This window comes from Lathamus discolor, chromosome 1 (assembly GCF_037157495.1).
Source record: "Lathamus discolor isolate bLatDis1 chromosome 1, bLatDis1.hap1, whole genome shotgun sequence".
Taxonomy (NCBI): Eukaryota; Metazoa; Chordata; class Aves; order Psittaciformes; family Psittacidae; genus Lathamus; species Lathamus discolor.
Window position 1 is genome coordinate 131,248,918 of NC_088884.1, and position 70,112 is coordinate 131,319,029.

At 39.5% G+C, this 70,112-nt stretch overlaps 4 protein-coding genes across 12 annotated transcripts in view; 1 reads left to right on the plus strand and 3 right to left on the minus strand.

Annotated features, from left to right (window-relative positions):
- Positions 1–723: 723 nt before the first annotated feature.
- On the minus strand, positions 724–13,210 carry CASP3 (caspase 3). Of its 4 annotated transcripts, none has more exons than XM_065695507.1 (9): positions 13,109–13,210; positions 11,905–12,062; positions 10,054–10,190; positions 8,902–8,997; positions 6,343–6,467; positions 5,729–5,857; positions 3,594–3,769; positions 3,010–3,127; positions 724–2,136 (listed from the first exon to the last, which is right to left on the minus strand). In XM_065695507.1, the coding sequence occupies exons 4-9, from the start codon at positions 8,976–8,978 to the stop codon at positions 1,892–1,894; spliced, it is 870 nt and encodes a 289-aa protein (XP_065551579.1). In that variant the 5' UTR covers positions 8,979–8,997; positions 10,054–10,190; positions 11,905–12,062; positions 13,109–13,210; the 3' UTR covers positions 724–1,891. The 4 variants fall into 4 exon arrangements, with proteins under 4 accessions (XP_065551579.1, XP_065551585.1, XP_065551605.1 ...); XM_065695513.1 differs by lacking the exon at positions 13,109–13,210 and adding an exon at positions 13,039–13,095; XM_065695533.1 differs by lacking the exon at positions 6,343–6,467.
- PRIMPOL (primase and DNA directed polymerase) lies at positions 13,167–28,745 on the plus strand. Of its 3 annotated transcripts, none has more exons than XM_065695443.1 (13): positions 13,167–13,263; positions 17,126–17,310; positions 18,335–18,426; positions 19,384–19,525; positions 20,232–20,379; positions 21,793–22,083; positions 23,733–23,895; positions 25,037–25,134; positions 25,537–25,623; positions 25,702–25,810; positions 26,842–26,924; positions 27,008–27,054; positions 28,075–28,745. In XM_065695443.1, the coding sequence occupies exons 1-13, from the start codon at positions 13,221–13,223 to the stop codon at positions 28,360–28,362; spliced, it is 1,776 nt and encodes a 591-aa protein (XP_065551515.1). In that variant the 5' UTR covers positions 13,167–13,220; the 3' UTR covers positions 28,363–28,745. The 3 variants fall into 3 exon arrangements, with proteins under 3 accessions (XP_065551515.1, XP_065551524.1, XP_065551534.1); XM_065695452.1 differs by having other exon boundaries at positions 28,009–28,167; XM_065695462.1 differs by lacking the exons at positions 13,167–13,263; positions 17,126–17,310 and having other exon boundaries at positions 18,341–18,426; positions 19,389–19,525.
- Positions 25,357–41,205, minus strand: CENPU (centromere protein U). 4 transcript variants are annotated; one of them, XM_065695496.1, is made up of 13 exons: positions 40,939–41,123; positions 40,640–40,778; positions 39,499–39,613; positions 38,037–38,142; positions 37,077–37,167; positions 35,901–35,973; positions 34,748–34,865; positions 34,277–34,355; positions 33,141–33,188; positions 31,297–31,358; positions 29,905–30,061; positions 29,037–29,206; positions 25,357–25,372 (listed from the first exon to the last, which is right to left on the minus strand). In XM_065695496.1, the coding sequence occupies exons 2-12, from the start codon at positions 40,688–40,690 to the stop codon at positions 29,069–29,071; spliced, it is 1,038 nt and encodes a 345-aa protein (XP_065551568.1). In that variant the 5' UTR covers positions 40,691–40,778; positions 40,939–41,123; the 3' UTR covers positions 25,357–25,372; positions 29,037–29,068. The 4 variants fall into 4 exon arrangements, with proteins under 4 accessions (XP_065551568.1, XP_065551558.1, XP_065551551.1 ...); XM_065695486.1 differs by lacking the exon at positions 25,357–25,372 and adding an exon at positions 27,808–28,067; XM_065695479.1 differs by lacking the exons at positions 25,357–25,372; positions 40,939–41,123 and adding an exon at positions 41,130–41,205 and having other exon boundaries at positions 28,691–29,206.
- A 1,439-nt stretch (positions 41,206–42,644) lies between these two features.
- Positions 42,645–70,112, minus strand: part of ACSL1 (acyl-CoA synthetase long chain family member 1) — a 37,973-nt gene continuing 10,505 nt past the window's right edge. Inside the window, exons 3-21 of the mRNA XM_065695545.1 lie at positions 66,014–66,128; positions 65,507–65,571; positions 64,143–64,244; positions 61,157–61,256; positions 60,817–60,995; positions 58,022–58,054; positions 57,818–57,869; positions 56,987–57,060; positions 55,901–55,978; positions 53,528–53,662; positions 51,781–51,915; positions 50,949–51,044; positions 49,925–49,997; positions 49,177–49,265; positions 45,805–45,921; positions 45,311–45,454; positions 44,630–44,731; positions 44,482–44,553; positions 42,645–44,292 (exon numbers count right to left, since the gene is read on the minus strand). Of these exons, the coding sequence (XP_065551617.1) occupies positions 44,152–44,292; positions 44,482–44,553; positions 44,630–44,731; positions 45,311–45,454; positions 45,805–45,921; positions 49,177–49,265; positions 49,925–49,997; positions 50,949–51,044; positions 51,781–51,915; positions 53,528–53,662; positions 55,901–55,978; positions 56,987–57,060; positions 57,818–57,869; positions 58,022–58,054; positions 60,817–60,995; positions 61,157–61,256; positions 64,143–64,244; positions 65,507–65,571; positions 66,014–66,128 (1,902 nt within the window). The 3' untranslated portion in view covers positions 42,645–44,151. The remainder of the gene's footprint in view (positions 44,293–44,481; positions 44,554–44,629; positions 44,732–45,310; positions 45,455–45,804; positions 45,922–49,176; positions 49,266–49,924; positions 49,998–50,948; positions 51,045–51,780; positions 51,916–53,527; positions 53,663–55,900; positions 55,979–56,986; positions 57,061–57,817; positions 57,870–58,021; positions 58,055–60,816; positions 60,996–61,156; positions 61,257–64,142; positions 64,245–65,506; positions 65,572–66,013; positions 66,129–70,112) is intronic.

A 70,112-nucleotide genomic window follows, 5' to 3' on the forward strand; every position in this document is an offset into this window, starting at 1 on the left:
TGCGTCCTCCTAAATGACTGGTTACTCGTAGCTTAGCTTTGGTTTCCTCTATTTTAAATACTACTGGAGAAGCTGTAGAATCATTTATCCTTTAAAGGACCAAGAAGGATCAAGAAGGATTAAATCTAAGAGCAAACTCTGTGACAGGACTTTTTCATTGCAAAATAACTAAGAATTCAAGGAACATGCCTATTCCCAATTACTTTGGCATAGATTAACTGAAGTCCTGTCAGTCATTTACAACTGTGCAGCTGCTCACTGTAATTCACAACCTACATGAAGAAACCTACATACAGGTTTTTGTAAATGTTATTTTTAGGTATGTTTAACAAGGCCCTATTTAGTTTTTCAACAGAAGTGTGGGTAATAAAATCTGCCTGCAACTGAGGTTTCAGTCAGTTAAAATAGACTAACACTTTCTAATGAAAGACTTCTACAAGAGAGTAAAGATTCCTCCTATTCAGCAGGCAGTCAGCAGAGAACTCATCGATGTTTAAAATTACTTCCTTTGCATAACTTTTGCACCTGCATTTCCCATGTCTCAATCACAGCTCTTGTTACCTGCTATAGAGTACACAATGCATTAAAGCAGCTTCTTTTCAGCTTCAGGTGGTCAGGCAGATGAGGAAGGGGAAGTTGTATTTGAGAAAAAGGGACATAAGTTAAAATTAATCTGCAAAAGCCATCAGATCCTAAACAAATAATACACATAGAAAAGCATGATACAATTTCAGAAACAGTATTTAATTTAAGTAAAAAAACCCCAAAGCCCCAAATGCCTCTGGAATTGAGCACAAATTTGCTAACATTGTTTATGCTAGAGTTTTAAATCTTTTTTGCAAGCACCATAGAGTCATTTACCATTGTCTTCCTCTTATCTTAAAGACGAAGGCAAGCTGAAACATCAATAAAAATGTTTTACAATTTTGTAAAAGCCAGTTCCACAAAATTCAGAGTAAAGATATATAAATTTACTATTTGTCTTGTAATCTACTCAGTTAGATATTAGAGTTAAGAAGTGAAGTTTCTCCATTACCACAAATCTGGGTTTCCACACAGGTTAAATGTGGTAGGCACACAGCACGAAGCAAACTCACTCCTGTTTATGACCAGAAGGAGGAAAGCAGCCTGCTCAGAATGCAGGCTTCCTTTCGCACCAACACTTACAGCCCAAAATATGCCCCAACAGCTCCCCCCTTAGGGAGCTGCAGAAAAGGAAATTTTGGAAGACTGGTCCCTTAGTCACCCAGCTTCAAGGTCAGATACAAAACTTATTTTGAAACAGCTACCGTATTGATATAATTGCTGTACCTAATACTCCATACAAAGAGAGAGAAAATGATCAGCAAAAATTCGACTGTATTCTGAGCAGGCTACCTAATTGTATATAAAAAATGAAACTGCCACTTTCCATAGTTTATGCCTAAGTTATAAAACCAGTTCAGGTTAGTTTATAACCTAAACTCTAAGAATTGAGTTCAGAAGAAATGTACGAAGACACTACTATCATATTACCATCATTAGTAAACATCATATTCTGAATCTTCTTCCTTTTGGCAAAGATATGAAACTGAACTATTTTCAAGAACTATTTCTTTTCTCTGCGCCTCCAGGAAAGTGAAATATAGCACCAAATACATATGATAAGACATCTTCCTTCAGGCTCCTCTTCCTAATTTTTTGAGATACTCGGAGCACTACTTCCAAATTTGCCTACTCAAGTTTGCATTCCTAACACAGCCATACCTTGCTTTTCTGCTAATAATGGACATATCTAACTTTGATACAGTTCATTATGCCACACACAGTAGTCAACAGTAATTCAGACTTAAAAGTGGTATTCCATACTAACATTGCATATAAATTACAGATAAAAACATGCCCTGAAAAATTACAAGGTGATTTTTTTTAACGAAGGGAAGTAAAACTCTTTGGTAAGCATAGAGACAATGCATGGAATCTGTTTCTTTGCATTAAAATCCTGCCGAGTTGAGAAGGACTCGTACTCTGCTACTTTGCGATTTACACGAGTTAAAATCTGCATGAGTTCAAGTTTCCTTGCATGTTCCCTCAGCATTTTACAAAGCGACTGAATGAACCAGGAGCCCTCAGCTGCATTCCTCCAGGAGTAATAGCCTGTGGAAAAGAGAGATGTCAAACTGATCAGATGTAGCAGCCTCTGATACAGGACAGGATCGTGATTAGGGAAACAAAGCATTGTTTCCAATAGCAATCCATGTTTTAAAATAAAAACTCAAAACCAGTAATCAGAATTTAGATTTTATAAGCTCCCGGAATTGCAACTCAAAAGATTTTCTAATCCTCTCATCTTTTTTCAATCTAAGAAAACTTAAGGTAGGTAGAAAATCAAAAGACAGGAAAACTATCTTCCGCTGCAACAGTCTCAGCTATGAATCACTTACTACTTCTTCATAGAGTACATGTGTATGAGGGAGAGGTGACAGGACAGATGGAGCCAAGATGCAAAATGGATTTCAGGGTTACTTCCTTCAGGACTACATGCATGAATTAAAACCTGTTTCTGCTAGCTGGAAATGTAAGGGCCATACTACTGGCTCTGGCACTACTGATTTTGCTTACAGCTGCAGTGAAAATAAAAGAGTTGATAGGCAGTAGGTGTTTATCACCTACTTCTGTATATGCATCTACAGATCCGATTGTTTTGTTCTCAGAATCAATGCACCTTTTACTTCCTGCTGTAAACTATATTCACAACTCGGGTTAACTGAACTTATAGCAGATGAACATTTGAGGGTTTGCTAGTGAGAAGGATGCACATTCAGGGTTGGTTGGTTTGCTTTGTAGGAGCTGAGAATAGCAACTACCTCAAAAAGAAATCACATCAGGGAGAAAAGAATGATTGAGGGAAGAAAAATACATGAAAGAGAACAAGTGGTTACCCACGTGACTGGATACAACTGCAAATTTTCATTTACAACATCAATACAGACTGTATACATAGATTTGAGGAACAAAAAAGTCTCTCACCTGGAGCTGTGGAATATGCATACAGGAAATCTGCTTCTACGGGTATTTTCTGACACATTGTTTCTTCTGATCCACTGTCTGTCTCAATACCAGAATCTAATTCTGTCCCTCTACAAGCCTATTTGGTGGAAAGAAGAATGAGAAATAAAATAAAAACCAAAGAAATAAAGACAGCCATTTTAAGGATGATAATATCCCAATTAAAAATAACAAGAATTTGTATGTCACATTTCTATTAGACTGAGAAGAAAACTAACTAGCACTTATTTAATCAACTACACAGTTTGCTTAAGATAGGTATTAATTCTATAGTGTATTCAGAAACTCACTACAAGATGGGCTAGTGTTTACAAAGATTTTATAGAATCCAAAGAATTAAGATAATGCAATCTCAGCTATGACAAGTACTGTCTACCTCATAGGGCAGACTATGCCACTTTTAAACCTGAAGAAAATCTTATTTTAAAAGTAATTCCATTTAAATACATTTCAGAATTAATTTATCTGCACTAATAATTAACAGGAACAGTATTTTTCTTAAAGTATTCAGCTGTTTTGATGATGACTGTTCAGCCGTACATCACCTGAATGAAGAAGAGCTTGGGTTTTCCTGCTAAACTTCTGCACTTGTCACCTCTGAAAAGGCTTGTTAGTAGTTTCAGTTCAAGAGGGCCATCTGTACCATAGATGACTCCTTCATCACCATGGCTTAGCAACACGCAAACAAAACTGCTTCGGTTGCTGTGGTCTTCTTCAGAAACTTGGAAGGAAAACAGGAAAGATAACTGTCGTAAGTTCTTGAATTCCCTGAAAGCTTTGAACGCTTGATGCTTCCTATGCAACAGAAGTCTTTAAGAACTGACTCCTGTATTTAGAAACCTCCAACCAGTTTTCACTACTTGAACAAAAGGAGCCAGCCTACTTTAATACAGAAGACTGAAGAGAGAAAATCCCAAATTAAAGGCCAACCCTACACATTCTAAGACACGGCCTCAGAACTAGGCCAGGAACACCATGAGGAGACAAAGAGGGTGTTCCCACAGTGCATCAAAGTCTGAATGGCACACCTCACTCATGCAGTAATGGTCACTGTCATGATCTGGGATCAGACTGATAGGAAGTTCTGAGTTTTGGGAAAGGATGGGGAAGTCTCATCTCTCCTTCCAATCCGAGACGCTTCGAGTACTTATACTACATGGGTAATTAATGTGGCATGAAAGTTGTTGCTGCTGCAGGGACTTAGGTACTAGTACTTCACTCTTTCACTTTGGCCCTGTAGCAAGGTCTAGAAAGATTTTTCAAGCTTCTGATTTTTGTACTTACAGACATTTAAGACTGATATAAAGTGTTGATTCCCCCCCCCCCCCCCCATCTTGTGGTTTTTTTCCCCCCATGTTGTGGTACACAAAGAGCACAGAACAGATACTCTCTGATATCTTTTGTTGCCTGACATTGTGGGGATTATACTTAAGGATCAAGACGATTCTTTTAAATATATGAAAAAATACAAACATGGTTTAAAAGAAAGGATCCAAAAGGAATTCTGAGCAGGAAACTCAAGAAGATGCAAGAGTAGGTGGAAAGGGTAATAGTCCCAAAAGCTTCTTTTTAGAGCTTGCTAAAACACTGGATTTCTATTCTGGAAGAAAAACTAAGTATTTAGCTTTTTCTCAAGCAATGCACACTGGGGCATTTCTACAAGCACTGCATCTAGAAGAGTCAGGAAAGGCTGTTTTTCGGGAATCTCTAGTTAGGCTGCAGTCTGTGGTTTACACTGTCTATTTGGAGGCCTTATACCAAGGTAAGACAGAGGCCATGGAACCCTCAGCTACTGTCAACAGACTGGCTACAACTATACTAATAAATTGATCATGCCTGGGAGCATTCCCTGACATAAACATTAACTGGCATGAAAGAACTGACATCTATGTTAGCAAATACATTAACAACAAAAAAAGCCAAACCCAAACATGATTGTTGTAGGCTAACTGCATGTTGGGAATAATCCCTAGAACATTTTTACTGTTGAACTGTGACCTGCAACAGTCTGGGAGAGTGCTGGTAGGCATCAGCCACAGTCATGCCAGAGAACCTTGCAACAGTTAACTAGAATACACTGGGTTCCAGGGCTACAGATACCTCCTGGCATTGTTTAATTTACTAGTCTAGATGTAGCCAAGTCCAAACAAAGCAGGACTAACACTAACACTAGTATAAAGCTCTCAGTTGACAAAAGGGTGTTTTGTTTCACAAGTCAAACAAAACACAAATTGTTTCTCTAAGAGTAATTCAGTCCACACACTTGCAGTTCTGGTCCCTCCATCAGAAGCCCCTGGATGAGAACACATCTTGGGCCACACCGCTGAGTATATAGCACAGAATCCCTCTACCCAATTACGCAGGCTTCTTTCCAACTCACAGAGCTTCAGTGATCCGAGGGTCAGAATATGAATCAGTCTGCATTTAAGTTTCAGCCTTTTTTCCGGCCTTCTTTGGAAGATGAGAAAGGATATGGAGACAGCAGTCATGACACAAAAGATGAAGAGACAGCAAAGATGAACAAACATAGAAACTGTGATGCACATGCCATCTTTAGCAATAAATCATCAGTAGGTGTGAAGTATTATCTAGAAGAACCATGGAAGAAGAGATGCAAGGGCTACAGATGTAGTTGGAAACGGGTTGATTTAATACACACACTGAACATATTACTACTTACCACGTTTCAATAGTTCAAAAATGTCCACACATGAAAGATCATTGTTGATCGTTATTTTATACCCCAACTTCATAAAAACTTCTCTGACACTTGCAGCATCCGCATCTGTACCCGAACGGGCTAACATCCCTATACATAAAGAGGAATGCATTATTTTTTATATGATATAGATGGCATGGTCATATTGAGCCAAATTCTCCTCACTTCTACCTGTATCAGTCTGGAACATTACTCCATTATTCCAGCTCCACTCTTAACAGAAAAAATACTGCACTGTTACACATGCACACAATCTCCCTCTCCTTGTATGTTTATTGTAGATTTATCTACTCCTTATTTTTATATCTACTAATAAAGGCATAAAAGGATTTTATTTGCAGAACAGAAATCATGACTAAAAGGTAAGACAGACTTGTCTTTCCTACCAAATTCCCTCCATTTCTGCTATACCCTAATGTGGTCCCTCTATGAACCTTTGGAAGAATGAATCACACCCATTCACACAACAATTTGAGGTTGCAATCCAAACTAGTCTGCATATTTAATTTTGAAGAATAATACATGCCACTAATTGATCTAAATTAAGGAAAAAAAATTAAATTTGAAAGTAGTACCGGTCTTTCTGTGGAAGTTCTTATTGTTTATTATTACACATTCCCCCATCTCTAGATAATCCATTCTGTAACTGTGGTCTGGCACAATTCCAGAGTCCATGGACTTGCTAGCAGATAGGTTCTTTCTGCATAGAAATCAGACAAACTTTTAAGTGTTAATTTCTGATCTTCCTTCTCTAGTTTCAAAATAATGACCAAAACCAATGAAATTGGTAAGATTTGCTCCTTGTTCCCTAGAAGTTCCCTCAGCAAGTTTGCCAATGACACCAAGCTGAGTGGTGTGTTTACTCTAGAGGCAAAGGAACCCAGAGGAACCTTGACAGGCTGGAGAGACGGGCCTGTGCAAACCTCACAAATTTCAACAAGGCAAAGTGTTAAGGTCCTGCATCTGCACTGGGGCAATCTCAGACATGGATACAGGCTGGGTGATGAGTAGATTCACAGCAGCCCTGAGAAGGACTTGGAGGTATCAGCAGTTAAAAAACAACACGAGCTGGCAACATGTGCTAGAAAGCCCAGAAAATCCAGAAAGCCAATAGCACACTGGGCTACATCAAAATAAGCATGACCAGCAGGTTGAAGGAGGTGATTCTCTCCCTCTACTCCACTCTTGTGAGACCCTACCCAGAGTACTGCATCCAGCTCTGGAGCACTCAGCATAAGAAAGGCAAGGATCTGCTCACACAGGTCCAGAGAAAGGCCATGAAGATGCTCAGTAAGCTGGAGCACCTCTCATATGAGGACAGGCTGAGAGAATTGAGCTTGTTCAGCCTAGAGAAGAGAAGGCTCTGAGGAGACCTTAGATCAGCCTTCCAGTATCTACAGGGGCCTACAAGTAGGCTTGAGAGGGACTTTTTAATAGAACATGTAGGGATAGGACAGGGGACATGGGTTTAAGATAAAAGAGGATAGATTTTGATTAGATATTAGGAAGAAATCCTTTACTGTGAGAGTGGTGAGACACTGGAACAGTTGCCCAAAAGAAGTGGTAAATGCTCCATCCCTGGCAGTGTTCAAGGCCAGACTGGATAGAGCCTTGGGTGACATGGTCTAGTGTGAGATGTTCCTGCCCATGGCAGGGGGGTTGGAACTAGGTGATCTTAAGGTCCTTTCCAACCTTAACCATACTGTCATTCTGAGATTCTAGATGTAAGGAAGAAATTTTTCCTTACATCAGAGACACTGGAACAGGCTGCCCAGAGAAGCTGTGGGTGCCCCATCCCCTGAAGTTGGAAGACCAAGTTGGACAGGGCTTTAAGCCACATGATCTAGTGGAGGGTGTCCATGCTTGTGGCAGGGGGGTTGGAACTGGATGATCTTTAAGGTCCCTTCCAACCCAAACCATTCTGTGATTCTATGATTCTAAGTTACGTCTGTGAAATAAGTTGGTAGATCCAATTTAAGACTAGTGAAGACTGTACTTGCCCAGAGGTTAAAATAAATAAAACTGCTTTGTATTGTTATGTTCCCAAATAAACCTTTTGTTTCAAGTTCAGGAAAATGTGCACATACCCAGATAATCGGGGGTGGGAAGGAGGGGAGAAGAGAAGAGACATCCGTAGTTGTATTAATCTTCTGTGCAATTTGTTACAAGTTTAAATTTTAAAGAATCAAGGAAGAACTATGTCTAAAATGATAATGCCTCTACAAAGCAGAGCATGAAAAATCAGTTTAAGGAAACCAACTACTGTATCAATAAGAAATCAGTTTGGGTTTTTTTACTACCATCTTTTGAAAGCTATGTACTAGGAGCAAGATCAGCTCTGAGATTGCAAATTTATTCTGAGTTCTAACCAAAAGTCATTTCCTCATTTAATTTTCACAAGTAAACATTCAAAACCTAGAAAGACCAAGACTCTATATGCAGCTGTAATTCTGTCTTAATGAGCACACCAACTATACCAGCACTCATGACTCTTCAACATCTGTTAATTTTACTCAGTCCATATATGCTGAGGTCAGTATGGATTGTCTCATTTAAGCATATGGGTATTCTACAGATAAGAAGTCTGTAATGCTTTTAAATCTAATTTTCATCAAAATACTAAGTTCCTAGAGAATGCAATCTGATGATAGTGCTACACCAGCATAACAACCAGGAAGAACAGGCTGCCTTTCCTTCCTTCCACCCCTGTAAGTTCCTCTTGCACTTGTTCTTCTGCACATAAAACCCTCCAGCAGGTCAGTTCAAGCAGCTGAACTGTCTGCCACTGGTTCACAGCTCTAGAAGCAGTTCAAGGAAAGGGGTGAACATTTAACCCAGGGTGTGATAGAGAAGTCTGTTTTACAGAACAGATAACCACTTGATAATACTGTTAAGCTAAATCTAACTGCACCTCAGGCATTGCTTTTTAGTTCCTTGCACGTACATGTGGCCTGTTAGAGACTGTGTATTTTCAAAGGTAGTAAAACTCTTCTAATAGTCATTTATGATTATCATAATTTACCATAATTGAAATTTTTCCTTTTAGCATTACTTCTATGGCTCTCGCCTTCTGTTACAGCACATGATTCCTCAAGAATTAAAGTGAAGACTTAAACCAAAAGTAGCTCACTTACCCTTTGGAACCTCTAGGAACAGATTTTGCATCTGCCAGATCTTCCCCTGAATATGGGCCATCTCCTGTGTCTGCCATTATGGGTCTCAACTGTCAGCTTGAAAACATAAGAAAATAGAAATATATGATAGCTAATACTCATGAAATGCTACCTACATATTTTTGTTTGGTTTCCTTAAAGCCTTACACAATCAGAAAGCAATTCTTTAGAATTGGGGAACACACTAATGTTAGAAGGGGATATTCACACAGAATAACTTTAGCCTAGGAGTATTAGTATTGGCAGGCAAAAAAACCAGTGTTTCTGAGCATCCCCACATATCTTAGACTTGAAAGAAGAACATGAAATATTCTTCTAGATTACTGCATTCTACAGCAAGTCTGGGAAAAACAGTCTGCAGATGCCTGTGACCAAATCATTAAAAATGCCTAAGAAAAGCAGGAGAAGAGACAAATTGAAAAAAAATCTTTAAAATATTGTAATGTCCCAACATACATCAGTAGCATTTCAGTATTGTGACTGTTACGTCATTTATGGATTGTTCCACATCAATAAGACAGAAATTGAGATCCAAAGCCAATCAATGCAATTTATTGGAAGCATACAAAGACTAACATAGAAGACTGGATTTCAAGTCATAGTATCTTGGGAAATAAATAATTTCTCTGCATTCAGTTTCAACTGAAACATCACTGGATCCAGTCCTAACTGATGTATGTGAAGGCAACTGCAGCATAAATAACATAAACCCACAACAACACAACTTTAAACAGTCGATGAAATCAACTCTGTGCTGTGGGCTGCTATTTACTATTAATCAGAACACAGGACAAGAAATGATCATTGATACCAAGCCAGAAATCAATTTAAACTCAATAAACCTCCTTCTCAATTACTCTGTGTGCGCCCATGGAACACATTACCACACGTAACCTCTAACTCAGGATTCATAAAAGGATTAAGCATCATAAAGTTAAATAGCCAGAGAGGATAAAGTAATAAATGCTTGGAAGTGAAATACGTGGTCAGACCTCAAGAAACAAGCAAGGTACTACAATGCAATAACTTAAAAGATATTCACTTAGCAGATGTATTAATGGTATGTATACCCATCTTTCTTCCTTTGGTTCTTACAATAAGCCATTTACTTACATCTCGTTACTCTCAATACTATGTCCTTGAATCTTGGAGCACTGATGTAAATAAGATACCTTCTTGCTCACAAAATCATTCCAGACTTAAGAACTGTTATCACGTAAAGTAGCAGCACGCAGGAAATTCTCTGAAAACTAAATGACAAAAGTGTCAAATAAGCTTGATGTTTAAGAAATAAAATTTCTATAATAGCTTATTGCGTTACATTTTTCATGGCTTTTAACCCCCACCAGCAACGAAGTACTATGCAGTCAGTCAGCTGCCAACTGAGCTACCAATGACTACTTAGAGAAAGACTGAGGTGAAGTATAGGGAAAGCTAACAATTCTGTCCAACAGGTAAGACCCTGGAATTCTTAGAGAGGATAAGTGGATCATTAGGCTGCCTTCAGTTCACATCAGTTGAAGATCCAAACTGTTGCATTCCATTAGGGACTTGTTTTAGTAAGCTGGTGGGAATAACACTGGTGAACAGCAGCAGGTTTAAGTAGGCAAAACGGAAACCTAATAAACTGGGACACGAATGCTTCTGTAACACAAATGTTGCATGCTGCAAACAATAAGAAAGATGTTCAATATTAAGTGACCTAAATCGAGACTTATCTCCTCAAACCTTTTGCAACCTTAAAACTTAAACCTCTAGAACTGTTGTCCTTGATCCAATCCCAAAGAAACAATGAAATTTGAAGTAGCTAGCAAACCCCACAATTTCAATGAACTACAGTACTTTCTGAACAATGTAAACCGCAGCTTGTCTAAGAGTCCTTACAGAAACTAGGGAGATAGTGAAGAAAAACCGAGTATAATGCATTAGGTATTTTAAATACGCATGCTTTATCTTCAGAACAGAATCCGTAACTCACCTTTAACATCCATCAACTTCTGAGCACTAATTCACCTGCACTTTTTTAAAGAACAAAAGACATCCACAAAGAGATATCCATTTTGTTGCTAGGCACTCAAATGTATGTTTTAACCAGCAGTTATGTTTTCTGCTCTAAAGCACTAATCAGAGTAACAGCAATGTTCTCTGGAGCATGGTGCTGATTCTAACAGACTACTAAGAATTGCCTCATCTTGGTTTAGGTAATGCAGTGATGTCATGTTCTGTCAAGCAGAATACACATTTCCCTGCAGAGGGTGATCTCATGCTGTTAGGGATGGGGCTGAAGACTGGGACAAAGCAATTAAAAATTTAACGTTAAATTGTTTTTCTGCTCCTTGTTATTATTTTATCTTAAAGTTTAGGTAAATAAGAAAATGTTTTTATTCCATGCCAGCCTGGATTTACTCATTTACCTGGACCTAATGAGAATAAATTACCATCATCATGTCTCACCACTGCCATAAGAACCATCAGGTTTCTTTACGAAGACACAATAATGATATAGTGATAAAAATAATACCGAAGCTGCTCAGACAGGGAAGGAAGCAAATAACTGAATTGGCTCTAGTTACCAACTGTATCTTGAAATATGCAAACCACAGGAGTCAAGACAACACATGTTCAGTATATGCCAGCTGCTACAAAGCAATGATCGGAGCAGTATTAAAATACATGTCCAAAACAGAAAGCAGTATTGTTATCATCTACTTAAAGATTAGAAATGGGCAGTTTTCCACCTCACATGACTGCAAGGGAAAATGCCAAGCACTCAAAGAAGGTATTTTATGTACATAAATATATACACGGCACATTATGATACTAATGCAGACAGGCAGATTAAGAATTTTCCATTCTATGATGTATAATGGTAACAAATAATTATCTAACTAATAATGGAAGGAAAACATAGAAGCTGACATAAAAACCCCCAAACAACTAAAAAAATCTGAAATACACCATTACATTTTCTGTGTGGAGCTATCCCCCTGTTAAATACCGCTGTCACAGATGAAGCATTGACAGTATGCCTTCACAGGACTTCTGATCTGGATGTGGTTGTTGGGAGGCACTGACACCGGGCCAGTACTCTGATTTTCCAAAAGCAAACAGTCAGCACTTATCTGCAAAATCAGCAAGACCTAAAATCACTCTGAGAATAGATGGGTGCCTTGCTTATTAATTCACTTATTAATGCCTACTAAGCACAGCACAGCCTTGCCAGGCTCCTTAGTGCTAAGGACACGGTGTGTTATTTTCAAACCTTCCAAATGATGAGTAGGAGATAATTAAAGGAGAGACTTACGGGTTGAAAGGTAAAAGATCAGAGCTATCCTTCACCCCAGCAGGGGACAGGACACAACAGACCTCGGACAGGGCCCTCTCCATCGCCCCTATGACCCTCACCCTCCCGGCTGCCGCACGCTCCCTCTTTGTCAGACCGAGCTGTTGTCTAGACGAGTTTTAACCCCTTGTCTCCAAAGCTTTACTTTGGTGGATCCAAATGCAGGTTTTGACCCTGTGTTTCCAGTTAGCTAACAGTGTAACGCAAGGCCACCGGAAACCAGTTTAAAACTAAAGCTCCTCTCTCCATCCCCCGTCCCCTTTGTTTAGGCAGCTTCCCCACAAAAACAAGCTCAAATGAGCAAACTGTCCGCCGTAAGCTTCTGGAAAAGCAGCGGCTGAGTCCCCGGCCCCGGAGGCGGACGGTGCCGGCCTGGCACCGCGGCCGACGGGCCCGGCCGCAGCCGCAGGCAGGGCACTGACCCCGGGCGGAGGGGCGACATCCGCCCGCAACAGGCACCCGCCGGCCGGACCGGCCGTGGCGGGAGCCCGCGGGCAGCCGAGGCGCGGGCGGGCGGCGCTCCCAGCCGGGCCGCCCCTCCTCGGGCGAGCCACGGCTCTCCTCCGGCCCGGCTGCGGGGCCTCCGGCTCCCCTCAACCCGCTCCCTGCGGACGAGGCGCGGGTGGCTCCGCCAGACCGAGGCCCCTCCGAGCCGGAGGGCCACAGGCACGCCCCTCACGGGCGCCAGCCCTACCCTACCCTACCCTACCCTACCCTACCCCGACCCGACCCTACCGCACCGCACCGCACCGCACCTCCTTTCAACCCAGCCACCGTCCCCCAGCTGCCGCCTGCCCGCCCGCTCCACCGGCGCCGCGCTCCCACCTGCCTCTGCCAGGACGCTGCTAGGCGGGAGGGCGGCCGCCGACTGCGGCTGCCGCTCGGCCCGTGTGGCTCCTCCCCGCGCGGGGCGGGCGCTCTCCCCCGGAGCCGCGTCATGTCGGTCGGGCGCTGGTGGCGGGGCAGTGTGGGTCGTGGCGGTGAGTCGGTGTTTGCAGGGACTGCCTTCGCTGCGGCTCCCCTTTCCGTGCATCTCCCTTTCTTCCCCAGGGGCTGCTCCCGCCGTGTGGCGTGGCTCCGGCTCTGAGGAGGGCAAGTGGCGTGCGGCCGCGCCGAGCGCCATGGCTGAGGAGGCGCGCGGTCTTCCCCCTCCTCTCCCCGCCTCGGCTTGCCCGGCTGGGACTCCCGCCGTCCCGGCGCCTGGCCGGCCTGGCAAACATAGCGGGAAAGGGCATGCGGGGTTAGGAGAAGAGGAATGGCTTTAGGCTGGAAGGGGGTAGATTTGGATTAACAGCTTGGAGAAGAGATGGATACCTGAAGACCTCGTAGCAGCCTTCCAGTATCTGAAGGGGGCCTACAGGGATGCCGGGGAGGGACTCTTCATCAGGGACTGCAGCGACAGGACAAGGGGTAACGGGTTTAAACTTAACCAGGGGAAGGTCAGGTTAGATATAAGGAAGAAGTTCTTTACTGTGAGGGCGGTCAGGCACTGCAACAGTTGCCCAGATAAGTGTTAAATGCTCCGTCCCTTGCAGTGTTCAAGGCCAGGCTGGATGGAGCTTTGAGCAACCTGGTCTAATGGAAGGTGTCCCTGCCCATGGCAGGGGGTTGGAACTGGATGGTCTGTAAGGACCGTTCTTGGTGATTCATGATAAACAGCTATGCCCTTCAGCTGCCATCACAGCCAGACTCCCCCTACACCCCACAGGAGTGCCCATGCGAGGCTCCCGTGGGTGCAAATGCTGAGTCTGTTTGTTACAGCTGCACTTAATGCTGTAACATTTGACTTTGTGTAACCCAAACTGTTGCTTTTGATCTATTGTTGTAGTTCCTCTATGTGCTGAAAAAAAACCTACTTTTCTGACAGAATGGCTGTTTATAATTGCCATCTTGAGTAGTTCGTTGATTAACAAATGAGAAGCTATCAGATTTCAGTGAGCTGGGAAAGCATGGATGTACTGGACTGTATCAGAGCATCACTTTCCACTTACTGTGGGGTTTTTCTCCCACCACCTCATGGTGGAAGCTTGGGAATCATAGAGCCAATTGACAGATGTAGTCTGAGTATACCTGCCTGCTAGCTTCCAACTGCCCTACCACTCAGCCTTACACAACAGCTCTCTGAGGCTGAGGTTTTAGCTTCCTTATCAGCTTTCAGGTCAGTTAGTTTCATATTTGTACATTGACCTTTGATTGCAGGATCAGAGTAAATTTAACATGAGAAACTTAAGTTTTCCAGCTTCTCCCAGCAGGCACTAGCCTACTTTTTGAGGTCTCATCACCAGGTGTAATATCCTGCATTTTGCACAAAATTCCTCAAATCTGGATTATAGAAGCTACTTCTATCAGAAGCCCAAGGTGAAAATTTGATGCTCCTTATTGTTGAGGGAAGATGAGTAGTACATTTCAGTATGCCACAGTTTAGCTCATCATAACTAAGCTAACTTTCACTAACATTAAGGAATTTAGCACTGGGGAGAGTTATTTAATATATTATTCTAAGGCTGAAATCTGTAGCTGATGTTGCATCATACACACTGGCCAAGACACCAATGTAATCATGTTATTTTGAGTAGCAGTTGACTAGCGTGTTTAAGCTTCATTTCTCAGCAGCTGTGGATGGTGTGTTTTGTCATAATCATTACAGATTTTTTAGCATAGGTTGTTTGGGTTTTTTGGTGTGTGTGTGTGTGTGTGTTTTCTGTGGTGTTGTTTTTCTTACTACAATGCAGGGACACATACGATGAAATGATGCATTTGTCTTTCCCCCGTAGCATGAGGGAGCAGATAATGATTTCTGAAATGGAAAGTCCATCTGTCTAAAAAAACCCAAACAACCAAAAAACCCCCCTGGCATCTAAGGTATCAAAACACAAGATGTCTGCTGACACCATCACTTCTTCCCTCAAAAATGGAAAATGAAATAACAAGTTCTTTAAGTAATCTCCCAGGAGACACATTTTCCCAGGCTCTTTATGCGAATATCCTGCTGAGTCAGAAACACTGAAGTCCAAATGTGTCAGTGATGGCATTTCTTTCTGGCAAGTAAAATGAAAATAAGGACTCCCCTTACTTCTGGTGGGACAGAAGAGAGGAGGATGAAGTAGGAATTTCCCAGTAAACTCAGAAGGCTACTTTGTGTTCCACTTAGTCTGTAAGGGTAAACTGCACATGCTCTAAATACATGTATTAGGTATAGATGAAGTTGCCTTGGAAAGGTATATTGGGCTGCTGAGAATCTGAGAGTGTTTGGACTGCAAGAACAGTGGTAGATCTCAGTTTAAGGTAGGGGCTACCAGCCTTCTCCCAGGTTCAGCTATCCACTCAGCTATGTGTCTGCAAAAATACATCCTGATTTAACTAAGAAATTTAAAATGAATAGAGAATTATGGAAATTCTCCTTCGTTTCCCTTCCTTTTAATGGCCACCATGTGGGAAAGTCTTTTGCACCCAATTAATTTACAGCAGAGCCAACAGCATAAAAATGAAACTGAGGGTTCTGCTAGCACTTATGAGAATTGCTGATTAATGTCTATAATTTCATTTTTCATTCCCAAAGAAGAAACTAATTGCATGAAAAGGAAGTGGAGGAAATTCATGGGTCAGGAGACTGGCAAGGTCTGCAGAGATAATATGTTTGAGCCCAGTTAGAAAAAAAACATTCTGTTACTTAGACTTGACATAGGCACTAAAATATCAAAACAGACAAGCTTAGATGTGCAGTGGTGAGAAATGTAGGAACCTTTACTGTGGAAAACTCAAAGGGGCATTCAGAGGATGTGAAATTTGAGCTTCAGGGCCCACAAAAATATTTAAATACTCAAACTCATCTTGTATATTCAGCTTGTTAAACATTTGAATTCTTTTGAGCAGGGTCAGTGTCATGTTTGTCTCATTTCTATCTTTCATTGCAACTGTGAAGTTGTTACAAGAACCAAGTAGTTATTGCAGGGCAAAACTAAAAGATACCCCTTCATCTTTGTTACTTCTTGCCCCTCTTTCTGTTTCACAGTTTCTTAGCAATGCTCTTTACCAATTTGCAAGTGTTCAGAGGGTCAATAAATTTTCCAGAAAAAAAAATTCAAGTTAATTAAACTTGCAAATAATTATATGTATGCTAGTCTTGTGTTTATGCTTTCCTACATTACTTCGTAACGTTTGGATTACTTGTGGAACTAGAAGTTGACAGGTTGCAAGATAGCAAGCACTACTGCATCAGGCGCTATTTCTTGAAAGGAGATAAGATTGCTACCTTAAATTTGCAAGAAAGTACATGAGATTTTAAGCAGTATTACTGGTGAATAGCAAAGTTTGGCAGTGGAGAATGGAGCCCTCATTTTGGATTTCACATCTTTTACTTTGAGATACAGTGCTCAGAGCTGGAGTCAGATACCTTAATTTTTCTCAGAATCTCAAGTGCTGTGCTACTTATACAAATTAATTATCTCATTTGTCTTTCCAACCATTAATCAGAAATAATAGTATTTTTTCACTCTTTACTGATGCTGTGTGGCTGGTTAACACAGTTTGTGTATTTTTTTGAGAAGGAATGTAATACTATTCTGTAACAAAAAAGAAGCTTCCTACACCTTCCCTTATTGTCTACTCTGCTGTTTATCTTTGATAGTACTAATATGGAGATCTCTTACTTCTAAAACTGTGTGGAAAGATTTAATGTTAAAGTGAATATCAAGCAAGATTGGGAGTTGATTTGGAATATTGGCTACTCTCAATAAATAATGTTCAACAAAACTAGAATTCAAAGCTGTGATAAGTACAGGATATATTAAAAGAGTCGCAGACAGAAATTGATAGCTATTTGACTATTTGTTATTGCTTCAGGACAAATGAAGAGAAGCTGGGAAGAAAGACTGAAGAAAATAGAAGAACTAGCGTCTTACTATGAAAGTAACCCTCTTCCTCCAGTTTATAAACCAAGACTGTCCGAACCCTTTCTGCCATCCCCTGTTTGGAAAATATTTTGTCGTCAGGCTGATGCTTTCAATTATGTAAAAACCTGCAAAGAGGTATATTATTTGTTTGGTAAATGTCTCTGTTCTTTAGGTACTTTCTAGGTTGAGCTTCACTTAAAAGCCTGTTTGGCAATAAGTTCTTCCTCAGATTGCAAGATCTTTTTTTTTCCCTTCTTCCCAGTCCTGAAACAGCAAGTAGTTTTATTGTCTTTGTAAGAGATCATACTACACTGGAGGTGCCTCTGAGAAGTAGTATTCTAATATGCAGATTGGTATGTGATGTTAACCTCTAGCTGTAAAAGTGCTTTCGGTAACGTTCTAGTGATTTGTTCCTTCTGAAGATGAACAAGCTATCAGGGTTGGCAGGAGAATGGGAAAGTAGTGAGAGTTGAGTAAGCAGAAAGAAGAGTTAAAAACTGAGAAAGAAGAAGAGATAATCAGGAAGCAGAGACAGAAAAAACTGTACAACTCTGCAGTGGCATCGGAGTAGCAAGTTCAGTGATAAGAAGTAGGGAGCCAAAATGAATGTTAAGCAAAACACATCTTCTGTTTTCAGTTTAATGTTTTTCAAATTGGTTGCTGCTTTTAAAGAAAGTACCTGGGCTTTCTTCACACTTTTTCAGCTGTTTAAGTGATCCTGACAGTCTGCTTTCCAAAAGGCACTCTCACTGGCTTGGCAATAGTTTTTTTGTGTTTTGCATTTTTGTATTTAAATAATATAAAGTCTAAAGAATAATTTTCTATAAAGGCATATGCTGCCATCACGTCCGTGAGGCTGTTCCTTTCAGGACATTGTTCTTCCTTCTGTTCGATGCACTTGCCACTGATCAGAAAGAAAGAAGATTTTACAGAGAAAACAGAGCAAAGAAAAGCTTCACATTTTTGCTTATGTAACTGAAATCAGAATTATATTCTTGATTAAAATGAGATGCTAGTTGACTTGAAAAAAGGATAAATGATCTACTTATAGTTTCCTAGTATCTGCTAACCTTTGAACAAATAAATTAATAGGAAATTGTGAAAATTTTTAACTGGTTCTTTGAATTAAAAAAAAACTTCAATATTTTTACTTTTAAAGTGCGTTCATGTATTTGCCTTGGAAAAGAGCACACAAAGTGGACCAAGGTTTTACCTTGTGACCTCATACAAAGAACTTTGGTTTTATTACAGGTGAGTACTTGAAAAGGTGTCCTAGATGTTACTATAAGATAGCAGTGTAGTGGTTACACTGTTACCCAGTAATAGCTCTTACTGGATAGCCATCCTCCCTAGCCATCTGCTGCTCTGACAGAGCTGTAATGGGTAGCAGAGGTTTCATCTTGGCCATGGGGAAAAATTCATAAGGACAAACCAATCTATTCTCTACTGGGTTTGAACTTTCTTTCAAGATGCAGACTGCAATTATTCCCTGTGTATTAAGGGCTATGTCTAATGAACTTAAATCTAATAGCAGTAGATTTGCTTTTGCTGTCAGGGAATCATGCCAGCATGTGACACAAACATATTTCTATGATTAGTCATACTTTCATTTAAATGGGCATTAATATAAATGGTAGTTACCGGTTTGTGGGTTTGTGTTTGTGTTCAGTAGTTTCAAGTATTGGCAATTCAATTATATGCTAAACTTTTTTTTCCTTTTATTTGTTTTACAATAAAACATTTGGTTATGAAGTAAAAGAAATCTAAGAGTCAATTTTTATATGAAAAGTGAGCTTTTTTTTTCTCTATTTAAAATTAGATTAATTTTCAATTTAGGTGGAAATAAAGTCTGTGTAATCTCAGTGATAACTTACCAAGTTTTATTTTTGAGTTTTAAGGGTTTTTTTCTGTCATTCCTAAAGGCCTCAACAGCATTTCTTTTGACAGTATGTATGGTAAGGCCTGGGGGGCATGGGGAGGAGAATACAAATTAAATTCTAGGCCAGACAAATGTCTTTGTTGAAACTTGATGCTGAAGTTAGTTACAATTTTTTTCAAAGGATTATAGGGTTGCTACGTTGGTTCTTTTTTAATATGGGTGATGATAGCCTGAAAAATGAAAGAATGCTGTGGGATCCTTGTTTGCAACTGATACGTATGTGTAAGGTTTATCTTGCGAGGTTGTGATTTGCTTTTGTTTTTCCTTAGCAAAGGTTATAAAACAAGTCTTATGCACTGCTATGAAGTAATTCCTGAAAAAGATCCTTGCAAACTTTATTTTGATTTGGAGTTCTACAAACCAGCAAATCCTGATGCAGATGGCAAGAGTATGGTTGCAAAGTTAATTGAGGTAAATTGGAGCAAAGTCATGTTGTAGATTATTATGAATTCATTCCTGAGTTAATATGAAACCAAAGTATTCACCACTTCATCTTCATTATTCTTTAGCAAAATGAAAAGGTATTGTAGACCTAGTGGTTATCTTTAATTAAGTAAAATGTACTGTTTTAGTGAAAGCAAAGGCTCTCTTTAAGCAAAAGTGAAAAATAGAGAATGATATTTGTTGGAATGCTTGTATTCACTGTACAATGCTGTACAGGTTTACTGATACAAGCTTGCTCTTGCAGATTGTTTTATGTGCTCTGCCACTTCAAAGATGTAAAACTGAATTAATGTTTTAAGTATTTTTCAGAGTAGCATTGATAAAAGTTTCATTCATATACTCCTCTGCTCATTTATTTTGCCAGCTGATACAGTCCTATATCATATTCAGTCATATATATGAGCCACTAAATTAGACTTTGACCTGAAAAACTGAAAATCTCCTCAGCTTATCACTGTTAGTATATTTAGTGACTTGTTTATTTCAGCAAATACAGTCTATGTCAAATTTGGTTAAAATTTGCTATGAGTTATGAGCTAGTTTGAATTAATCGTATGCTCAAAATGAGAAAAAGTGGGAGAAAAGATGTAGAGTCTGCATTTGTGTTAGGTTTTATAGATGCTACTGTTAAAAATGCTAGAGAAAATAGCATAATTAATGTTTGTAATTTCAGCTTGTCAGCGAAAAATTAAAAGAACTTTATGGTGTAAATTGTTCAGCCAAAGATGTCTTGAATTTAGATTCCAGTACTGATGAAAAATTTAGTCGACACTTAATATTTCTATCCCAAAAAGCTGTATTTAAGGATAATACTCATGTTGGTAAGTGTGTTCTTTTCTCTTACACCTAGAAATAACAAGTGAGGTTTTGACTTTGTACAGTACCTTCTCACATTTGAATACTTAATGGAATTATATGTGGAAACAAATACCTATTCCCAGCAGAAATTACTAACGATTTCTATTTCATTAAGCCTCATGATTTCTCAACTCGTCTTCTACTTACTTTTTCTATAATTAGCATTTGTGGTTGCTTACAATACTGGCTGCCAGCCCTGAGCGGACACAGAGCAGTTATTTCCTATGTGACACTGTGGTAACAGCTACAAACCCCAAAGATTAAATGGGATTACTGCAATTTTTAGTTCAAAAGTGTGGTCTTTAACTCCTCTGCCACTATAAAACTCTTAAATAATACATGGTTAATAAATAATTTGGTATGACAGCAATTTTAACCCGTGATCTTGTTAAGTAAACTGTATTAGTCTGTTCTTTCAGTAAATGCTTGAACTGTTCATTCTGGCCCATTAGTTAAGTGTTATGTGTCTCCACTGTGATGTGACTTTGTCATGTTTACTGTCAGGCTTAAAATAGAGAGATTGTGTGTTCATGTTCTGTCTTTGCCTTTACTGTAGTAAAAACCTAAAAAGGCAGGTAACTTCATAAAGTAATTTCCTGGAATCTATAGGAAAATATACAAAATCTGACAGATTTTGACTAATATTAAACTTAAAAGGGGTAATATATTTTTTAGACACATTGAAGTGTTGTCTTTTTTTTAAATTAATCATTGTGTTCTATCTAATAAATATTTAAGATTAGTTAGTGGTATTTATGTGGGATAAACTAGGATATGGACTGCCACATCTTGGATTATATTGTTTCATAAGCATTTAATGTCAGGAGACATGCACAAAGTGCATAGGCTTAAAATTAAATATGATTAAAACCATTTAGTATATAATTGGAATTAGTTACTAGTTAAAGTTTAAATACAGGGACTGAGTTCATAGCTCATGTGAGAAAGTATAAGAGATACTGTAGAGATCAATGAATTTACATATAAAAATACAAAATACTGTCAGTGGTCAAAAGTGGCAAGCCACCTTGCTTCTTAGGTCTCTCCATTCTCAGTAGTAAAACTGCAAAGGGGAAGATTGTGGCTGTATGCTACAATTGATACAGGCACAATTGTTTATTTTCTTACATTTAACAAAGTTTAGTAAACTTCTTGCCAAGCATGGGTTTGTCAGTCATGACCCAGAGCTGTTTTGTACTCTGGGCTGGTCAAAGATGTCATTTTTTCCTTTTAAATCCAGAAGGTGGGAAAAGAGACCCCCAACTCCAACCACTTCCAGCTTGGCTGTTTTGCAAAATGTTTGCACAGGAACTGTTGTTCTTTCTCGACTATTAAATGATGTTACTTGCGTTGAGGTTTTCCTGTTTGTTTTTAAGGTAACTTTGTGAGGAGGATTCTGCAGCCTGCCATAAGGTTAATAGGGAGCAACGCTGCTGCTGTGATTCCAGAAGAAGGAGCAGGACATGTTTTCCAGTGTTCTGCAGAAGGAGTTGGATCAGATGGCTCTCTTACAAACCTCACAGCTGTTGGAGATGCCTCCAAAGACTGCCCAGCCACTGCTCACAAAACAAAGGATACGGAAACATCATACCAGGGAGAAAATTTGGAATTTTCCTTTCTAATAGTAAATGATAAAGCTGGCAACAAGCAACTTCTTGTAGATCTAGGTAAGTGTAAGAAGTGCTTTTAAACCTCTTTGGGATGTTACAGAAGTTGCAAAAACAGATGTTCCTTAATCTTTGATTACGGACAGTAGGAACAGCAGTGTTGATATTGTTGTCCCTTCAGTCAGAATTTAAGCCAAATACAACATATGCTGAAACTGTAATCATAAATGCTGTACTTAAATTACTCTTAAATTCTGGTCCATGGAATTTCTTCAATTATTATATTTAACTCTTTTGTTCTGAAGTTTGAAGAAACTCTTGCCACACGAGACTCTAATTTTGTTCCTAAGTACTTGGTGCTCTTAGCTGGATTAGAAGAGGATAGCATCTACATTGCATTTTTGTCCTTTCAGTTGAATTAGAAGCTGCTTCATTATGGAAGGTGTGGCCTTCTGTATTGTTCTTTGTGTATGCATTGATCCTTCCTCCCCTCTTTGGAATGGCAGTTGTTAAGATTTTAAAGACAGAAGAATAGAAATGAGGGGTTGGGCACTTCATGGCCCCGCTGGGTTTCATCTGTTCATGGTATTAAAATGTTAAAAATCTCCAGGAGGACAACGCCCACAGTCAAACTGAAGTTTGAAAGTTGCACCCTTCTCCATCCCTGTGTCTGGTGTCTCTGCTGTTTGCCTTGGCTTAATGAAATGGAAAGAGGTTAGCACGCATTGGCACAGCAGTGTGTTATGTACTTGAGGACTTCACCTTGCTTTTTTTCTCAGATTTCTCTGAAAACCCCTCTTTCCTTCAAATCCTTCTCATGGAATTCGGGATCATTTTTATTGCTGGCCTCTTCAGTATGTCTGTTGAAACGTAATTACAAAGTTAGCCTTATAAGTAGGCTTCTCCATTACTGAGTCAGAAAGATTACTTAGTACCTACTGTTCAGGATTCCTCCAAGCATATTAGTGAATGGAAATTACAGAAAACCAAATAGTTCAGTGCATGATCTTTTAAGAATTTGGTGTTAGTCTCCCCAAATTAACCATCCTCAGCATTTGTTACAAACATTACCTCAAAACTGGAAAGCGAAAATCAAATTAGCTGCAGTGATAGAAAGCTATGTGACATTCTTGTTGAACGAGTTCTTTAAGCTCTTTTATCTTCATGAAAATTAAATGCAACCCACAAAGAAAGCTCCCATCTCCTAAATAAATCATAGACAGATCAGGCAGTGTTTAAGATAGATGTCCATTTTTTTTGTGGTTTGAGATTGGAATCAAATTTTCCTGATAAATACTTCAGACAAGTGGTGTCTGGTCCACAGAAAACAAAGTTTGATGAGTCCTTTCTGATTAAAATAATTGTGCAGCTTTTTATTCTCAGTTGCATTTCACAAAGTTAGCATGAAAGCACTCATTTCTTACACTGAAGGGAAGCTTTTAGGAATGAGAATGTCAGAATGATTAAAACGCCTATGTAGGGGTCTTGAGTGTTTGTCTTAATTCTTCGGTAACGTAAAAGATGTACCTGTGTGCGTGATCTCACTGTGTTGCATTTCTTCTATGGGATGTGAGCTGAAGTTAGTAATAGTTTTTGTCCATTTGTTAGACCCTTAGCAGAGTCTCAGGGAAAGGATTTCATTTACAAGTGCTCAGTATCTTAAACCCTAGCCAGCATTGTTATGTTAAGAAATATCTGGTTTCCTGTAGGAGTTTACACAAAGAATAGAAATTTCCGGATGTATAAATCGTCAAAAGCAGGAAAAGACGTGATTCTGAAGATAGCAGAGGATAATAAATTTGTCCCTAAGTGTGAACAGAATGTCTCCATGGAAGAAGCGTATTTTCTTTCCTCCTTGGTCTGCAACGTTAGGTAATTGTTTCATTCTAGTGGAATTTAAGTATTTTTAAACATGTATTTTAGTGATTTTTCTCCTGTGGCAGTTGTGAATAATTACTATCAATGGGCAGTTATTCCATGGACATTGTTACAGGGTAATGTAGAAGTTTCCAGTAGAATTCCTTTTTCTCGAGACTCTTTAAATGTTTGAAGAACACTACAGAACGCGTGGTTTAGTTTCTGAGTTGTGCCTTATCTCTCTATACACACATGCTGAAATGTTAACTACAGTTAATTTTGGTTGGATTCTGTATAGTTTTGAGAGGAAAATGTTGATTTCTACTCAATTAAACAGTAAATATTGTCTTAAGTCTGATAAAAAAAAATAAAAAGGATTTTTGTACATGTTTATTTCCATACCAGATTGCCCTTTTGGTACAGATACCTCCTTAGGCTGGGTACTGGTACATACAATAATCAAGTTTTCTGTATCTAAACCTCTGATATATCTTAACCTGTATTGATGGTACATTAAGATGATCCTAGTCATTACTGCAGCAGAAAGCAGGAAGTACTCCATACAGCTGTATGGTATTGTGTATAATATTTTTATTAAAAACAGGTATTTGTTGTGACTGAAGTTTTCATATCCTGAAATGTTTGCTAGCCCATAGCCCGGTAGCATAAATGGTGTCATGGGTTCAGATCACAGGCATCAGCTGAGTCTGTCATAAATATGTATGAGAACTTCTGTGGTGTTGAATTTAGTCTTGTCTGATCATCTCCCTTCCAGCTAGTAATATGACAAGGAAAAGTAGTTCATTGTAAAGAGAAAAATCATCTGAGACCTTTCAAAGTGTGTATATATATATATATTGTATCTAGAGCAAATACTGCTGCATGAGGGTGGACCAGCAGTCTTTAAATGAAAGAAGTGCCACAGGGATAGGGAAAGGTTACAGACAGGGTTACAGACAGCCTCACAGGCTGCCTGAGGCTGCCAGGGACCTCTGGAAGTCAGTTGGTCCAGCCACCTGCTCCTTCAGGGATGCCTAGAGCCAGTAGCCTTGGACTATGTTATGTCATGGCATACTATGGTACATTACAGTATGTTACACCATACCATGTTGTGCTGTAAGAATCAGAGATTTTCCTTTTATTCTCTTTTCTTCAGGGTGAGGGATGACACAAAAGTTCTGTCATCTGGCCTTTCAGAGGAGGAGGGGAACGTGTCTGCGGTTTTGAGCAGTCAAAATACCAGAAGCAGTAGAGGTACTCCAAGCCTTTTCTACTCTTTCACGGGATACACTGTGACTGACACACCTGATAAACTCCAGGAGGGCTTTCCTTCAGCAGGCTTTCTGCAGGAGGCAGCATGCAGCTGCACTGACGGATGCTGTGCAGCACATGAATGCCAGCCGCTGAACCTCCCCTCAATGAGCTTCCATGGCGGCCATGCTTTGTCCCCTTTCCCCCAGCTCCTTGGGGGTGTCAGCAGCAGTTTAAAGATCTACAGGGAAATAACAGTGGATTTATCCTGTTTTTATTTAGGGAATTGGTGTGATTCATGTACATTTTCTGTTTGTGGTCTATACAATGTGTAGCAGTGTTACAGTTGCATATGGCAATGGCAAAACCAGTAACTGGGCATATATGTGGCCTTTGTTTTAACAGATTCCATGGATGGTTATCAGGATTCACCATATCCAGAAATCGATTGTTTTGTTCGTTCTTTGGTTAATAAAGATGGGGTACAAGGAGGTAAAGACCATTTTGCTATTTACAAATGAGTATTCTGCAGCAGTATTTTACAATAATTTCCTTTTTAATTTCCCCCAGGAATACGGCGATGGAATTATTTCTCTCCAGATGAAATACTTGTGTATGATATTTCTGGTTACCGGTGGTGTGCAAATATTGGAAGAGCTCACAAAAGTAACAACATAATGTACGTTTTGTAACTATTCACTGCAAAACAGTTTTATTGTCCTGCTCAACTGTTATTCTGTAATAATGCTGAAAAACTATTATGGATAGAATTGGCAGCTGCTACAATTTCTGTGCTGTTTCTTTGTGAGGATACTATGCTTTTAAAAATCACCCAACCAAAACCCTCAGTGTACTTTGTGATAACTGAACTTGTATTTCTAATATTTCTATGAAGTAATCTTCATGCTATTTAAAATATGTGCCTGAAGATGCTCACATACAAGGCAGAGTATATTAAAGCTGTTAAGTGGTACTGTGCTTTGATGCTGCTTAGCAAGGAGGCTGAGCAGTCGTAAGTAAGACAAAGAAAACAGAACACTTTAAAATTCATTACATTGCATCTTAACTTACGTTATTAAAAGGACAAGGGTAACTCCTGCCCCCATGTCAGTCAAGGTGTGTTTTGCTGGTCGCTCTACAAGGACTCGGACTTCTTACAGATTAGCAAAAGAAATCTTGCAAAGTCAGGTTTTTCAGATGACATTATAATTGCAATATATAATCAGTGGAAATATTTTAACTTGAAAATAATTTTATATAACATTTAAAATAACTGCAAGGAATGTGTTTTGGAGAAACAAGGGTATAAAAAAACCCGTCCGCAGCCACTGTGCTAGATGAACTTGGTGTTTCTAAAGCACAGCTGAAAAAGCCAGGTTGTCTAATCAGTTGACAGAAAATAGTGCTTTTATCTGGCTTTTATAATGAAATTAACAGGAGCAGTCACAAGACCTTGCCTTACACTTAGGTCCCATATACTAATCTTACTGTAATGACTTTTTCTTCCAAGCTTTATGTTAAGAAACCTGAAGTTTATTCTAAAAAATTAGGGCCTGTACAAAACAAGTATGCAGTAAGCATGTCAGAGAATGAAAAGCAATATCCATAGATGGGGACAAATGAAACCTGTTTTTTTAGTGTTAGTTTCCTTCTCTCTGCATTCACTTAAATTAAGTAGTGTTACTAAAAAATAAATTGCTTCATTTTTAGGATACTGGTAGATCTAAAGAAGGAAGTCTGGTATCAGAAGTGTCATGATCCAGTCTGCAGAGAAAAGAACTTCAAATCACAAAGTATGTATTCTGTGATTTCAAAGCAATTATACTTAATACTTTTTGGAATGCTAACTTTAATTCATGCCATGTATTTGATTTAGGTTTTCCATTACCACCGAGGATCTGTCTCCCATTTCTTTTCAAACAGGTATGTTTTTGTCCTGTCAATATGCTACAGTTCTTGTGAATAAAGCTGTCTCTGGAGCTTACTGGAAATCCCTGCTAGTAGAGCTTGTTGAGCTCCTTACAGTAGTTACACTGGTACAGAACAGCACCCCAGAGCAGCTGTACTGGTGGGGTAGCTCCATATATTCATTTTTAAGCTCTCCAACAGGAGATCCAGTACAAAACCTGTCAGCACAGATAAAGCTGCATTACCTTTACACACTGAGTTACTGCAATAGCCTGCCTTCCCCTGGGACTAAAGACTTTTTTGTTTTGGTCTGAGCAGTAGTTCCCATTGCATAAACCACAAGAGCAGTCCAGGTGCAGAATGGAGAAACTGCCTGCATTAAGCTCTGCTGTGCACTTTTGACTTCATGCTGGGCCAGCTAAAATAGAAGTGCTCCCGGACCACTTGAGTCAGAGCCAAATTTAAGTCAGTGACGCTCAAATTTGAAGTCCACTTAACTCCATTTTAGTGTATTAAAGCAGTTATATTTACCCACACAGGAAGAATATTTAAACCAACCGAATACTGCACCTGGATTCTAAACCCTTAATATAGTAATTTTTCCACTGAGGAGGCAGTAAGAGTTGGCATCTCTGCAACTTTTAAATTTCACACGCTTAAATTTCATACTGCAGAATGCCACATCAAGCTCTACTGAAGCAGATCATCAATAGCTGTTAATATTATTTCACAGAAAGTCCCAACAAAATCTTTAAACAGACACTAAAATTGGTTTTAACCTTGTATTATTTTAAGAAGTTGTATTCAGACTACTTGTAGTTTGCTAGAAAAACAGCGTATTTCTGTTCCTATTAAAATAGGCTTCTACTGGTTAATGCGATTATAAATCGGTGTACTGGAACATCTGTCTTGTTGGCCAGCTTTCTGTAGTATCCATTAGATGTGACAGTACGAGTTTCAAACTTTCAGGTCAGAGCAGTTAAAGATATGAAGACCATTTTCATATGTAGTAAGTAGGATTCTTGTTTCTAAAAGGAAGAAGAGTGTGAAAGCAGGAACATAGAAGTAAAGCCCCATTCTGATGTGTCAGACTTGTCAAATACCTCAGTATCTGTAGAAAAAAGCTTGTCTCAAGGCTTCCCATTGTCAGACAGCGAGTGGGACAATGCAGGCGATGATGCCTGTTTCCTAGAAGCTACTGAAGATGTGGAACTAGCTGAAGCTGCAAATGACAGTCTGAATTATGCCATGGAAGAAATCCCTGATGAAATTCTTTTGGAAGCTTTAAGGAAACAGGACACCTGCAATAAAGAAAGCAACTAACCACTGACTTGGCTAGCAGACTGCTAGCAGGGAAGTTTGCCTCTTGCATGCCTTCTGTGACAGATACTGTGATATAGTTCAAAAGCGCTTTTGCAGAGCTGTAAGACAAAGAACTGAGTAATTGCCAACAACCAAGTGCCCTCTCAACTGGATGGTCTTCAACAGGCACGAGGAGATAATGGAAGACTATATGATGGCTGAAGAGTACTGGACTGAAAACTTGTGATGAACGCTACCCCAAGTTTAGCGCTTTTAACACTCTCTGCTGTGTGGTTTCTGTTTTATTAGTTGTATGTCCAAGTTCTACTGACAAACCAAGGCAGATGTCTTTACTTGCAGAAATGGAAATTATTTATTTTAAATAAACAAACCTTTTTATTAAATTTGTATCTGTCTTCTCTTTAAAAAATGCATACTGCTTTCAAGATCACATTACTTTAATAGCCCAAGATTAAAACCCAACAGTGTTCACAGAGCACAGAATTTTACTACTTTAACTGGATACCTGTTTCATTAATTTCACTGCCATCATGAGTACATTCTCACACGGACTATTTAACTATAGAAAGAGAAAACCTCTGGTTAAGTCACTGATTTCTTTTAAACACTCGAAGCAACATAGAGCAGCAATGATTAAACAAGCTTTAAGCACTGACCATTGTAATAACTGTTACCTGCAAGTGTCAAAAAGTCTGTTAAAAAACACTTAATGTTTCTCTGGTAACTTCTCTCTTTGTACAGCCAGAGCCTCTTCCAGTTTCACATTAATATTCTGAAAGTGTTTTTCTGCTCCTAGAATTCTCCGTGACTCCACCAGAAGAGCAGGGAGGCTGGAAGTTCCATACTGTTGATAAGGAGATAAAATTACAAGGCAATCTTTTTAACTCTCGGAAGAATCGCTTACAGATCTGTATTTATTTTTCCTCTATCTGAAATGGTGCTTTTTGAAAGGTGATTTTTGAAAGTGTAGAACAGCCAACATTAGAGAGGCTTCTGAAATGGGAGGATCTCCCTTACACAGGCAGGCATTGAGCGCTGTCAACAGAAAACACCACACCAAGTCATGAGCCATGGTGACAGGAGTGCCAAGACTACATGAGAAGTGACTGTCTGTAATTAAACACCCTACAGAACACACATGTAAGTACCAGAGCATTCCCCACCTTTGATCAGTAACAACAAAAGGAATTGATTACTTGTCTCTCACTGTTAATCATTCTTTGATTTCTATAGAAAATGTTAAAACCTGAGGACAGCTGCTATGCTGCTGTGTCCTTTGAATTCCTGGACACAGACATCAAGGTAGCAGAATCCTCTGCAATACTTCCGTTTCTAACACGGGGCCAAAAAGCCTGAGTGAGATACCCCACAGTACAGTCGCAGCAGTCATCCTCAAGTTGCTCCCACGAAGACAATTAACAAAATACTGCTACTTATTGTAAGCTAAACATTCAACAGACATGCCCGTCCGTCTAGGAAAGAAAAAAGGGCAGGAGGGCTAATCCAGAACGGTTCAGGAACACACACAAAATATGTACTTACAACCACTTTTTCTGTTGGATTTTCTTCTCTATAATCCAAACAGTCTTGCTGTAGTTCTTTTAAATCAGTAAGTAATTCAGTTGCTTGCCTCAAGGCAGATTGCCTTTCCTGTAGCTCAGCATATTCTGTTTGTAGGCGTATCAGTTGTGGCTCAGCTCTGAAAAAGAGCAAGGCTTTGATTATTACATCTGCATGTTTATTTCATGAGTAATTTATGAACATACTTCCTCTGACGAAGATTTCAGGGAAAGGTTGGTCAAAATACAAAACATAGGTTAGTGTAACATACTGTTTAACTAGAACAACCAGCATAGTCTTTAAATGAGAGCAAGAGGCCAAATCCACACAAGACACAAACCTTTTTCCCAAATCTCATTTTTGAATCTGGCAATATAGCCACTCTCTCTGAAGCACTTGAGGTTTTTTCAAGTGAAGTTTCTAAAGTACCTGGTGTTCCACACACACACCTGCTTGCAGGCTGAGGTGTTTTGTTGGGTGCTTATGCTGAAGCATACTCAGGAGCCCCCAAGTACATGCACCTCTGCTGAAGTAAAGGGGAAGGCTCAATCCATTAAAACTGCACTCCCCAAGCAACAGCAGCAGTCATTTAACAGTGTTGCAGCAAGAAAGCTTTCTTCAGATGATCAAAGGAATAAAAGGCAACAAATAAAAGATGCAAAGACAGTGTCAGCCTGTGAGGGGGTTCAAACCCTGAGGGATGCCTTTAATGTGTTCCTCAAGTGAAGTTTATCCATAGCACTCCAAAGAAAACAAAGACAGACTTTCGTGGCCATAGAGAAAGGGGTTTTAATCTGCCTTTGTGGATCCAAGGCCATGGTTCCCCCCAGAGTTGACTTACAGTGTGTGCGTTACAGACAGCTTTGGTATAAACCTTGCCACAACTAACAAACAGGTTATGTGGCAGTCCAGTGGTTCTTCCAAAGAACTTTTGTGTTGCGCATCTGGATGATACTTAAGATTAATGCCGAGTTAGAGAAGTGGAATTGTGTGGCCACGTGAGATGGAAGCAAATCATGTAGCCAGAGGCATCCCTGCCAAATTGCAGAGGTGAAACACATTCTCCCAGCTCAAAACCAAAACCCAGCCCTCAGTATCACCTTTGTAAATTTATAATTCAAATTGTAATGTTTGTGTTTTTCTTATGAATATAGGGTCTGAAATACCATCCCAGTAACCGGTTACCGAAGGGAACTTGCGGGAATGACTATCCTGAGTTGTATCCTGAGCTTTTGCAAAAACAAAGCAATCGAAGAGTATAGAGTTTCATCAAAATAATATGAAAGAACAAAAAACCCGTTACTTTCACTTCTGGGTTACAAAACAGCAGACTTCTTAAGTTCTTCAGGCTATTCCTGGGCCGCAGAAACATACCCAAATTGCTCTTGTCCAAGTTGAAACAGTTGCTGCCTTTTCTTTCTTATGTCTGTTAATACCTGAAGTAAACAGAGAGAAAAATCTTTGAAATGGTGTTGTAACTTCAAAGGCAAATAACTCCAATTTCGTTGACTTTTTTCCTTTGAAGTTTTATGCTTCTGATTCTGGGTGCGGAAGGTTCCCAGATACCAAACCTTATAAACTGCCATACTTTACATTTGTATTTTAAACACTTCCAAGCTCTTTAAAACGTCAAACTCTCATCTGCATCCAAAATTTCTCATAAGGAACAATTTCTCTTAAGGCATACGAAAGGAGTTTGTGACATTTTGAACCCAAAGATTACCGACTCTACCAAGGTTTTGTTTGTTTCTGTCTTAAAAATGCAGACTAATACGAATGCATGGCTGCCATAAGTAAGGCACTAAGCATAGTTAAGCTTTCATTAATACAACATCCAACTTCAACCAAAACAAATCATAAATGTAAATTTAGCAACTAAAAATCTGATTTTAAAGAGATGTACAAGAGGCAAAATAATGTTAACTCTGAGTGGCTGTGAATGCCAGATGTATATTAAGGTTTTCATTTTATATGCCCAGTAGTTTACCATATCACCTCAAGCTAGCTAGACTTTAGCACATTAGTTGCTACCTCCCAGAATAAGCTTTTTGTTGACTTTACTTGTTAAAAACTATTTTGTCACTGAAAAGTTGGCACAAGATGTTAATCTGGGCAGAAAACCTCCAACAGACAGTGCTCAACCTGCTGTGGTAAGGCAGTCACCTCTCTCCTGACAAAACCACTGCAACCTTTCTCTGCTCTGACACTAGTTCTTCCTCATGTCGTCGCTCCCCCGTTACATGTTCAGTCAGTTCCTATTCGCTCTGAATGAACAGAGGAACTGCCTTCCTCTGAACATCTGTATTTCTTGGAGGTTAGCTCTCAATATTTAATTTGCTCTCCAGAGGTTTCACCATAATTTCATGAATTATTCATGAAAAAGAATAACTCTCAATCATAGACACCTCTTTTTACACCAGTATAGCAGTATACGTATGGAGTTTCCAATCCATTGTATTTACTCAGATCTTTTCCAAAAAGCCTCTGGTGGTTCTGTCATGGTTTAAGCCCAGCGGGAACTAAGTACCACACCTGAGCCACTTGCTCACTCCACCCTCTGCCCCAGCGGGATGGGGAGGAGAATTGGAAAAAAGGTAAAACCCATGGGCTGAGCAAGGACAGTTCAATGATTTGTTATTAATAATAAATATAATAGGAAATAAAGAGAGAGAAGAAGGAATAAACACCTCCCCCCTCCCAAAAAAACCCCAAGTGATGTACAACACAACCGCCCACTACCACCTAACCAATACCCACCCCGACCTGAGCAGTGATCTGGGCCTTCCGGGTAACTGCCCCCAGTTTATACAGTTTATACACTGGGCATGACGTGCTGTGGTATGGAATACCTCTTTGGCTAGTTTGGGTCAGGTGTCCTGTCTCTGCTTCCTCCTGGCTTCCCCTCCTCCTTGGCAGAGCATGAGACTGGGAAGTCCTTGATCAGAGCAAGTGCTACTGAGCAACAACTAAAACACTGGTGCGTTATCAGGATTGTTCTCAGTCTAAAGCCAAAACACAGCAGTGCACCAGCTACTAGGCAGAAAATCAACTCTGTCCCAGGTGAAACCAGGATAGGTTCCATATCCTCTATTTCTGCAATTGATTCTGTAGTACAGTAAACTGCTTTGGTGAATTATTTTATTCCTTCTGCCCAACTTCTCAAAATTTCAGCGCCCATCTCTGTATGCTGTACAATCTAGCGATAGATATGTATTTACCTTGGCATTTTTTTTCTTCATATTCTGTAATTCCTGGACTTCCACTATCTACAGAGGAAAAGAAAAATTACAGACTGACTATGGATCTTTATTTCACCTTTATCCTCCCAAAAACACAGTTGCAAGAACTACTTTGAAATGACATAAAAAGGTGGTTAAAAAACCCCAGCACTGTTTCAAATTAAGATTACAAATGTCAGTTATGTATCAATTCTTTCCTCTCCTCACGCCAGAGGAAGACTCATGCACAAAATAAATCATCTTGCACCAGTCAGTGCAAGTAATACTCCTTGTACCAATTAGTGGAGTACTACCTAGCTTAATTTTTCTATAACTTCATATATAATGTGTAAATCTAGCAGTTTTAGAACTTGCTCATTTTAATCAATCACTTGGTAGTTTTAGTACTTATTCATTATACTTGTCACAAGTCTTACGAAGTTCTGAGTTTATTTATTCATGTTTATTAGTGAGAAGAAATGTTAGTCCTCAAAGCTAATCATCTTTTTACAGTTAGGTTCAAAGTGTTAATTAATAAAGGGCAATTTTTCCTGTTAGAGACCTTAGTCAGGCCTCTACATAAGAGTCACTGAGACACAATATAACCGTTAAATCATCAACCTTTTAAAACTAATCTGTGAGCCCAGCGTTTGGCAGAACTGATCAGTCAAATTATGCAGCTCTCCAGTTTTACTACATAATGCTTTATACATGTCAAACAGGATTATTAGGTGCTTCCCTATTCTCAAAAGCTGACAACTTTGCAATGTTCATACAGGCCATGCTGGATGGGGCTTTGAGCAACCTGGTCTAGTGGAAGGTGTCCCTGCCCATAGCAAGGGGGTTGGAACTGGATGATCTTTAAGGTCCCTTCCAACCCAAACCATTCGACTGAATCAGTTGACAGCAGTGCTGTGCCTAAAGGCAATTCTCATAGAAGCCAGCACAGAGGCAGCAAATCACAACCTGCACACAACAAACTGTATTCATAGTATTTATCCTGACTGGAGATTAGAACATGTATCATAAAATAAATATGTAAAGGACAATATAAAACCATAAACATTTTGACTCCAGTGTAATATACATCTCTATAATCGCTACCACAAAATTGATTTTATTTACGATGCACTTACAAGATCAGTGATTTCGTCCTTGAAGGCAGCACAGAAGCTATTGATAGCTTTTCTGCAAATGTCTGATTCTGTGCTTTGTCTGGAGAAGTCAGAGAGACAAAACACAAACCATTTGGTTTAGTAAAGGAGAAATCTCATCCTTGGAGTAATGAATAAAACCCAGAGTTAAGCAGCTAGTAGCACAGGCAACTGTAGGTCTTCCATGTACTAGCAATAGCTTAATTTTCTACATTGAAAAAACATCAGCTGAAATGTGTTGTTCTTATGTTTGGAAAAATATCGAATCCCTAGCGACCACCTCAAGATCACATACAAAAAATATTTGTATCACAGAAACCTAATAATCATTAAAATACCACCGGTATGTAACCATGCAATAGTGCATCCCCTGAAGGACAGCCTATTAGCAAAACGCAGGTAATTTGTTTTTAACACTTTGAGTATTCAGCCATAGGAAAGCAGAATATTTACCTGTAATTCGCTGTTATCTTCTCAAATTCAGTCAGAACAACATCCAGTTCTGTAATATCTCTAGGAGATCTCTTCATCTCTTTGGGACACCAAACCTGTACAGAACATGGACTATCCACTGAAACCACAGAATAAAGACAAATATTGCACGATTCAGGAACACATTATAATATAATAGAAAAGTGATTGTGCTCACTATTAAAATAACCATCCAAAAGTTAGGAATATTGTAACATAAGAGTAACATATCTGTCTTTGGCTGAAAAACTACGATACAGTTATGTGTGAATACTTCAGATTTGGATGATCAATCATAAAGAACTTTCTATTCTTCATCATTTCAAGCAAGTCCAGGAGCACGTTATTAAACCAACTGATAAACTACACAGGGTAGATAGATACAGTTGTTCGTGCTGTAAAAACTATTAGCCTGAGTTTGATCAACCTGCATTACTCAGAAGAATCGTGAGTTGTTATATTTGTATACATTTTGTATTAATACCATCTACGCTTCAAAAAAAACCCTATATACAATTGGGTTTTTTTAACCTTTGCAATAGTGTTATTAACTAATTCCACAAAAAGTTAAACTGTGTTTCTTCACACACTCCCAGATGTAAACCTAGTACTTGAATGTGATGGGATACTGTTCAAAGGAAGCAAGATGACACCTGAGAAAGTTTCTCTCTGCTGAAAAATGCCACTCTTGATGTTCCCTACCTCAAAGGTCTGAGGTACCAACAGCTGTGCCGACACACAAAGTCAGGGGCACTCCAGGTTCTGCCCCACAGCTGGTGCTCCAGGCTTCCAGACTAAGGGATATACTGACGTGTCTTACAGTTCCACATTCATGGGCCAGACTTCACTCCAAAGGGAGCCAAGCTGCGTACGAGTGATGATGCACATCTATGATTTACCCCTAAGAGAGTAAGTCCAGGCAATTGCAGAGATGCAAGCCATGGGAATCTGTGTGGCACACCAGACCCTCAATTTAACCATTGCTAATGAGTGTCTGTTCCAAAACTGAAACTAAACTCTCCCATTTCTAGATGCAGTACGTTGCTACATGCCAGAAACTAAAACCATTGTGTTATGGAAAAGCATTCATCTTGAATAAGAAAAAGCTGTACAGGTGTTTTGAAGTCTACTTTACCAGAAGGATCTGATGTGTTCTCCTCTGAAGGCCGCTTCTTTTTTGCCTGGAATTGAGTAGTATCCTGAGACTTCTGTGATAGAAAAAAGCAGATTAATTTCCAAAAAACCCATAGCTTTACTCACTGAAAATTCTGAGAAATAGCAGTTAGGCAGAACGCAGGAAAGCATTTCCTGACTGAAAGGTCAGTAACATTTACCTAGGCCTATTTCACCACAATCACAGCACAGTGACCACCGTGCTGAAGGACAGCAGCTGCCTGACCACACCAGCCAGCTGACATGTCAGCCACTGCCTGTGCAGCAGGACTAGAAACATCTTAAGGAGCCTAGGGACCCTCGGTTCAGCACAGTCATCACCCAGTATTAACAGTTCTCTGATCAAAAGCACCTGCTCATTTTCCTTTTCACCCACATTCCGTCCAAATCCTTTCTCTACTTTGACTATTTTGTGACACCAGCAGCACTTCTACAGAGTCCTGCATAGGTGCACTTTACTGGTGAAAGACTAACACCTTGTACCGAACTTTAGAACTCACTTTTCAACAATTCCAAGAAATTTCAATACATAAAGAACTTTCAAGCAAACTACTGCATAGCTTTTTTTGTCATAGGCCTACTTTCTCAAGCCTGCAGACAGTTAATTTCCTCTGTGTGCCTGAAAACAAAGTGGGCTAAAAACATTTTACACTAACTGCGGTCTGAGTGTGGAAAAACACAAAAACCGAGTGGGTTTTGTTTCATTCTACTATATATTCAAAATTAATTTTATCACTATTCAATTCTCTCATAGATATGTTTTACTTCAATACTGAACAAGTACAAAGGACTTATATTCCATTTGTGCACCATTCCTTAAGAACATCTATTCCAGATAGAAAAAAAAGTTATTTAAAAGAACATATTCCTGAATGAGCAAGAGAACAGGCTACTGGATCCAGGAACACCAGGCTATTATATTCCCTGTTGACATGATCACTGTAGCTTTAAGCATTTCACTTGGTCGTCTTACAGGAATACCTTGAGAAATAAATTATTTCAGATGTCATTAAGTGCTAAGGCAGTACTAAGAAATGAATGAAAGGTCTTCCTCTTCCCCCAGCCCTCCAATGCAGGCATGGCATGAAGCAAGCTAAAATTAAATTGACTGATAGCACTCATGCAACTTTTTCCGTACCACATTGTCCGAAACGGATTCATCCTCAGAATCGGCTGTGCTGAATTTCCGAACATCACCATCGGACGTTTTTGAGCGAGGTGGTTTTTTACTAGGAAAAGAAAAACATCCACACATAAACCCACTATACACTGAGAAAGCACAATCCATACGTAACCCCACTATACACTGAGAAAGCACAATCTTCAACCACTTACACAACAAAGCCGTGTGTTCTGGGGAACATTTTGTGGCACTATGTCATTTAGTTTGTGTTCCCTAGACTACACAAGAAGTTGCGAATGGCATACAGGGAGCAGAATCTTTATCCCTCAACAGCAACCCTCGTGACAACTTAGAAATCCATTGCTAACTGAGCACTGGGATAGCCATGTTGCATTAAACAGGAACTTCAAAACAGAGGCAGGATTACTAGTGAAGATATTTTAGCAGGAATGGAGAAGGGCTCCTTGGTGGGGGACAGAGTTGGTAATAAAGAAAAATACACATCCCCCCTGCCATACAAACACTGTTATTGTCTTGCCATTTTATTCAAATCAGAATTATTTCAGATTTAAACCAAATTTGATTTAACAAGTGAGGAATACACTAAAATTTGCATTAAAATATTTAAAAATTAATTTTCTTTGTTGCATAGAATTTAACTGGCTTTATTTATTTTTAACTTTTTCTACCTTTTAACTTTAGACACCAGCATTTAGAGAACTAATCAATGCCTCACAGAGGTATTTGAAAAACCTTTCATACTAAAAAAAGATAAATACAGAAAGTACTTAGATCAATGTACTGCTTACAGAAGGCAGACTAGTTTATTCTCACATTTCTTTTCTACATTCCCCAACATTACTTACTGTTTTGTTTCTCATCTGGGAAATTTTAAGTTAAACATGACGTTTTTCCCATTTAATCTGAAAATCAAAAGATTAAATTAAATGCTGGCAATAATTTTTTTCACCAGACCTTCTTTCTGTGTTTTTCCTTTGTGGTTCTGAAACCTGGCCAAGTGACTCGCTTTGTGAATGTTCCTCTCCATAAGCATCCAGAGCAGTACTGTGCAAAGGGTGATCTGTAAAGAACAGAAAATGAGCTGTGTGAAAACTGTTCCCATCTGTCCAGGGAAAGAGCACAGACATGCTAGTGCTGCCTGCCATTAAGTATTTAGTTACAGTATTTATGGTTTGATTGTAATACAAAGGAACTCTTGTTAAAAGCATTCTTTGAGGACTAGGAAAAATACATATATTGTGAAAAGCTTCACAGTTTCTATACTCACCCACTTGCTATTTCTTTACAACCCGAAACCAAAGGTGCAGGAAAGCTCAGTAGGTAAGCATGGCGTACAGCAAGCAAAGTATTTTGCACGGTTTATTTAAAGTCTCTCTTTGTTATGGCACACATCAATCTTCTACACACTTAACTACTTTCTAAATTTTACCTTCTGTTTTTAATATGGATCTTTTTAGCTGCTTTATTAATGTTGTAAGGCAGCAGTTACAGCTGCTACAGAACGTTTGTAAGCGTAGAAATCTTGAAGATAGATACCAAAATACATCAGAACCTCTTTAAGTTCTAATGTTGCTTAAGTTCAAACACTTTAAGTTTTTATTATGTCTGCCATAGTACAACATCTTTTTTCAAGCACATTGCCACAGAAATTTAGTGTTAGCTTACACTGAGCAACCTGTTCTACTGGAAAGTGTCCCTGCCCATGGCAGGGGGCTTGGAACTAGGTGATCTTTAAGGTCTCTTCCAAACCAAACCATTCTATGATTCTATTATCAGTGTTAGTGGGCATTCTTTTCATAGTTCTAATATATGACACAGTAGTGAGAAAAAGAAGAGCATTTAATTTTCCAGCCCTTTTCTCATGACAACACGATTGCTATACTGGTTTCTGTAGCTAATTTTCAGTGCTGTTTCTAGTAGCTGCATGTATATTATCCAGAATTTCCTTGAAGAAACAACCATTACAGCTGAGAAAGCCCTCAGCATTTTCTCTGCAACTTCTAATTACACAGTTTTTCAAATATTTTTATTATTGGCCTTGTAATATAAAAGCTATCCATATTTAATAACTGAGGACTTCACACAGGGATAAATAATTTAAGATATTGATCTTTCATTTTTAAATTTAAGTTCTTACACAACTGCAATGTTCCACTGTGGAAATTCTAATGTTCAGATTATTAAACTTGAAGAGAGTATTTTTCCATAGACTTTACTTGCACATATTACAATATTATTCTTGTTACTTCCTAAATGATAGAAAAGAACACCACTCTCAAAAAGACCATCTGACTCTCCTGCCCATAACCTTCTCCACCGAAGAAACAATACCATTACCTAGGTAAGCATTGAAATATTTTGCCTATCTGGTTGGCTCATGAAAACTGTACATTAAACCATTCAAGTTAATACTGACCAAATGAATCATCGGGCTCCTCAAGCCGATTTACTTGCGGTACCTTCTGTATCATTGAGACATCTGGTTCCTCAAGTGAGGGTAATTTCCGAGGACGGGAGTTGGGTTTCTGTTCCTGGATGGGTAGGAAATTAATAGCTAGTTCATCCAGCTTTTTGAGTATAAAACAGATTAAATATGATAATGAATTTCAAGAATGTTTGACTAGAAATACATTTAACCAGGATCATATTGACTACTGAGCCATGATACAAAGTATCTGAAGTATGTATTTTTTCCTCAGACTATAGGGGGTTTTTTCCTCTAGGAAAACTGATGGTATAAAATTGATGCATTCTACTATTTGATACTATATTGTAGTGTGCACTTTATTTTATAAAACCAAGTGTATAAGCTTAGAAATCTTGTAACAGTCTAACATCTAGTTTCTATGATCTGCAGCCTTTTTTCTGTTCAGGCATTAAAATATTTCTTTTTTCATCTCTGTATTACATAAATTCCCAATTTAATTATTTTCACTTTAAAAACCTGAAAAGCAGTGGTGTAACTTCCTATAGAAAGTGGCCTTTATAAATCTGGGATTGCACAGGCAGTTCTGCAAAGCAGAGGGTAGAGACCAGCACTAGTTTATGAAGCAGCTGTAAATGTGTTGTTAGCACCCAAAGCGTGTGAATGAATTTCATCACTAATGGGCTAACGGGTGTGTGCAAGGACAGGGAATTATAACCAGAAAACACCGGCTTCCTGAGCTTTTAGTTTTACCAGCAGTTAGCAGTGCCCCGCAAGTTTAGTTACGGTACCAAATACAGACCTATCAACTACTTCTTCTATAAGCTGTTCTCTTTAATTTTACAGGACTGCTTTCAAACTTCTGCCCGTTTAAAAGCCAGTGGCCTATTTTGGCTGATGATGTATTAGTCCTAAAGGAAAAAAAAGGTAAAAAAAGGAAAAAAAGGAAAAAAAAAAAAGAAACCCCTCCCATCCCAAACCTGCATGAGCAAGGACTGCAGTGCACAGCTCCCAGCATCCACACAGACCCCTGTATCGATACCCGCGCATCCACCTCAAGAGCCGATGCTGCAGGAGCACTGTGAAGCAAAACACTTGCTGGCTCATTTCTGCTCAAGCCAGGAAAACTTACCTTTGACTTATTGCTGGAACGACTGCTCTTCATTTTCTTTCTTGAGGACATTTCACTATTCAGGATATGCTGCTAAGTATACAACTGAGGGCAGAGCTACTGAACAACTGTCCCCGACACGAATCTGCCGCCTCAACACCTGCGAGAGAACGGGAAATCTGTTAGCCCAGTGCGTTATGCATAACTCACCTGGCAAGTAGAGCTCCCTTCCTTAGGCCAGCCCGACACCCGGGGCAGCACGCCTAAACGAGCAGCAAGGCGTGTTTAAGGAACGCATTAGCGCGTAACGCCGTCCACACCTTCGGTTCTGCCTCCCTAGGGCCGGTCCGCTCCCGCAGAGCGCACCAGGCCCCCGCACCCCGGAGCCCGCCCGCCTCAGGGGCAGGAAATAGCGGCCGGCGGCCACCGCGGGAGCGCGGGCCCGCCCAACCGCCGCCGCGAAGCTCGGCGGGCACGGCCGGCCCTCGCGCGGCCTCCTCAGGGCACGCACCCGCCTCCGGCGCCGCCGCGATTCGAACCGGGCACGCCCCTGGAGGGAAGGGGCGGAGCCAGCACCGGAAGGGGAGCGGGCAGCGGCCAACGTGCGCCGGGGCGGGGGGAGCTGCGGTGGGGGCCCCTCCGCAGCGGGGGCAGAGGCAGCTTGTGCTGCTGGCAACGCGGTTGCGCGCTCCGGCCCGCGCCCTGACAGGTCGGGCCGCTTCGTGTCTCCCCCTCCAGATAGCGGGGAGTTGTGTTTTCCCCATCGAGCAGCGCAGTGGGGAGTCAGCGTTCGCAGGAATTCACCTAACCCACCCCAACCCTCTTCTCTGCTTAGGTGGCGTTACAGAGCCAGGCCAACGTCTTGGCCCTCTCCAACGTCATGCCTGCCTATAGAAAACAAGGTCAGAACCTTGCAGCAGTTAAACTGATCCAACCCAGAAGGTAGTACTTGTTACAGCAATGCGCCAAACTCCCTACCTCAGGCATTTAGTTACTCAGCAATTAAATTCTTGCAAACCGTTTACCAATTTGACAAGTCTCAGTAGGTTCAAGGGCCCTTTTCATGCCCCAGCTCTTCATCCACCAGTAAGGGTGGTGTTCTATGATCATCCCGGCACCAAATAAGCTAAAACACAGTGAAACAGCAGTTGAGGATGGACAGGTTGCAAGTTAAGCTTCTAATTTAATGACTACAGCACCCAGCAGCATTTAGTGGCCTGTGTAGTTAAAGTAACAAACCCTACATACAGCTGAGCCTTGGTTGTGTGGTGGTAAATGTGTCAAAATGTAGGATGTGTCAAAAATAAAACTTGATCCAGCTCCCACCCCTCACTTCACCATGTCCCTTGTCCCCGAGGAGAGGGGTCTTGCCAAGTGATAAAAATTGGGTTTATACTTCCTTCAAGTAGGGAAGAAATATATGAAGGAACATACGAAATTACTCATCAAAAGGAGAAAAGTCTACCCTTATGCGTGCTTATTATTTTACAGTAACATCCGTGTTCACATTGTGCTCTACACCTTGCTTGGGTGGTGATGCTTCATGTACCCTGGTCTGATAAATCTGCCCATGAAGTCTTTCATAGCATACTCTTGATTAAAGCCAGACACACAATAGAAGAGGGAAGGGGAAGAATGAAGACAACCCAGGAAAGACAACCACTACCTGCCAAACACAGCCTAAGAGCTTCAGAAAACTCCAGATTTCACTCAGAAGTTGTTTTTGATAATAAGAACACTACTTAACCATCAGAAACCATTATGTAGACAAAGGGCTTTTGGTGCTTAGGAATCCTGATGGAGCAAGTTGCATACAACAGAATCCCTTGCTTACAGACACTGGCCAAAAGCCTACACCAGACCAAAGCAGAAAATTACTTTCCAGAAGTAAACTGTCAACAACCAGTATTTGTCCTCCCTTTAGTATGTTTGTAGCAGTGGGGTTCTACAGCTTGTCAGTTACCCAGTGAATCCGGGCTGGTTACCAAGGCAGGATGCTGCTGACTAAACAAACACTTGACCAAAGTTGAAATGCAGAAATATTTATTTTGGTTTCCTTCATTGGTTTTGAAAATTGTTTTGGTTTTATAAAACATAGAAATAGCCAACACTAAGCAAACATTTGAATTCCAATGTACCAAACTACTGCTCTAACAGTTGACTTTGATTTGTGTACCTTAATTGCACACATGTATGAAATTATGCTACAGAGTAGTGCATTACAATCACACACAAATCTTAGTGCAAACCTTGTTGTGCTTGTATTTTACATATATCCATGTTTTTCTGAAAACAGCAATGAATGCTAATGCAAAACCAACTGTTAAAGATAGTAAAAGACTTCTGCTTTAATAAGGCTTATTTCTGCTGATTTCTCAAACAAAAACTAGTTATTTTGTAGTTTATCTGGGAATTAGGTTTTTATCCCTGAACAAATACCTATCCTGTGCCAACACAGTTCTGTTGGCATACATAAATACTTCCGATTGCTGCAAAGCATCAGGCAAAAACATTCTACCTGATCTATTTTGCTATTCAGTGAAGAATACTCAGTGGCTCATACATAAAGCACAGAAAAAACAGAGGTTATGTCAGAAGCTCTTCTGCTTACAGAGGACCTGGCACATTTTTAAAATGCATTTTAAATACACGCTCATTACAGGGAAATGAGTGGCTAGTACAGGTGCAGTTTACCTGACTGTTAGCATAGCCAGCCTCCTGAATGGTTTTGTTTTTAAGTCTCTAGTGTTCTTGCCAGAGTTAGGATCTGTTCATTTACCGGGCTGGCACTATTCTGGAATTTGTGTTCATGCAGCAAAGACCATACTTGCCGAATTAACTGCATCCAGACTTTCAGTGCAGAGCCATCATACGCAGACTTACTCTGAGGAACTTGCATTCATCGATCTCCTTTGTGTGAAGTTCTGACTTTTACCTTACAAAAACAGATCTCAGAACTGGCTGCAGATACAGAAGGGAGGGAAAAACCCACTCAGATGTTTCGCCCCAGTTAACATAGGACAAATGCAAGATGTGCTACCAGCTATACAACTGTAAAGGTTTGGGTTTTTGGTGGTTGGGGGTTTTGTCTTTTTCTTTTTGAACAGATTAAGTAATCCTTTTGAGGATGCAAGATACTTAGAGGCATTTTCAAACCTGCCAAATCCTTTGTGGAATTGATATCTGCAAAATATACTGCAGACAGCAAACGTGCTGGCAATAAGAAAACCTTAGCTCCTTGGTGAAGGAGAGTCCCATTTTTGGCCAAGGAAGTCTTAAATAACTTAAGATATAGTTACCATTTATAGTTAAGGCTCTTTTTGGAAATTGTAGGTCACCATAAAAACAGTATGCAACACAACTTGACAGTAAGGCAGTGTTCCATTTCTTCAGTGTTCCTATGGCAAGTACCCATTTTTGTACAAGTTAATGATTGCACAGTTTCCTTCCCTATGTTTGCTGTAGTCAAATTACAGATACGAAGGCCAACAGTAGACATCAGACATGTGCCACTTCCCTCATTCCGTTGTCAGTTACATTTTGGCATTGGCATAGAGTTCATTTATCTGTGACTGGAAATATTTTCGCAGTTCTGGTCTCTTCGCCTTCAGTGTTGGTGTCAGCAGGCCGTTTTCAATAGAAAACATTTCATTGTGCATGGCAATGTCTTTGACCTGGAAGGTAAACAGTTACTGGCCAAGCTGCATTCCTCGGAATAGACAAGGCTATTAAAGAATTACTCAGACATCACAGAGCCCAGCTGCAAATTAAAAGCAGTTTCTGGAGAGCCAGATTATACTGATGTTGACAAGTTTAAAGAATTCGGTGTTTGAGTCACAGAATCATGCTCACAAGCATCTTACCTGTTCGAATGACTTCAAACCAGATTCTTTCCCAATCCTCACCATGTCTTCTAAAACATAGTTTTTAAGCTCCTGTGGATACAGGAATACATTGTATAGCTTGAAAAAGTTGGTGCAGAACAGTTAACTGTAGTTAAATATGACTCACCTTGTTTTTGCATAGCTCTTCATATGAGCCTTCAAATCCCTTTTTCTTGGCCCAGCTACGCAAAGTCTCAGGATCAGGTACTACAATGGCTACTAAGAAGGCCTAGAAAAAGAATTTTTGTCAAGCTTTTCTTCTAAAGTCAACACTTCAGTTCCTAGCCCTTTCATGCTAGTCAGCGTTACGTTTTGGACGGCATTTCTCATCCTGCTCTAAAGTCAGCAGCTTACAGCTACTTGAACATGGGAGTGCAGTTCAGAATTTGTATTTAAGAGAATTACTCTCGTTAAGAGCCACAGTTCAGTTTACACTTGCAAAAGCATGGACATCTTGGCTTTAGATGGGGGTTTTTTTGGTGGTGGGGGGGTTACCCCCCCATCCCTGGTTTTGTGTTGTGGAGTTTTGTTGGGTTTTTTTCCTCCTTCCCCTGCACACTGTTAGCAACTTAGATACAGTCTTTAATACCCAAATTAATCCAGCTTCACTACTGTCTGAAACTAAATCCAGACACATGCTATGTAAGTGCTGGATCTGAAAGTACAAAAGTGTGTCGAAAGAACTAAAATGTGCAATGTCAAAAATTTATGGTTTCAGTCCTGAAGTTTGGGGTGGAGGAGTGAGGAAAAGACAACTCTTCTGCAGTCTCTTCTTGCATTTATTTTTAATTACCTAAATAATACTTACCTGCAAGCTCTCTCCATGGACAAACACTTGAGCAAGTGCTTCGCATCTCAGATACACATTTTCTATTTTCTCTGGTGCTATGTACTCTCCCTGGGCTAGTTTAAATATGTGTTTTTTCCGGTCAATGATCTTCAATGTACCATTCTGTTGACAGAAATAACTTCCACTCAGAAGAGGCACTTCAAGTGAAAACACCAATCTACACAGCTTAAGCATGCCACACTAGTACAGTAAAAGAGTGCTAGAGCCAGAGCACTGTCAGACTGATGTTAGAAGTAAACAGGCTCGGCATCAGCTAACCTAAACTAGGGAAAGCCTCAGGATTGGCACTGCTAACACTTTAACCCCCAGGAACACAAATTTATCTAAAACAGTAATTGTCCTCCTCCTAACATTATCTTTCACCTAATTCATTGTGATCAATACCAGGTATTTTCGGTCAAATTACTGCTTGTAACTGCATAAGTACATTTTAGCTATACAAGTTAACTTACTGGTAGCCATTTCCCGATATCTCCTGTATGAAGCCAGCCATCTTTGTCCAGAGCTTCTGCTGTTTTTTCTGGATCTTTCAAATAGCCACGAAATACATTTGGCCCTTTTACACACACCTGAAAACAAGCATTTATTAGTGTACGTACTATGAAGGGAGATTAGCAAACACTACTTGCAGTGAATGCTTTCTCCAGTGGTTCTAAAGAACCCCTGCTAAAAACACAAAGTTTATGCATTAGTACAGAAATTTCTGCTCATGGCTTCTGGAGACCTAACATTTCCCATTGGCGTAAAGTATAATAAGCAATTGGAAGCATCTGTTCCCTTCCAGTCTAGCAGCAGTGTTCCTAGCTGCTATCTGAATAATCTGAATTTATCAAAATAAGTTTTTATTTATCTGAAGAAATTCTGCTGAATCCAGAAATATTACCCCTCAGCCTGGCAGCATGCATGTTTCAGCTTTGGTAAGCAGCAGTGGTATTGTGCTAAAACTAGTGATAAAAAAACCTGCATATCAAACAAATTACATGCTTGCTGTCCCAAAGTAAAGCAGTTAATACTTTAGGGCTTAGAGCACTCAAGACTTGTCTGTAATGGGAACCTGCAATTTCTGTGGCTTGAAGGTTGCCTGGGTTTGCATACCAAATAGAAAACCAAGAACAACTTCTCTGGAGGCATGGGCATTATTAGGATCAGAAAGTATGCTTACAAGGTATGAAAAAGAGACCAACAAGATAAAAGGTTTGTAAGTGAAGAGGTTATCAAGGAAACAAGTTAGACCTTACAAGCTAAATTAAAACAATTAGTAGAGCATTTGTAAGTAAGAGAACATAGAAGTAAAGCAACTAATTAGGAACACTGAGTAGAGCCTGAAGTATCCAGAGATGATGCCAGATTTAAGTATTTTCTGACTGTAACAGTCAAGGTTGTGTAAGCTTTTTTTGGTGGAGAGTAGGACACAGGACAGAACCCTTGTTATTTAAGGATCTGTAGGACTATAAGAATACCTCCTTAGAAATGAGGACAGAGATATACGCAAGATTAAGTTTTGCTTCAGTCTTGTTTAAGATGCCCACTGCACACAACTGTTTAGGAATCAAGAGTCCAAAATCCCTGAAAGCTTTACAGAGCAGTCCTCAGAAGCAAAGGATTCAAACCATCACATCAGCTTGGTATGTGTGGATGCTGGAAGACCCTGAGAAGGGTCTGGTCTGAGCCATAATATCAGGGCTTTAGAACAAATCTAGGAGAATGGGCCAGAAAATCCAGTTTTAAGTTAACTGGATAATAAATATCAATAGGGGTGGATAAAACATAGACCAACTATTAGTCTAGGGGATTAGTAAAATTATAAAACAGGCAAGGAAGTGGCTAAAGAATCTTCAGGCACTAATATAAATTCTCAGACCAGAAGAAGAAATTGCACAGTTCATAGAAGAAACAGACCAATTCTTAATAAAACTCATCCCAACTGTTTTCAGTGCTTACCTCAACATAAAACATAGGCACACTTGTGAGCTACAACACAGAGGTGTTGTCAGTAAGAAGGCAATCTGAGTGTTAGTGAGGGTTCTGATGACCTTGTCAAAACAGCACCAAGCCTGTGACCAAACCAAGGTCATGTTTTACGAATCAAGTCATTTCTGCTATAAAACAGAGCTTAAATGGAATGATATGAGTAGAGGAGATCTTTGTGTCCCAGGCAAGCCAAAGGCTGACTGATCAAATGTTTCCATTTCCATGGCTCCTGCAATCACAGGATGGCAGTAGATGACAGCTTTTCCCAGTAGAGACAGCAAACCATTTATCTGTCTGCTGCTAACTGGCACTAAGACCTCATCTGCACGTGATTATATACAATTCTATTCACAAATTTATCCTTCTTGAACATGGATAACTGGTAAAAGTGAAAAGCAAGGCTGACAGAATGGAGAACATTGAAAGCTTACTCTCAGAAAGGAGGACTAGGAGTGCTTAACCCAGCTGAAGAACAGACAGACAGTGAGGAGGAAGATGTACTTTGGCCAAAGATAATGGGAGCCAATTCTATAGCTATGAGCTTCAGTTCTGTGAAACAAGTTACACTTAATTTGTTAAATACAGAATAGTTCACACTGAGGAAGTTAGGACTGAAAGACTAAGATGGTACCTGATATATTAAGGTACTACCATGTTTATTCAAGTCCAAAGTAACTCCTAACACAGCCAACTTGCAAGGTAAGTGCAAACCAAAACATTTTTAGAAGGTTTTGGGTCCTTTGTAAAAAACATGTAACTGTTCTCATTATAAGAATTTACACTCAGTTCCTCTAGCCAACCAAGCTTTAGAAGCATATTTAAAGAGAAGCAGAAGATGACTAAACATAGGATCATAGAATAGTAAACATGGGGTCATATGCAATGCAGGAAAGAATCCTGACATTGCTCTCCACTTGCCAACATTTTCCCACCACCAAGCCCAACTAAATCCTTAAGTATTTCTGGAATTAAAGCCTAATGACTTGCCTCTAGTCTCATACAAACCACAACCAGAACAAATTAAAGACTGTTTGCAGTCACAAATTAGTTACTTGCTTATGCTACTTTTATTTATTCCTTTCTCACTCCTCAACTGCCCCCAAGACCTCTCAAAAGCATATAAAAGACACCACAGTTAATTTGCTTTCAGGGCTTGGGGAAAATAAATTACTGCATGGACATCTATTCAAAGTGTACACACAAAGTTCAAGCTGTATATATTTTACTTGGGGAAAAAGTACTGAAAGAGACAGCATATAGCATTACACACAGAAGCTGAGTCCTCAAAGTGCAATTTGAAGACGTGCATATTCAATTTGTGCAAGCTGCAGAAAAAGAAGTTAAGAATGTGCACGCAGTTGTCACAAATCATTAGCAGCCTTCATGACATTTTAGCTCCGTTTCTCCTAATGGTGTTCCAGCCACTTTAGATTTCCTCATCTGACACATCACAAGCTGTGTAACAAGCTACATACATCAGCATGTTCTCTACCACTTGGCTGGGGTGGGGGGAAGAGGAAGAGGATCCCTAGCATTTTACTAGAGGATAAATCTAGTGTGAGATAGGTAGTTTCACAGCTATCCCACAGCTGAAAGATGGCATGTTAGCCATACAGTCATAAATACACAGTAATCTGCTATCGCACAGTAAGCAGCTTTTTCTTGCAATACATGATTCCTGTTTTGCTTCTGTGAATTGTTGGCTGACATTGCATGCAGGCATTTTTGATTTTAGGTAGCAGGCCTTGTTTGGCACTTGTACTTAACTCAGACAGTGAGCTGTTATTTCATGAAGAAAAAACATTTTCCAAGGTTTCGTATGAGGCTCATATTGACCTTCTGAAATTGCTTACCTCACCCTCTCCTTTGGCAGCCAAGTAGTTCATTTCTTGTACATCAACAAGCTTGATGACACTGCATGGCATGGGCGCACCAACATGACCTATTAGACAAAGTAACACTTCAACTGCTTTTCAAGTCATCTTAAAACAAGAAGCTGGTTACATGCTAAAGTAAAAAAGATGGAAAACTGGTTTCTAATAATATACTAGATCAATGCCAGTACAGTAATAGCTTAATTTTGCTGGAACTGAAAAATTGGATTCTCAGATATCTCTAGAATGTTACAAGTTGCACCATGTACTCAGGATTTCTTTTTCTTATAATCAGGATCCTCACTCTGAACACACTTAAGTAACGTAAGGCCCACTATAGTTTCATTATCAGTCTTATGGAGCTAGAAATGTAGCAGCTGACAAATGCAGACTGTTTGTTCCAACACCAAAAATGCCATTTAAATTTCCAGCAATGTGTTTATACACAGCAGATTCCTGTTCTGCAAAAATGACAACGGTTGATACTATGACCTCCCATCTCCTAAATCCACTTCAACTTAAAAGGACAAAGCCTACTAAAAGTTTGGATTACAGAACCTTCCTAGCCATTTAAGGGTAGAAACTTCAAGGGATCCCATCAAAACTATTTTACTTCACTTGAAGAAACCCAGAATCTTATGTTTTATGAGAGCTTTAAGCTGAAGACTAATGCCATCAGGGACCATAGCATCCTGAAATTTGACAGGCAGACTGCTGAGCACAATACCTGCTGTCCAGTCACCAGGCAGTGACAGTGAGCATCCAGCTGTGCATTCAGTCTGTCCATAACCTTCATAGAACTAGGATGTGAAACCAAAACATTAAGATTTACCTCTCAACATGCAGTTTATTAAAGTGAAATTAGTATTTTGCTTTTTCCTGAATTTAGAGTTCAGCAAAACCCCCAGCATTTTCTAGAAAGAAACAGCTATTAGAGTTTTATCACAATACACAATTTTAAGTGCTAATATTCCACATTCAGTTCCAATAGTTACTCAAAGTTTCACACGCTATATGACACCTGTAGAGATGAAAACAGAAAACAGAGGGAGCAAGAGGAAAAACTAAAGACTAACAGTACTAGCAGTGACTTCATTCACATCATTTAGCCACCGGTTTGTCCAAGACAGCCAGGAACAGAATCCCTATGCCCATCATAGCTCTGCAATTAAACACAAGACAGGCTTTCCTTTTCTGTGCAGAATGCATTGCTACACCTGCACACTACTGATTAACTTCAAGCCACAGAAGCCTCACATTTTAGAGTGCTTTCAATTCTTTAAATTTGTTTCAACACATTTGTTCCATCCTGTGCCACTGTTACACAGATTTTACCTCAAAAAGCATATACTTTGAAGAGGCTCTGAAGATAAATGCAATGTGTGCAGTCCAATCCTCCCCAGTCTCATCTTCAAAGCAAGAAGACTACAGTATCATCACATTGATTGATTTCTCTACAGTAGTTACAAGTACTTCTGTGAGGCAAGTCCCAGGAATTTAATCCAAGAAAATTCTTCCACTTAATACAGTTTAGTTGGTTACTTCAGCTAAACTGTATAAAGACTTCAGGATGAATGCATAAATCTCAGGAGACAGAGAAACTCTGTAAAGGAGTACACACTTGCATAGTCTCCAACAAGAATGCCAGAAAGAGTTATCCATATGATCAGACTACCTGAAATGTTCTATCATCATAGCTGGAATTGGGTATTAAAATATTTATGGTTTAAGATTATGGCCAGGAAACTCACCTGACAGCCAAGAGCTGCCCTCAGGAAGGTCAATACACTTGCAGATACTGGTGCTGCTCCTGTAATCATCAGCTTTACTCTTCCTCCCAAACTTGCCTACAACAGATACAAGATACTGTGGACACCAAAAGCATTTTAGAGATTGGTCCAGAGTCTTTTTCCTTCCCATACTCAGCTGCTATTCACCTACAGTGCTACCCACAAGTGTTAAGAGATTAAAGTTTAGTCCCCTATTGCAAGCTGTCTTTCTTGCAGTGTTTTTGACTGCATAAATGGCATCTCAAAGATACAGTACCTACAAAGACTATGCTTATGGTATCACTGCAGTGCAGGCTGTCGAAGGCCTGAAGAGCTTAAGTTGTGGCCTAACATCAACAGTTTTATTTTTAACTGCCTTGTATCAGCTTCTGTACATCCTGAATGCTATAAAAAGCAGCCACAGGGCATGTTGTACAACCAGAGTTAAGGCCATAGCAAGTGAGTGTCAGATATAATAGCAGGTGTAACTTACTAGTGACCAACAGTAAGGAGGCAGTAGGGGCTACAGGTGGCCCTGTCACATTTAGCATTCCTCCTTCAGAAGGACAGCGACTGCTTTCAAAGTGGTAAGAGAGAGAAGCACCAGACTGTTTTTAGAGTATCTCACCTAATACAGTTAGCTGATACTATTAGAACTAAGGGGGCTGAAAAAGCAAAGTTGGAAATAAAACAAGCAAACCAGCTTTGCTTGTTATTTTGAGTAGCCAGTTAGTGATGAAAGTCACACCAGATTGTAGCTGTCGAGTTTCATATGAATAGTTACAAACTTAAATTCAGAGGCTTTCAAGCATACCTGTATTTTGCGGAAGATGACTTTGTCCCAGAAACTGTTATTTCTAACTATACCACTTTTGAGTTCTGCTTCTTTCCTCTTGGAAGCAAAATCCAGCATCCACCTCTTTATTGTAGTATCTGCCTGTCCAAAAATCTATAAAGGAAGATGATCTGTGGTTAGAAGCCTCACAAACTAGCTTCCCTTTTTCTTACAGAAACTTGCTTAGACACTCTTAACAATGAAAACCAAGTAAATAAAACAACCTTTACTGAGAGGTATCTTAATTCCAGTAAGAAATACTTGTGCATCTTCATCTTTGCCTCTACCTCAGAGTTCAGATGCTCACCAGTTAGTACTTAACCAGTTCTCGTGTCCCATCAAACTGTGATGCTGTTTCAGTATATAGTTTCTTCATTTAAATGAATGAAACAGATGTTTGCCTTTCCTATTCCATGATGATTAAAATTCAAATTTATTATAATCCTCAGCATAGTAAAAAGCACACCACCATAATGTTTAAAGTAACAAGGGTTTCTGAGGAAATACAGGTCCCTTCAGAGATACCACAGAGATCTGTCTCGCACATACAGACTCATTTTCTAGATCACTTTTCAAAGGCTCCTTCTAGTTGTTCTCAGGAAGTCAAAAAGCAGATTCAGTAGGCCACAGATTAGTATATTTACTTGGAAAGAGAAAGACCCAGCAGCTCTTCAACATTGTGGCACCCCCCACCATGCCAATTTCCCACTTGTTGACCTCACCTGCTATGTTACTGCAAGGCTGGGTGACATTGAAACAGTGCCATAGAAGTCTGAAAGCCTCAGGGCTCCACAGTTAACAAGCAAGGGGACATCATGAAAGAAGAGTGTCCCAAGCTTTGGCTCTGCTTCCAAAATTCCAGTACAAGAACACATGAGCAGAGTGACTGGCTATATTTTAAGCACTACAGGCTGGTCCCAGGATTTCCTCCCCTCCAAATGGATCAGAGTTGCACTATTTGTTCCTGTGGCCAAACATAACCTTGTATCACTTGCTTTTCTTCCAGTCTCAGGATTAGAAGACTTTCCTAGCTAAAACAGCATAGACAAGCTCTGCAATTTCTTTAGAAGCCCAGTGACTGCTTGTTACATCCTTCAACTGCTCTGACTGTATCCTAAGAATACTCAGTCACCCATATACAAAAGGATTACTTTAAAATCTGAAGTACAGGAAAAAAACTTGCTTCTGAATTCCCACCTCAGGTGACCCTGAGCAGCCAAACAGCAATTACCAGAGAGAGCGGAGCTGCTGATGCACCCTGTCCCCAGCACTGATGAGTGGCTGGTTTATAGCTCTCTCTGCTAAAACACAGTGGTTGCTGTGTAGGAAACTTATATGCATCTATGCAAAGAGGCAAACACCTGACCTTGGTGTGCAAATTCCACTCCATGAGTCAGATGCTAAAAGCATGGCATGCAGATGCTAAGCCTCATGTTCATGTACTAGACTAGGCTTAAATAACTTGCCTGAGCAAAACAGTACATCATTAATCAAGCTAGAGAGAACCAAGTCTCCTAGTCAGACTCTTCAACACTAGTATTTACTGCACAGAAATATGTTAATACAACAGGTATTACAGTACTCCCTGTACTTTCAGCCCTCTTTTAGAAGCAGATACACAAATTGGTTAACATTCCAGAGCACAGTTACTCCTACCCTGACAGCACAGGCTTCATGAAGTCTCTTAAAGCCCTGCAGAAGTCTAGACTCATGCCTATAGACTTACCTTATCAAACATTCTGTTCAACAGCCTTGGTACTACAGGAAATACAGTTGGCTGCAGTGTTTTCAGGTCATCCATAAGTAGTCTGATATCCCCTTGAAAGAATCCTATCCGAGCTCCATGGCACAGAACCACACACTGTCAGAAAAAAGTAAACACTGAAAACACAAGATATATGCAGCTGGAACACATTATACAACACCTATGCAAATCAGACTGGGTGGGATCCACCTTAAGTCCTCTCGGCTTCTGGACTAGTTCTGCAGCATTCTGACATTATAGGATGGGACTAGAAAGACCAAGACATGCCTGGTGTACACAGGCTAAAGACTGACAGAATAATATACAGCACAAAAGCCCCTATCTAAAAGGGGCAGCTGGCCAAATAAGGTAATGCCAGTGACTCAGAGGTAGCAAAAGATCAAAAAGCAGAACTCCTCTTTAAATGTTTGACAAGCTTATTTAAAAATACTAGACCTCTATTTCTTCCCTGCTATGTACTAGGAAATAGCATTTCTGCATTTGAAGTCAGCGCATGCTATTTACTGATCCAGCATGGATTTCTGCCTTATGCTACTTGATTTCCACTCTCTTGCACTCTGGTTTTCCTTCCCATTTCATAGAACTGATGCAAGCAGAGGATTTATTGTTAGGAGGTCAAGATGCTATTTAGAAGAGTCTAGCAGACCACTGCTTATTTCTGCATCACTTCAGACCTACACCAACAAAGGCAGACTTAATCCTGTTGTGTTCTATAGTCTGTTAGAAGTCTAAAAGCTCCACCCCCTACACCCCATCTCTATTTTGTTTGGGTTTCATTTATTCTTTTGAACAAAACCTCTATTCCTCTTGTGTTTATCTATACCTGTTTTTATTTCTTATGAGTTCTTCATTCTCTGCCATCCATTCTCATCTTTTCTGCACAAGACAGTATCAATTTTTGCCTTCACCCACACTTTGCCACCATCTGCTAAAAAACAGCAACTGCATCAGTCCAGATGGACTGAGAAGCAACTGCATTTGTCCTATATCAAGGCTTCCTCGCTTTCTAAGGAAGCCAAAAATCTGCTAACATCAAGTTATGACTGGGGTAGAACTCTAAAGATTGCTTCTCACAGAGCCTGTGTTCATATCTACCCCAAACAGTAACAAATCTTTTCTTCTTTCTACCAAAAGTGGTTTTGCTTGATATTCTTAAGTAAATATACAAGCAATCAACTACTTTGTTAAGACCTCAAACAGCAGAGGAATACTGAGATCTAAACACTTCCTTCTCATTTTAACCTTTAGAATGCAGGTTCACATCTTATTTCTACTGCATGATCAAGAGCAGAGCTGTTACCTATAGCTGGTACCTTCTGGTGCAAGGCAGGCATCAGTAAAATGGATATTGTAGCATAACCGGTATCCAGGTTACCAGCAGAAAGAGGCCAAAAGCCTAAGGGCACCTGTACTCCTCAGTTACACTCTATTCCCAATCTTCATAACTTAAACACTTTTACATGTGCATATGTACACACTTGGTGGAAAGCTCAGGTTTCCTAACTGAAATCACAGGACAATTTCTGGGTCCATGTACCTTTTCACACTTGCACAGAGGCTGTTCATTTCACCACATAAACCGGGGCACAACTACCTTCAACATACATACTTGCAGTCTCACCTAAGGGAGAGGTGTTAATTCAACTTCAGTAGGTACAGTAATTAAATACCTGTGCCTCTACTGTATATCAGAAGCAAATTGCATCCTTTCACTAATGCATGCCACCTAACTATGGGCTCAGAGATACTTCAGACTGCCAGTATTAAGACAACCTGAGCTCCCTCATCCTCAGAAATTAAGCCCCAGGTTTTGCTATATGGTAAAACAAGCTATCCAAGAGAATTTCAAAGTCTGTCATTAAATAGCATCAAAAGTAATTTTCATCTCCTAGAAGAGAACTCCACTGAAACAAAATCCCTTCCTCTTTATTAAAGTTTCTTGAAAGCAATGGTAAGTTTAACCAATATAAAATTAGTTCTGTGTAAGCAACCAGGATGCCACATTATAAACAAATTTGTAGTGTCTGTAGACTAAAATGCATGGATTTTTAATAATGCACCGATTATATTAGAGGGAATTTTTTGAGACTGTCTCATGTTCTAGTAAGCCAGTTTATGAACCCTAGCTCGAAGGTTGATGCTTACATTTCAGCATGAAAACTAATTGTCTGGTACTTACTGGATATTGTTTACAATACCGCTTTCCTGAACCTTACCTCAAGCTTGCATACACATGAGCAGGAGTCAAAAAGGAATAGTGCGTAACACAGTCAAGATACATGCATTCTGTAAAGTAAGCTTTTCAATAGTTCACTATGACAAACGAATGCTTACCTCAACAATTCTCTCAAACATGTGAGCCAAGGGCAGGAATGATATCAGAACGTCATCAGTTGATGGTAAAAATGTTTTCTGAAAGTGTTAGTAAAATTAAATTTCATTCTCATCGATTCTCTATTTTGCTCAGGTTAAACACAACAACGAAATCTAGCATCTAAAGGACAGCCCCTGCTTCAAGTTTTGTCTGTAATAAAGCCGCATTGTTTTTCTTTCATCAAAAATACTACAGCAATAACTTGTATCATGAGTAAACACTGCAGAAACGGTAATCTTTTAGAGTTGAATACAGTAACCAAATTATTACAATTTACCATTTGTATTATAACTAGAAACAAATTCTGATAGAAACTACAGAAAGTTATACACATTGTGGGGGGAGATGGGGACAGAAAGATTAAAGTAGTAAAAAAAGACACTGCCATCTTATGTCACCTTGCTAATCCAATTCACCAGAGGGTTGGTATCAAAAGTACCTTACATGACCTAATTGTGAGACCAGTTGCTTAATTTAAAGCCAATTCTATATGTATTGTATTTTAAATAAGTGCAATTGTATTTTTAATTACATCTGTATGCGTTAGAACCATCTTAGCTACCCTGCAAATGAACCTTAGTAGTCTACTGTAAACTAGAAGTTAACACTGTATCAAGTAAAAATACAATTAAGTTGCTTGCTCATTTGTGCAAGGGCTTTAAGCATTTTGGGGGTTGGGGGTAAAATACATTATAGCTTCTCCCATTCTTAGTAGAAAAGGTTAGCCCCTACACAAGCCCTCCGATACAGACCTTTCACTATTTATAGACAGTATAAGCCCATGGCAGAACATAGTGTAGACCCACATCAAGATCTTTGTAACATTTTGCCTGGATCAGAGCAAATTGTAAATTTGTCAAGTTCTTGATGTTGACAGAAGAAAACAGTCAACATTAAACTTCTGACCTAGCATGGGCAGAGTGCTGTCAAGATACATTTTTCACTTGAATTTTACTAAAGACCAAAGTTAATGAGGTTTCAATGTTGGTTTTACTCATGAGATTCTTCCCTCCTGCAAATCCACAATGTTAACCTTTGCAGTTTACCTCTGTGGCTTTCAGAAAAGCTGAAGCATTGCTGACTACGTTTTGATGAGTGATCATAGCTCCTTTGGGGTTTCCTGAGGAAGAAGCACATCAGGATGCAACAGTCAAATGTTTAGATCCTTTAGGTTACCAAGCAGAGGTAAAATCAAGAGTGTGTGAATCAGTCCTTTCTTTGATATTAAAATTCCTTCTATATTGATTTAACAAAGGCAGAGAACTTGCTAATACTTTCAAGAATAGCTAGTAACAGTTAAGTTTGCACCAAGCACCTCAAATTTCATAAGGAAATAAAATCCTTAAATGATTGTGCTTCTCTTGTTCAAAATCCAACCCAGACCAATTTCCAGTTTCACATCTGCTGTAAAAAGGTAGCTTTTCTTCCCTTTTGCTCCCTGCCAGTCTTTGGTATTAATTCGTAAGTGTCAAGTGTGTGACATTGCCCTGGTTTCAGCCAGGACAGACATCTAGACAGTCTGTTTTGGTCTTACAGCAAGGTTGCTTAGAGCTACGGAACATATTCTGCTCATACAGTACAAAAAGAAGAAAAGACTACAGAAGAATTGAAGTATGAAGGAGAGCACTTACAATGGAAATACACGTTCAGTCCTTATTTCCAAGCCCCAAAATATAACATCTCCACCCCCAATATTGTAAAACTCTCTATTGATCAATGGGAAAAAATCAAAGGGAGCCTTACCATAATACTTCCCCAGCTACTACTTGCCAAAAAGACGCAGCAGTAGGGGAGAGTCTTGAAAAAGAGTAGGAGGGCTTCTGAATTAATTTTGCACATACAGGATAATAAATTCTGCATAATGTAATGAGGTGTACCTGTTGTTCCACTGGTGAAACAGATGACTGCTAGATCTTCTGGCTTTGGAGGCTATAAGAGTTAAGAAAGTATTACTATGGTTAAGATGGCAAGGAAAGATCTTCCTGGACAAAACACTGAAATACTAGTGTTACTTATAAGCGATGAGAGATCTGCTAGCTGTCTAGCTTTCAGATTATCACTTACACTAATTTCATACTTACTATAGGTTTTTGCCTGTGTGCTCTTCCCAGCTCCTACAGAAAGGACAGAAAGGGGAGACAGACAGGTTAGACATGAGCATGTAACTTTTGCTTCAAATTTACTAGACTAACATTACCAAACACCATAATATTCCATTACCTAGACCGTCTATTACGGCATTTTAACTTCCAAAGAGTAACAAAGGCTTTAAGGACATTTTAAAGATATATAGAATAACTATCATGTTCTACAAATACAAAAGTGATAACTAATCTCAAATTCATTGTTTCGTTTTTTTTTCCAGCTACTAAACCAGAAGTTTAACTCACTACAGGAGCTCAAGGTTAAGCAGTGTTGTGAAAAGCTACAACAGGCAATCAATCCTATACATCATGAAGAAGACAGGCGCCACTAACAACTGCTAAGCAGATGAAGCAAGATTCATTTCAATAAGCACCTCACACCAACATTACTCCTTCACCAGTGCAGGAGAAGGAAGACTGGTTTTCCCATGATTACTACAAGTGGTTTGTACTCCTTTTATACATAAAACACAAGATTCTCTCCCCCCAGATAATCACCTTCCCTCTTCCCTCCTTATTCAGGTCTGACTTAGTAATGTCATAGTTCTTTAGGCAGAAGGGAATTGGTACAATAAAGATCCTTTTATCAAGGTTAAAAGGATTAAGAGAGAAGATTTGAATGCTGATATTACAGTATCTGACCTTCAAAGTTTTAAGTCAAGAATGACTACTGTCATGTTTATTTAGGAAAGAAACAATACTACCTTAAGGATTTAGGCAAATTAAAATGAACTTGTTTAAAGTATAGCTTTGGAAGCACCCTTTGAGGGCAGACAAACTTCACCACTGCTTTTACATTTTAAGTACACAATAGCACTATGCATTCCCTTACTAGCCCTAGATTTCTTTTAGTATGATGTACCTACTTGGGTAACCTTAAGAAATAAGCTATGTCTGGGAAAAGTTAACATTCCCATACCTGTAAATTTGCACTTTTGAAACAGTACCTTTATAGAAAAGTTTGCTACTATGACAATGCTCAAAACAGTATCTGCATTTCAAGTACCACCAGTCTCAATACTTCTATACAGACTGTTTTGAGTAAGAACTGGTATTTACTGAATATACAGCTAAAATCTCTACACACTTTTTTTGATCTCCTAGATCAGAACTCCAAGATCTTTTCCTATGGAGAAGCCATTTATTCACAGCTACTCAGCTCTAAGTAACCACAGCATACATACAGCTATTATGCATCAGAAATCAAGCTTATGGCACCTGGGAGATATCAGAGGAACAGGTCACACAAGCCATAAAGCACAGCTGAGCAATAAGCTTAATCCAGAGATCCAGAAAACAAGTACTTAAAGGCAGAAATAGTCATTCTATTCTAATCTACACTTCTAAACAGTTCATGGTTATCTTTTGGGAGACACTAAAAGCCTCTACCCCTTAAAAAGAGAGAAGAAAAAGCATGAGAAAACTTATTCCTCCTCACAGAAGCACTATTAGAAATGTTTAAGTTTACCTAACTGTAGACAAGATTTAGACAAGAGGCTCTTGAAGCACCTATTACTGCATTAATCTAAACATCAAGCATTTTTGTAAAGTAAGAGCTACAAAGTACTACTGGCAGTCACTACTTAAACATCTAAATTTCTGACTTCAAGGTAACATTCATCTCCAGTTTTGTTTTTCCATAACTGGAAGATCAAGTGAAAAGCACCTTCCTTTGCTAAAAACTTGAGTTAAGGAAAGAAGCCAATTTTCATGCACCAGCTTACAGTTGGGCCAATCTTTTTCCAAGCTTAAGGCAACCCTTTTGCCAGTGAGCTATAAGGTCACTTACTCCACGTAAAGTTTTTAGCCCCATTTCAACCTGATTTTGCTGGGGCTAACTAGCTATAATAGTTACCTCTTTGAACGACATGCTAGTATTTTTTATCTTTACCAGAAGGTGGCCCTGTTAACACAGCAGTTAAGACTTGCTGTGGAAGCAAGTTCAGTGAAATGAGGCATTTCACACCAGTTACTGACACCTGCACAAGACAAGCTCACTTACTTGGAGCTATTCAAGTCCTAGTGAACCAAGCCTTCCCCAGAAGTCCTAGCTAGAACTAGGTTAAGCTCTGTTTCACAGTCTCACAGTAAAGATGTACTTTATGCATGTTGATCATGGGACAGAGTTCTCCAGATAACAAGTGAGGTTATGAAATAAACTTGCATAAGATGTTTATGCAGACAAACTAACTACAAGAAAACCAAGACTTAAACATTAGGCTGCTAAGGAAAATGGTTTCTACTTCCCAAACCTGGCAGTCTCATACCCCTACATTATCATAAACTTCTGCTGGAACAGTTCACTGCCATTTTTTACCTCCTCATAAAACATTTTGGAGAATCACTGTACAGGGGAAACTACCATTTTTCACAAGACCAAAACCTACACTGGCTCTTTTTTGAAATAGTATTTCTGAAGTATTAGTCACAGTATATAATTATCATGTGTCATGGGCAAGCCTTAACACTCAGATCAAATGTTCAGTCTGGACTATGTTAACAAGCTTTCATTCTGCAATCTTGGCATATACACTTTTACATTTTGAGCATTATCAAGTACTATTAGCAAGCTGCTTTCTTTCTTATATTTTTGTCTAAACTTCAATCCAAGAGATGATTATTTCAAAACTAATTCACCACATTCTGTTCACAGTCCTAAAAATCTGTTCAACAGTCATCTTCCTCCACAAGTAAATGGGATGAAAGCAGTAATGTAGGTTAGACATACTTACCTCTATTTCTCTCATGCTGAAGACTTCCACCCCACACTTTTTGCCACGTTCCACAAGATCCATGCCAAAAGACTCCATAATAACAATAGTGTTGAGTATTGGAGTTTCGCCCTTTTCCACACTGGTTAGCAGAAGTTTGGCTTTGTCAGGTTTGTCACAGAAAACCAATGACAAGTCAGCTGATGAAAGAGAATGACATTGTCAGTATGACAATTTTAGGCTAGATCCATACATACTTCAGAACATGTAATGGAAGACTTCTCTGAAGAAGGCTATGGTTCTGCCCTCAGTCAGTTCTGCAATCAAACATTCAGTCACTGAAGTACTAAAAATGTCCTACCTTTGTTCACAATGTACGTTATAGCTTCAGTTCCCAGTGTATCATAGAGTGGCACCACCACCATGGAGTAAGCATAGCATCCCTGTTCAATGATAACCCACTGCACGAAAAGAAGAGATGGAAGTCATTATGCGTTTGCTTACCATAACAGACCTCCAAGAAAGAGTCATTTGGATTCTATCAAGAAAGCCAACAGTACAGAGCTCATTTGGACAAGTGGCAGTTTGTATAATTTGTTTACTTTGAAGCCCTACTAATTCTTTTTATCTGTGGAGTTAAAAAATAAGTGAGCTACGGGAAAGAATCCAATTCAATAAAATTCAACTCTGCCCCAAGATATCTGCCTGCTAAAAGTGCAGTGCCCAATAAACATAATGGATACGGCAGCCTCATGGTGTGTTGCAAGCTGACAATGCTTTACAGCAAGCCCGATTTCACTCAAAGTACTGTCAAAGCAAGATAGTCACGCAATTATTTTTTCTGATAGTAGCTCACTCCCCTATGATGGCAACTTTAAACATCACTCAGCTCGTTCTTCTATGTAATATCTAATACAGCAGCTATGCTCACAAAATTGCTAAATGCCAGTTTTACAAACTCTTTATTAGGGGCAAGTTTCCTGAAATAAGTTCTCTACTGATTAAGACCACCTTAAACACAGGGAGTTTTTCCTGAAAACATTTGTGTGATAGGCAAGTTGTGCACCTGTTGTCCAAAGAGACTCCTTAAAAAGACTACTTCAAGGCCAGCTAGCAAGTAACTAGACTTCAATGTAGACATTAGGAATACTGGTAAGTCTAAGCAGGCACATCTATGCTAGCCATAAAAGGGTCCACTCAATACCCCACCTGTACATGTAACAAGGGGGCAGCTGTATTGCTGTTCAGCAGCCTGAAGTTTAGTAGGTATCTTAATAGGGTGGGAGTCTACTTTGTTAGACTTAAGAAGCTGCACGGTGATAAAAGCTTCTTGTTGCAGCCTTCAACAACTTCTGCACACCATCATTCTCAATACAACAACCAGCATCTTCATTTTCTGGACTACCAATATATTTTTCTTCCATTTTTCCTTCTAAATTTAAGGGTAGTTCAATATAAATATCAAACTTTAACATTTCAGGTCTCTCTCAAAGCCCAAGCAAGCATCTAGTATTGAATACAGACAACAGCCTGGAAGTTTCAATTCGTTTTCTGACATGGCTCTGGCCTTCTGTTAAGGGACCCTTGTATTATTTCCCTGTCCTGTTCTCTCAGTCCAAAACACAACTCCCTGTTGTGATCATCTATTCTGTGGTTACTCAGAGAAAGTAATATTTTTATTTATAAATCCAAGTTTGGTTTTTTAGCGAACATTTAAGCAAGTAATATACTAGGTTTTTCCCCATTAGGGGATTTCCCCAGCAGTTGTTCCATGAACTGACAAATGTGAATCATTTCGCACACACAAAAAAAAAATCTCAATCTCATGTCTGGATTAGCAATTATATCGGGGATGTTACAACACCCATTCAGTGGTTTTCACCAGGGAAAACCCCAGATTTAAAATTGCTGCTTTAAACAAGTCTTTCCAGCTCATTCCTGACCCAACTCAAAGCCTGCTGGAGCAATGCAACTCAAGCACATTTGGTCTCTGTGATCCAAGAGCAGACCACACTACTGTGCTCTCTTTCAGAAAATCCAGTGGCCTAGCAGCCAAAGACTTTGCACCCAGATGTCTATAGAGAAACAGTTCAAACTGGTACAACACTACCACAGCTCCTTTTTTTCCACTTCCAGTTCATAATGCTGTAAACACAGGAGACTGAAAAATCAGTCACACCATGTCATTTAACAGCTTCCTAGTTGAAGATACCCCAGCTTTTATTACAGGGAAAATAAAAAAAGTAGCTGTTAGAACCAGAATTCCAGCAGGAAAATCCAAGCACCAAACAACTGCAAATTTAAGTCTTGAAACTGTGTTTACTTCATCCATACAAGGCTAGAGTTAGCGGAGTTTGTGTTGTAGGTTGGAAGAGGAGGAAGGGGGTCAAGGTCACTTATCACATAACTTGCATTTTCATGACGGGAGGGAAGGTTCAATGGCAAACTTGAAATCAGAACAGATCCAACAGCAAGCTGTTGTCCAGCACGACCAAGACACTGATACAAGTCCTAACCCTGTCAACACTGTAGATGGCTCTGTATAATGGCATCCAGCTGGGAGCATTTAATCAAGAGTGACAGCATAGTTCTGACAAAACTTAAGGAACAGTCCCCTCTCAATACAGGTCTGTATTAGCTTAACGCAGCAAGTACCAGCTCAGGCCACTAAGCACATAAGTTATCTAATAGGACTGAGTTTCTCTAGCCTATATTTCATAAACAACTCCAGAGAACAAATATTTACTGAATATTCCATAATATTTTTAGAAACAGTAATTTAGAACCACTTCTGGGTTAAAATGGATAGACACCAGCTAACCTAAATATCCTAAAGTTGTCTCAGGTTTGTAACATCATTTTGCCTTATCAGGCCTTCTTTGATTATGTTAAGTGATTTCAAATGTTTTAACACAGCCTTATTACTTCCAACCACTTTCAATTACCTTGCACTCCAGTGTCACTTTTTAAGAGAAAGCAAATGGTGATTACATTCTCTAAGTACCACATTAGCTTCCTATTAAACAGGTTTCCTCTATAAACTGGAAAGAGGAGAATGACTTCAGTTCTTCTGGATTCCCCGATTCTCTTCCTGCTATCCAACCTTCTGCATTCAGCTTTGGGAGCAGAACACCAGGACTCTAATAATTGTGTCAGCTAGCTGGTTTTGTTAGCTAAAGATATCAAAGCTTATGGCTTGTGGTTCTACAGTGTCAGCCTTTATAGCCTTGTCCAACACCATGTGGACTCCTAATAGGGAAGCTCAGCACACTGCCAAAAAGCAGCAGATAGAGGAGTGGCACACTTGAGTAACAGCTATACTACCAATACACACACTGTCAAATTACCTCAGGTCTGTTTTGTGAAAAGATTCCTATGTATTGAACATGAGATGGTTTGAAGCCTCGATGGAGTAACGCAGAGCCCACGCACTCGGCTCTGTCTGAAGCCTGTAGAGGCAAAAAAGAAAAAAAATTGAGAGCAAGCTCACCAGTTTATACCCCTCAACGTTATTCTATCTTAGGTCTTACAAAAAGAAGGCCAATAACTGGTATGAAGCAGACATAAGCTTTTTAGGCTATTCTGGATGTCCTCTGTGACTTTGATAACTGAAACATGGCAGTGTCATTACACTGCACAGACTGTAGGTACGACACTTGAACTCAATATGCAGCAGAAAAGACACTTAATCCAGTTGGGCTTGAAAGTATTAAGTGTAGGTTTAAATGTTAGGTTCACATATACAGAAAAGGCTGTTTTGTTGTATCTGTATGGAACTGTACAAGTGACCATGGAATGATTCAGGATTGTGTTTCTGCTCAGTCTAAGGCACTATATATGCCATCCTTCTGCTTCAATTTAGTGCTTATGGGAATAGCATTTTCCCCTTCAAAAAGGAAGGGAACAAGGAGGCAAAATACAGCTAGGTCTATAAAGGAAGCCTGGGAAAGCAATTTTCTAAATTCCTTCCACATAGCACATGACCTGAATGCATGTTAGACACATGATTCAAACAGCAAATACAGATAGGTTGCACCTAGCAAGTGTCCAGCAAAATCACCTTGGAAAAAGTGAGGTCTGCTACATACAAAAGGTGTTTAATGACTAACAGTATGTAATAGGCAAGGTTTATGCAAATTTGAGTAACAGATTAAATCAGGAACAACCTAGAAGTGCACAGCTGTGAACAAAGATTTGCATAAAGGTATTTTTAGCTATCATTAAGGAGCATGCTAGTAGTTAGTAGTGTATCCTTTAGCACCCTATACAAACACCATTCAGCACTGTGGAGACAAGTTGTCAAGAAGCACAAGGAACATCTGTAGATATGACCTTTTCTAGTGTAAAATGAAGGTTTCAGAAGCAAGCACCTAAAGTAGTAGCAGCCTGAGTCCCAGAACACTACTTCAAAGCTGCAGCCTTTTAGAGGCAATGCCCAAGTCCTAAACAATTCAGCAATGAAATGCCACAACCTGCCAAGGCAACAAATTCTGAAAAACTTAAACCAAGTAAGTGCAGGAGATACGTGCAAGGGAGAAGAGTATCTGGTGCTATTCAAGACACGGTAGTTGAAACTAGAACTTTTCTGCAATATTCTGCTACAGCTTTAAAACATCTATAAACAATTAAGATCTGTTATATCACATTACTGGATGTTGTATCAATGGTCTCAGCAAGCAAAAGCAGGTCTAGCACTGGATTAGATACTTACCTCTTTATAGGAGATCCACTCATATGGCTGGTTTGGTTTTCTAACACCTAGACATGGACCATTATCTGAAAAAAAAGAAAAGGAATATATAATCAGAAGTTACTCAAACTTAATCCGACTCCTCTGTCCCGACATCACACTAACTACACTCATGGGGGTAAGCCTCTAGATTCTTTGCAGACACCTTCAGAGACAAACCCAGTTGGCTGGTTCTTTTCTGGGGGGGGAATAGAATAGTGGGGTGGGGGATGTCAGGGAGGGAAGCTGGAGAGGGATATAGAGACAACAAGGTTGGTTTAGGCTAAAGGAACACAGCACTGACTTCATTCACACAACTCTGCTTCACAAGAGGTCAGTTATATTTGCCTTCAAGAAAACTTACATCCAATACATTTATATTGCTAGATAGACATTCCCTATCCCCAAGTGCATTTCATATGAGCCCAGACCTTTAGTTCTTGACATATGGTTGAAAAAAAAAAAAAACAAGAGTAGCTTAAGACTTACTTGATACTTGCACACCCCTTTGGAAGATATCATAAGCTGTTCTCACATCATCATAGTAGTAAACCAACAGTTCATTGCTGCTAAGAAGAGCGGACCTTCGAGCATGTTCACCACCCTAAGGAAACCAATTAGGAAGGTTAGACACTTGTTTATTATAAATGAACAGGAATTTCCTGAAGAAATAAAAAACACCTCATCCATTAAATTGTTATGAGCCTTGGCAAATCCAGCTTCAGAGAACTTCAGTGCTTTTTAGTTCAGTGAAGAGACTGGCAAGGCTTCCCAGGACTTTTGTTTGAAGAGTCCAACTGCTCCCTGCATTAGTAAAAACCTGTCAGGCAAAATCTTATTCCTCCTCAGCTACCTACAAAACAAATAAGTGACAGAATGCCCTTTGACGGTCTTTATAGGGCTTTTCTTAAGAAATGCTTTATTATTGCAGTGTATATCACAATTAATCCCATCAAGCTTTCTAAATCACTCCAGCTTCAACTCTCTAGATACAGTATTAATGCTGAGATCCTAATCTACTTTTCTGATTAAGATTACAATATGTAATCACACTTCAAACTGTGGTTTCAAAGCCTAAATGATTTTAAGGGTGGACAACACCACCCTGAACAAGTGTTCTCATAAGTGGAATACTCTACCAGATTAAAACTGAGCCCTTTAGTCCAATTTAAAGTTCCATCTTACAAAAAAGGCTTCCTCCTGATCTTGTCAGAGGCAGTCAAGACAATACCACCTTGAGGATTAAAATCACCATCTTTGAGCCGGTGAGCATTTAACACAGGCTACAATTGGAAGTCAGTACAAAACCAGCTTTTTCTAGAGTGATTAAATCATCTCATTTTATACCACTCATGTTTCACAAACTGCAGTTATGCAAGTACTATTGGGCCATGTTTATTAGTCCTGCTATGATGACAGACACCTGCAAAAGAGTTCTTATCAGGAAGAACCTAGCTGGTTAAACAGAGGGTCTTGGGTTAACATCGAATCAGATTCTCTGTCAGTGGCTGCTGTCAACTCCTGGCTCTTTTATGAAAGTCAAATCATGAATTAACAATCTGTGCCCAAGTTGTTCTTTCTTCATCCACAATTTCAAGAACCTGTTCACATTCAATAGGCTTTTCCTGGCCATTAGTGTATTTTCCTGTTTACAAAGTACCCTAGAAGACCAGAGTGCATCTGTTCATATAGAAACTAGATAAACACAAGTTCATCTGCAGAAGATGTCATATTGCCTGTGTCCACAGAACGGAGCTAGTACATTAAATGCACAAAGAAGAGAAAAGACAACACTAAAACAAGTCTAACTTGTTTTCACAAAACACTATGTATAATGCAGTGCTTGCCACTCCTTTGTTCAAGCCAGAGGTTTGCTTCTTGTCGACACAGGCTGCTCAGGATTAGCAGTAACATCAAAACATACTGTTGGCTCCATCTTGCTTGAGGGGCAAGAGACCAAATTTTCATTTTCCTGAGAGAGCAAGTATACTAGCAAGTGGTGCTCAGGTCACCAACATGCATATTCTGAGCAGCAAGAAGTATAAACTAGAGTTTTCAAACCAGCCATTATAATTAAAGCATGCCAGCCCCTAGATAAGCATGCAACAGCTAGCTGATCACTTCATACAGAGACAAGCACGTGTCTAACCAAGTGATTTCTGAAAGACAAGGAAAGCTAGAGTTCTGGTAATGTATCAGGAAAACGTAATTAGGCTCAGAAGTTTTCATGAGTTGAATACTTCTCTCCATGTCTTCCATGCTAAAGGAAGAAAAAAAAAGTCACAAATGCATACTCTTACTACTAGAAAATACTGACATCCTAGTGTTTATTTATATTCCTTCCTTCATGCCTTAGCTGAAATTGAGCCAAATAGAAGTATTTGGGGCTTTAAAGCAATACTTAATATTTGACAGCCATACACAGGCACTCAAATTAACAACCAAGGTTGTGCAGCTACCAGTCACCAGAGGAAAGAGCAATCCACAAGCAGACAGATCCAGATACGCCTACAACTACAGACATTAAGGGTGCACAAGCTTGCAAAACGCAGGACAAATGCCCTATTTCTACCATCACTGTAGCACTGAAATTCTTAATATAGTGCATGACCGAGTACAGCATGAGTCTCAGCAATGCAACCTTGCACTGGTCAGACTTTATTTAGAATAACTCTTCATTAATCTTGTCTCCCTTCCTACACAGAAGGGATTCAAATGGATCCTGAAAGATTTTCACCTATACTTCTGAGAAGATCCACTGAAGAGATGTTAGATTGGGAACTCTGAACACAAGAGGGTTTCTTTCAGTGAAATGTAGCCATAGCATGCATACTTTAAAGACTGTACTCCATTAATTGTGCCATCTGCTCTAGAAGAGTATATTTCAGTAACTTTTTGTATCAATATTCTACTAAGTGTGCAGTCTTCATGCTCATTCAGTGATTGTTATAATGGGTCACTGGGTGCCAGCCTACTAAATCTAAACTTTCCAGAGATGGGAAGTGACCTGGAGCAGCAGTAAATAGGATCATTTTCCTCCCCTAGAAAGTTATTAAGATCTATTATCAGAACACTCAGAAACCCTAGTCCAGACACTGATTTTATTTAAACTCTTCTGGGCCAAGGAAATATGCCACAAGTATGAATTAAGCATAAGCCTATTTATAGCACAAAATTGTTACCATTAATGAACAAGTAGATTAGATATTAAAACAGTAGAGAAAATGAATTGCCTCCTGCCATATCTTTTTTTTTGGACCACACTGCTTACTCCTTAGACATTTTAATATTTTATTACTTAGCCAGAAAAAAAAAAAAAAACAATGTTAAGACAGAATCTGAGAGCAGTATTTGGTATTTTTCTTCAATGGAAGAGAATCCATCTTAACACATGTATGAGAGAATGGAGTAAGCTAAATGAAATTGTAAGCAAAATGTAATGAGAAACTGAATACCAAGCATTGTTCTACACCCTTTTTACTGTTATAGCAGTACTAATTCTAACAGACACTTGAAACTTTCTTCAAAACATACATTCTCATTTGATTAGTTTGGTACAGTTTAAAACATTAAAGGCTGTATCTGAACTGTCAATAGACAAAACTGGATCTATCTTGCTCATTTCAACCTGTTCTCAAAGCGCAAGCTCTTTATCACCAAGACGTACTAACATACTCAACTGGTGCTCATTTAAGTTTTACTACTGTTCAGTCTTCCTATTAAAATGCATTTTCTAAAGAGAAAATGAAAAATAATGCTGTTATACCTATCTTGCTCTGATCAGAGAGCTGATGTTCATTAGTACAATATGGATCAATGATGTGTTAAGCAGTTCAGTGAAGTCTCATACTACCAAACAATTATTTCAATTACAGAATACAGCAGTGCTGAAGAAGTAAAGGCACTGAACTGAGAAGGCTGCCAAGATTCTCATGCAAATAAGCATCTGTCATTTGGGTTTATGGCCAGCTAAGAGCCACAGTTTTACCACCTTCAAATGAAACACGCCCCCCTCAAATGTGTTGAAGGCCATACTGACAGTGAGGCCCCCACTACTGGAAAAAACTTTCACTGCTAGTTTATTCCAGTCACCAAAACATGCTGCTCTACAAGACTATTGCACCCATTACGTGGCTGCTGCTAGGATTGGGAAAGCTCACCAAGAGAAGCAAGAGCTAACTTCTGAATCCTTACTATACACATATATATACACAATACCTTTTGAAAACAGGCATTCTGGGCAATTATCACATTACCACAGCATGTTTTACTTTCCCCTTTGTGTACTTCTAATATCAGACCATTACTTGCTACAGTAACATGATATGTTATAGTAAGCTTACTGCATGCCATACAGGGCAGAATAGGAAATAACCAAGATTTTGAATGGAAAGGCCAACAAATGCTTCATTCTTCAACCTCAATATCACAAAGCATTACAAAGAAAATGCCTGATTTGAGACTATGTCAGGCATTTGCTTGCTAAAGTTCATTACAGTTTACCTGCTCCAAATTCCAAACTGCTTTGCCATATATGTTTACATGAGTTTGTAATCACATTTACTCTTAAGGGCAAAGTCATGTTAAT

Excerpts from the sequence above, each read along its gene's own strand:
- PRIMPOL (XM_065695443.1), top strand. The coding sequence starts at position 13,221 with ATGTCGGTCGGGCGCTGGTGGCGGGGCAGTGTGGGTCGTGGCG. Across the intron at positions 19,526-20,231 it reads TGGTTGCAAAGTTAATTGAG|CTTGTCAGCGAAAAATTAAA; the intron begins GTAAATTGGAGC and ends TTGTAATTTCAG. Across the intron at positions 25,135-25,536 it reads AAATACCAGAAGCAGTAGAG|ATTCCATGGATGGTTATCAG; the intron begins GTACTCCAAGCC and ends TTGTTTTAACAG.
- CENPU (XM_065695496.1), bottom strand. The coding sequence starts at position 40,690 with ATGTCCTCAAGAAAGAAAATGAAGAGCAGTCGTTCCAGCAATAAGTCA. Across the intron at positions 34,356-34,747 it reads AAGATAACAGCGAATTACAG|ACAAAGCACAGAATCAGACA; the intron begins GTAAATATTCTG and ends TGACTTCTCCAG. Across the intron at positions 33,189-34,276 it reads AGGACGAAATCACTGATCTT|ATAGTGGAAGTCCAGGAATT; the intron begins GTAAGTGCATCG and ends TTTCCTCTGTAG.
- CASP3 (XM_065695507.1), bottom strand. The coding sequence starts at position 8,978 with ATGGCAGACACAGGAGATGGCCCATATTCAGGGGAAGATCTGGCAGAT. Across the intron at positions 6,468-8,901 it reads GTTCCTAGAGGTTCCAAAGG|AAAGAACCTATCTGCTAGCA; the intron begins GTAAGTGAGCTA and ends ATTTCTATGCAG. Across the intron at positions 3,128-3,593 it reads CCAAGCTCTTCTTCATTCAG|GCTTGTAGAGGGACAGAATT; the intron begins GTGATGTACGGC and ends TCCACCAAATAG.